At 37.8% G+C, this 72,089-nt stretch overlaps 6 protein-coding genes and 1 long non-coding RNA gene across 10 annotated transcripts; 3 read left to right on the forward strand and 4 right to left on the reverse strand.

Annotated features, from left to right (window-relative positions):
• The first annotated feature begins 24,087 nt into the window (after positions 1-24,087).
• Positions 24,088-49,533, forward strand: LOC138939287 (uncharacterized). Of its 4 annotated transcripts, none has more exons than XM_070306943.1 (5): positions 24,088-24,370; positions 24,475-24,570; positions 47,268-48,494; positions 48,581-48,637; positions 48,765-48,903. In XM_070306943.1, the coding sequence occupies exons 3-5, from the start codon at positions 47,268-47,270 to the stop codon at positions 48,816-48,818; spliced, it is 1,338 nt and encodes a 445-aa protein (XP_070163044.1). In that variant the 5' UTR covers positions 24,088-24,370; positions 24,475-24,570; the 3' UTR covers positions 48,819-48,903. The 4 variants fall into 4 exon arrangements, with proteins under 4 accessions (XP_070163044.1, XP_070163042.1, XP_070163040.1 ...); XM_070306941.1 differs by having other exon boundaries at positions 24,089-24,370; positions 48,581-48,641; positions 48,765-49,533; XM_070306939.1 differs by having other exon boundaries at positions 24,090-24,370; positions 48,581-48,641; positions 48,729-49,533.
• On the reverse strand, positions 26,815-27,940 carry LOC138939531 (uncharacterized). The gene has a single exon (XM_070307393.1). The coding sequence runs from the start codon at positions 27,817-27,819 to the stop codon at positions 26,815-26,817; it is 1,005 nt and encodes a 334-aa protein (XP_070163494.1). The 5' UTR covers positions 27,820-27,940.
• LOC138939532 (uncharacterized protein F54H12.2-like) lies at positions 28,046-29,386 on the reverse strand. Its single transcript, XM_070307394.1, has one exon. The coding sequence runs from the start codon at positions 29,384-29,386 to the stop codon at positions 28,046-28,048; it is 1,341 nt and encodes a 446-aa protein (XP_070163495.1).
• LOC138939533 (uncharacterized) lies at positions 30,123-31,106 on the reverse strand. Its single transcript, XM_070307395.1, has one exon. It carries the CDS (start codon positions 31,104-31,106, stop codon positions 30,123-30,125), a length of 984 nt encoding a protein of 327 aa, XP_070163496.1.
• LOC138939534 (uncharacterized) lies at positions 31,522-32,212 on the reverse strand. Its single transcript, XM_070307396.1, has 2 exons — positions 31,674-32,212; positions 31,522-31,621 (listed from the first exon to the last, which is right to left on the reverse strand). Exons 1-2 carry the CDS (start codon positions 32,210-32,212, stop codon positions 31,522-31,524), a joined length of 639 nt encoding a protein of 212 aa, XP_070163497.1.
• LOC138939360 (uncharacterized) lies at positions 37,015-37,564 on the forward strand. The gene is made up of 4 exons (XR_011447831.1): positions 37,015-37,087; positions 37,183-37,272; positions 37,358-37,411; positions 37,500-37,564. It is a non-coding gene; the product is annotated as an uncharacterized lncRNA (long non-coding RNA).
• Positions 38,897-41,755, forward strand: LOC138939535 (uncharacterized). Its single transcript, XM_070307397.1, has one exon. The coding sequence runs from the start codon at positions 38,897-38,899 to the stop codon at positions 41,753-41,755; it is 2,859 nt and encodes a 952-aa protein (XP_070163498.1).
• Positions 49,534-72,089: the final 22,556 nt, after the last annotated feature.

Raw genomic sequence — 72,089 nt, forward strand, 5'->3', positions numbered from 1 at the left:
ATAATCGCATTAAAAATAGTATATATTCTAAAGAAAGTTTAATTAATAAAAACTAAATGTAATAAATAAATCGTCAAATACGTATAAAAATTAACCATATTAATTGTTTCCAAACAGCTATAATAAAAAATAAAGTAAGATTTGTTAAAGAAAATAAAGTTTCAATAAATATTAAAATATTTTCTATGTTTATCCAACATATTTCGAGTAAAAATATTATAATTAAATCATTCTATAAAGAAAGAAATCTATATCCTATTAAAAAAAAACTATAAATTAACATGACCATAGTTCGTAATTGGAATCAATTTCATTAAGCCAATAATTTCATTAACTGCATTTTAAGTCAATTGATACTCATAAAATACTTTTGATTGTTAGCATATAATTTAACAATTAGAATTTGTTAAACAATTGAAAAATTATTTCTAAAAGCAGTTTTTAATACAATTAGATATAAAAATATATTAAATAGCTATAAAATATATTATTTTTTTTATATCAATCACTTGACTGCTTTAAAAACCGATCAGTGCATGGGCTGAAAAAGTATTGCAATATTCTTTATTAATATCTTCAAAACAGCGATTTTAATATTAATATAAAATAAAATATAAATTAAGATTATACGTACAGACTAACGATTGTTTAAAGCCAATAGCCGAGACAATAAATAAATACAAAAGAAAAAATTGTACATTAGAAGATATAACTTAATTTTCGCTTCAATCTATTTTAGCACACTTATTAATTAATAAGCAGAATTATTAATTAATAAGCTTTAGTGTTTAAATAATAAAAATATTAAATTTCAAACAAAACATTCTCTAAAAAATTTTACAAAAATTAATGTGAAACACGTTATTGCATATTAATTATAAAATGAATAATGTATTCCTTATTAATTCAGAAACATAATCAGAAAACCTACCAATGTTTGTAAGTATATTGTGTACGTACATTAAATATATTAAATTCTTGGAAGAAGTGAAAATATTGTTTTGTAGCCTAACGTTCGTTTCCAAGACACAAACATACTCTCATAAATAATGTAATATTAAATACTTAAATGAAGAATTCGCTTCGAAATACATTTATCCTAAGTCTCTTTCAAGTAACTTACAATTTTTTATTTAGATGTCCCGCCAAATTTTCCAGAAAGCAATCAAGGCGTTGGCATAAAGATTTGCACATTTGTTATATATGAGTAACGTCTTTTTACGTTATTGATAATATTGTTATAAATTACACTTTGTGGAATGATGTGTGCTGAATAAAGTACCAGAGGAGTCTATGGTTTCGGGGGGTGTCGGGAAGAACGCTTAGAGTCCACGCACACGTACGTTGGTCCGAGCCGCGCCTCGCGAATATTCGCACTTACACTCAATTCGATGATTGTCTGCCGGTTGATGATATCCTTTCGTTCACTGAGATTCTTGCGAACACCGTGAAATTGATTTCTAGATCCGATCCGAATAGCAACCAAATTCCGAGAGCTTTGTCGATTTTTCCAAAGACAGCGTGCGCTATGAAAGACCGTTACTCGAGGCATAAAGACTTGCACATTTGTTATATATGAGTTACGTCTTCTTACGTTGTTGTTAATATTGTTATGCATTACACACCTTTGTAGAATAATGTGAGTTGATATTACCTGACCGCGTTTTCAAATGCTTGTACGTACGTTAAATTTTTGAAAGAAATAAAAATATCATTTTGTGGCCTAACGTGCGTTTCCAGGATACAAGCATATTCTCGTAAAAAGTGTCATATTAAACACTTAAATGAAGAACTCGCTTCGAAATACATTTATCCCAAACGTCTTTTAAGTAACTTACGATTTTTTATTTAGATGCCCCGCCAAACTTTCCAGAAAGCAATCAAGGTGTTGGCATAAAGACTTGCACATTTGTTATGTATGAGTTACGTCTTTTTACGCTGTTGTTAATATTGTTATGCATTACACACCTTTGTAGAACGATGTGAGTTGACATTACCTGACAGCGTTTTCAAATGCTTGTACGTATGTTAAATTCTTGAAAGAAATAAAAATATCATTTTGTGGCCTAACGTTCGTTTCTAGGACACAAGCATATTATCGTAAAAAGTGTCATATTAAACACTTAAATGAGGAACTCGCTTCGAAATACATTTATCCCAAACGTCTTTCAAGTAACTTACGATTTTTTATTAATATGTCCTGCCAAATTTTCCAGAAAGCAATCAAGGCGTTGGCATAAAGACTTGCGCATTTGTTATATATGAGTTACATCTTTTTACGTTGTTTGTCATCAATATTGTTATGAATTACACACTTTTGCGGAAAGATGTGAGATTGCCTGACGCTGACGTTGTCTGACTGAATTTCTAAATGTTGGTATATACGTTAAATGTGTTAAATATTTTTAAAAAGTGGAAACATCATTTTGTAGCCTAACGTTTGATTCCAGTACATAAAATGTTTTTCGTGCATAATGAAAATCAAAGTGACTAATTTCACATTATACACAATAAATTTTTAATCATAGTTTTTCAAGATTATTTGTACTTCAAGTATTATTAAAAATCGTTGTGTTTTTTTCAATCTCATATCTTTTTATATATTTATATACTATTTTACGCGATTTTCATAATTATATAAATATATTGACGGTTTTTATGTTCGAAATTCAATAATACATTATATATACTTCAATTGGAACTTGTTGTGCCTCCGGAGAGGCACGGTAGTTGGGATCGTTTGCCGGAAGGAATTTAGGAATTCGGGCTCCGTCCGAGAACTTCACTGTCTTTATTTGCTTAGAAATGACACCTTTGCATTTAAATAAATATATTAATATCTATTTTATTCGTGACTTGGCTTGATTACAATGTTCCCGCACTTTCGCTCGCGTCGCGTATCGCGATAACGGATATCTTGAAGTGCGCGTCTAGAGTCGAGTTTCGGTCTCGAGACTCGCCTCTCGCTTCTTCGTGTATATTTCTGCCGACTGCGTGGCTATTCAATATTATAATAATTATTGATACTCGTTTTGACACTCGCGGTTGTTAGAGATATTGCTCGCGTAAAGGAATAAAGTTTGCCCGTTTGGTAGTTATTGTGACTATTATTAATTAATGATCAAGATTGTTCGCGTAATATTAATGGTAAAGACTGCCCGCGTAATATTGATGATAAAGACTGCCCGCCGTTCGTTAGCGGTGGGCCTTTTTATTAACTCCCTTTGGCTACCCGGGAGGGGGTCGTTTAGCGACAAGGCCGTGTGTCGTGTCGCTTGATTTTGGCAATATCCGGATGCAAGCTAAGAAGTTCTAAGTAGGACTTCTTTGCTTGCACTTTCGAAATTTCTTTATTCCTTTTTATTTCGCTTTTAAGTAGAACTTCTACGTTGCATTTTCGCAATGTCCTTCTTCCGCTTGCCCTGATTTCCGCGTTTTCGCAATGAAATGATTGCACGGTCGCTTGGGCTTAGCGTGTGGCTCGCGTTGTCAGCGCTTTGTTCGGTCAACGCTCGTAACGTGATCTGTATTTGCGTTACACAATCGCGTTGAGCAATCATATAAAATAATATGTATTTAGAATAATATATTTAATGATTCGTGTATAGCCTGTTCGGGCTATAACACATTGTTAGATAACATTTGTATACATGTCTTTTTTTTGTATATACATTTGGATGTACAATTATCATATCTACATACATTAGTTTTCCAGGACTGTCCTGGAAACTGCCATTTGACATAGAATTCTTCCAGGTCAGGCCTGGAACCATACAAATGTCTCGGAATATGCCAATAATTATCAAGAAGTGTCTCGGAACAGACCATTTGACATATATATATATATATATATATATGTATATATATACGTATTGGTATGTATGTATCATACATACATTTATATACATTCATATATACATTTATTGTATATACATGCATACATGAATATATGCATATATATATACATACATATATATAAAAAAATGTATATACAAACGTATATAGATGTATGTATGATACATATATATATATATACAATATATATATACAATATATATATATACAATATATATATACAATATATACATATATATATATATATACGTATTGGTATGTACCCAGATAGCCAAGTCTGTTCGAACAGATTTTGCCAAACGTCTGCTACAAATTTTTGTCAGCAGAAAGATTCCAGATTGTATACAAAGTCTGTTATATCAGATAATGATAGCATAATGTCAACAGAAATGTTACAAACCTGCTGACATAATTTGACAGTAGATCAGTAGCAGAAACCGAGCAGGATTTGCATAGAATTATTATAGCAGATAGCCAGCAGAAACCGAGCAGGATCTGCACAACGCAATTTGATGTCAAATTGATAGCAGAAATCGAGCAGGATCTGCTAACATGACTTGACATCAGGTTGTCGGCAAAAATCGAGCAAGATTTGCGCGCGCGCAATCTGATGGCAAATCGGCAGTAGAAGTCAAACAAAATCTGCAGCTTTTAGCATTCATATAATTTATTGAAATAGTATAGTTTATTCGCTTACAGCTATGCGGCGCACTATTCACTTTCTATATCCGTATTCAAGTTCTTGTTACGAGGCTATATATAATGCCTGCAAAATGCGGCTAATAATATTGTAATTATTTCTATCAATTTAATTTCTGGTACGATTCCCGTACCGGGAATTCAGATATTGAACTGATTTTTAGAAAATCAGACAGATAAATATCCGATATTTTCACTTATTTGAAAAGAAATTATCCAAATAAGTGAAAATCGTTCGTTATTATATCTATTTAAGATATAAAATAGAAATTAACTTCCATATAAATAAAATATTTTAATTTTGATTTAATTTCATAAATTAATTATTCAAATTTTCATATATATATTACATTAATACATATTATTAATATTATAAATTTATGTTATTAATACAAACGTCAGAAAATGACATCAACTATTGACGTCATTTTTGAATCTTATGAGACCTAACTTTAGGATTAACTCTAATTGGTTATTTTGTGACCAAAATTTACTGTCATTTTATTACTTGGACTCGAGACCCTTAAATGTACCATTTTATATAAATGTCTAGAAATTGCTCGATTTTTGCTGTCAATCTGCCGTCAGATTGCGCGCAGGCTCTGCGTGATTTCTGCTGCCAATCTGCTCACATTGCCTGTCAGCAGGCTCTGTCGACAAAACCTGAGCTTAATGTGGTCACAGATGGCTATGGTTTTAGCATGGAATTCTGATTAAATTTGCTGCCAATCTGCGCGCATGCTGCTAGCATTTTGCTATCTGGGTATGTATCATACATACATTTATATACATTCATATATACATTTATTGTATATACATGCATACATAAATATATACGTATATATATACATACATATATATAAAAAAATGTATATATAAACGTATATAGATGTATGCATGATACATATATATATTCTGGATATTATCATGTAACTTTCTATAAGTTACAATCTGTACAGCTCGTTTTTTTCCAATCAATATAATCGATGGTTATATAAGAACAATGTATTAGTTATATAAATATATTATATTATATATATATATTTTTTTTCTTTTGTTATTGTTTAGATAAATATTTATATATATGTAATAAAAATTTACAATTTACATGTATGTGTGTTTGTTTATGTGTGTGTATGTACACACACACACACACACACACACACACACACACACACACACCCACACACACACACCCACACACACACACACACAGAGAGAGAGAGAGAGAGAGAAGAGAGAGAGAGAGAGAGAGAGAGAGAGAGAGAGAGAGAGAGAGAGAGAGAGAGAGAGAGAGAGAGAGAGAGAGAGAGAGAGAGAGAGAGAGAGAGAGAGATTTTGTTTGATTGATCTTTATTAGCTTTCTCAGCTATTTGTAATACAAATCTAGTTTACATTAATTACAATATACTCCTTTAACGTTCGCTTAAACGGCACAATTCTTTCATTCCGCTTTATTTCAGCTGGCAAGGCGTTATACATTTTCACTTCTTCGTAAAACATACTCTTTTGCGCACTCCTTGTTCTGCAATATTTTATTGCAATATCCCCAGCTTGTCGTGTTTGCCTTTCACTCTCATTTCCCACAATTTCTAACCTATTTCTTAATTGCTCCGGTAACATGTTCCTTAAAACCTTAAAAATAAATATACACACATTATAATATAGCCTCTGTTTTATGGACATAAACTGCAGCGCTTGCAGCATACGCTCCACATTGCAATATGATCCTCATGGCCCGGTTTTGTGCTTTTTGCAATTTACTCAGCTGTGTTTCTCCCATATCAATTAACAGTGTCGCACAATACTCAAAGTGAGGTGCTATAATTGTCTTATATACAATACATCTAGTGTATGCCGATATATAATTACCTATTCTATTCAAAAAACTCGTTTTTTTCCCTATTTTCTTTAGCATATAATCACAGTGGTCCTTAAATCGTAGTCTATCGTCAATAATTATGCCTAGGTATTTCATTATTTCCACACGTTCAATCTCAGTTCCATCCAAAACATTTCAATGTTATATTACCTCGCAGTTCTTTTCTTATACTTCTAACAATCATATATTTCGTTTTTCCTGCATTTATTTTTAACTTATTTATATTCATCCACTCTTCTACTATAGTAAATGCCATATTCATTTTGCCCTCTAATTCCGCGCTGCTTTCTCCAGTTACATATATTAACGTATCATCTGCAAACATTTTTATACTACATCCTTCTGGACAGATTTTTATTATATCATTTATATATACTATAAATAATAAAGGTCCTAATACAGATCCTTGCGGTACTCCATATTCTGTGGTCATTAATTTAGACCATTTATTGTTAAATTGAACCTGCTGTGTTCTATTCTTTAAATATGATCTTAACCATTCTATAACCATTCCCCTAATTCCATATTGATATAATTTCTCTAATAATCTTTCTCTATCTATTGTTTCAAAGGCTCGCTTAAGATTCATGAAAATTACCCCTACCATTTTTGCCTCACTAACTATCAATTTCCACTCATCAATGACTGTTTGAATCGCTGTTTCACACGAATACTGTTTTCTAAAGCCCGGCTGATGTTCTGTTATAATACCGTTATCTTCCAAATATGTTTCAATTTGCTTTTTAACTACTAATTCTAACACTTTTTCAAATATTGGTAACATATTTATAGGCCTAAATTCACTTACTTTTCTAGCTTTCTCTATTTTTGGAATCGGTATTATTGTAGACGTTTTCCAACCTTTTGGACAGCAACCTTCCTTCAAAGAATTATTTATTATATCAACAAATTCCTCTTTTATTACGCAAAATGCTGCCTTTAATATATCGCTAGTTATTCCCTCCTCTGTACCTTTCTTTTTCGGTAGTCCCATAACAATTTCCTGTAAATGCTCTATACTAACCATTTCAAAATTTTCCATAATTCCCTCGTTTTCAATAACATAAATAATTCTTTTACATGCATTTCCAGTTTTACTCCCATTTATAGATTTTACTATACTATTAATACTTTGTATATAATATTAATTAAATTTATCTGCTATATTGCATCCTTCAGTGCTGTCTAATATTTCAAAATCTATATTCTCTGCTTCCCTCTTACCTCCTGGTTCGCCTCTAATTATTTCTTTTAGTGTTTTCCACATAGATGTCGGATTTTCTTTATTAAGATCTATCATATTTTCATAATATTCTTTCTTCTTTGTCTTAATTAATTTAACTACTGTATTTCTTTCAATTTTAAATTGCAACCAATTTTGTTCCGTGTCGTCATACAGTGCCTTTCTATATGCCTCATCCCTTTTGGCCGCTGCTTCTCTTATTTCATCCGAAAACCACTTTTTCCCTTCCCATATTCTCGGAATTCTAAAATTTTTTCTAGGTGCTGTAGCGTCCAACGCATTTACTATACTATCAACAAACTTCTTCGCTCTCACACTGATATTCATATCTTGGTTTTTCTCTAATTTATTTTCCACTAATTTAATAAATTCATCTATATTAAATTCTCTATAATTCCTAACACTAAGTTCTCTGTATTTATTATCAAATTTATTCGCATTCAGTTCAACTTTTAGCCACGCATGGTCCGTTATTTTAGGTTCATGCATTACCTGCACTTCTATTTTATTATTAGCAAAAATTAAATCTATAATTGTTTTACTATCTTTCGTAATTCTCGTCGGTTTATTTACATATTGTTTCATGCCTAAGCTCAACATTGTCGTTTGTAACTTCCTTGTATAAAACGAATCTAACATAATATCTATATTAAAGTCTCCTATTACCATACATTCTCCTCGTATTATTAACTCTTCTATTATATCCTCCAGAAATCTCACGAAATCACCATGCGATGCACTCGGTGAATGATATATTACCATTATTATTCCTCTATACAATTTGTCTTTCACCTCAATCGCAGCACACCAACAATTCGATTCTAATTTTTTTACTAATACTATTTCATATTTAACATCATTCCTTATATATAAAACAACCCCTCCTGTATTTCTATTTTCAGCATCGCATCTAATTATACTATAACCTGGCACGTTCACTTCACTGTCTTCAATTTCAGCGGTCAATCTTGTCTCTGATAACGCTATGAATGCCGGATTTACTTTCTTCATAATCTGATGTTGTATCTCATCTTTATGCGCCATCAAACTTTGCGCGTTTGTATACAATATTATTTCCGCTTCCTTCTGTAGTTGCTATTTCGCATCTTCCCAGCCGGCTCTCCTCTTCTCTTCCTGTATCGCCCTTTTAAATGTTGGACATTCTGGGTTAAGGTCGTCGTGTTCATCACTTATCTTCAGGTTGTATGTTCAAATTTTAAACATACAATTTACACATTTTTTCTGTGTTGCCGTACATTCAATCGCTTTATGATTTCCGGCACATTTGTGGCATGTTTCATCTCGCGTACAGTTTTTTGCAATATGATAGTATCCCCAGCATTTAAAGCATCTTTTAACATTAATGTGATTGAATATAGGACATTTTCTCCATCCTACATTTAGTTTCTCTTTTTTCAACATCAATTCATGCGTTTCTTTATCTACTTCAATTATTATCGAACCTTTTTCTTTTTCTTTTCTTCTAAGTTGATTATTATCATTTTTTTTTTCTTTAACTATTTTATTCACTATTCGCATTTGGAATCCATCATTTATTGCATCAATTCTATTCTGCTTCTTGATTGTAGTTATTAAGTGATCATCATCCAATCTCATTTCTTCTTCGCTGACATTGATAATTTTTATTTTGGGCTTCATCTGCGATGATTCCGTAACTTTGAAATTTTCTCCTAGTTTGTCCTGCACTGTGGCTTTCAACGTTTTCATTTCTTCTCCAGTTTCACAACCCATGATCACTGTCCCCTTGCTCCCTTTTTTTAGCTTCGTTATTCCCATCGCCATGTTTTTGATATCTACCTTTTCTTTTATCAATTTTTTTGTAACTTCACTCTCTTGTTGAATCTTAGGTTTGATAATTATAACATTCTCTTTCTTTTTCTCTTTAACCGCTTCACTATAGCTACTTTGTATTCCTCCAATTGATCCACTTACTTCTCCCTGTATCATTCTTTTCAGCTCTTCTAGCAGTTCCTGCTTAACATTTCCCAATTCTTCACGAACTATTTCCTTGACCATCATTTTAATTTCCTTCTTACATGCTGTTTCATCCTTTATTTCTTTTACAACTTTTACCAGCCAATCTATTTTTACGTCAATAGTCGATGATCCACTCGCTCCTGATATTCTATTTCCACTACTTGGCGTCGTAAACGAACCTGTAGATCCTGTAGATCCCAGCCTGTCCCTGCCGCCCCCGGCCACTGCCGATGCCTTCTTCATGTCTGTTTCACTTTCAATTGTAAATCTGTCAAATGGGCCAGAACACGGTACCAATTCTTGATTTTTATCGTAAATCCTATGCTTGCTTACACATCCTGGATGGTAAAACAGCTTAATACGATTTACCTGATAGCAAGACTTGCATGTCACCACCTGATTTTTTATTGTCTTTTTACATGCCGAGCATCGATATTCAGCATATTCATCGTCCATGCCGATAATTATTGGCCGAAACCGCTAATATCAGCGTACGCGATCAGTCACCTCTGTTCCACTGTCACACGTCAGCACTTTTGTGTCCACCTTTAATGTCTACCTTTCGTGTGAGACTTTGGTGTCCCAGACAGAAAATGCACTTCTCACGCCCACAAAACAGCATATCCCGGCTAGATAACACTCATGGCTAATGCCGGTCTATGCCGCTATGACTTGAATAACTTTCTATCACTCCCCGTAACTATTTAACCGTTTAAAAGTTATTACTTTTGCGGAGCGATGTTTGACACGTCTTCTCCTCCAGAGAGAGAGAGAGAGAGAGAGAGAGAGAGAGAGAGAGTCAAATGTTGTTCTTCTTGGAAGATATGTGCGAAGGCATATAACCCATATGAATAATATGAAATTGTATTCAAACATGTGAAGAAGGCAGATACGGCTATATTACTGTTATCTATACGCTTAGATACGCTTATTAGATATGCGTGCGAGGCGAAAGAGCAGTAGAAATACACGATGTCTAATTTTAACATATTGAACACAATGCGAAATTGCTCTTTATAATATGCATGAATCATGCATAAATATTAGTATTAGTAATGGCAGAAGTAAAATTGTAGATATTATCGATAATTTAGTCGATAATACCAACAATTTTAGTTATGTCTAGATGAGGGCGCTAACCCGTCGGAGTTCGCCCGTCGCTTTGGGATCCCCTTAAGCTTATTAAAAATCAGTTCAGCCGTTATTAAGGTCCAATAAATCTAAGATCTAATAATATCTCTATTAGCCGACTCACGTATAAATACCCGGGATGCCTCGCTGTTGCTGCGCGTGATTTAGCGCGAGACCGTGTCTCTTGATAGATTCTCGCGTCCTAGCAACCACGTATCAATGCCGCCCATATCAGGCCGTCCTTTTTCATTCCGCGGTAATACTCCCGCGAATTGTCCGATCATTTTTAATTAATTTCTCAACAATTATTACAAAAATTGCAAAATAGTACAGGAGTTTTCTTTTCAGTTTGTTATATGTATATACATTGCGACGACTTTTATCTCCGTCTCGCGGCCGAACGATAGACGCATGCGGCATATCAATCTTCCCGTCGCGCGAATGTAAGTTGCGCCGACGAAAAGGAGCTAATTCGCCGAACAGACGCCGGAGAGTCGTGGACAAAAACGAGAAGACGGGAAAAGAGATCCACGCGCCGAGTGGGAACGGGATGTTAGGAGTTCCGCGCGTACCGTGATGATATCCGAGAGATACTCTCGAAAATCAAACTTGAGCCACAGATACGGTCTTTCACGCATCAATTCGCAAAACATAAGAAATAAACGCGAAATAGACGCGAAAGAAATTGTCGGAATTCGCCACGGGCTGACTAGCTCGTCTAACGGTAGAGGGGCAGTGTTGATCTAACGCAATAATTTGTACAAGAGGCGACAGATACAACTAGGAGCGACAAACACAACTGAAAATAAACTCGATAATTAAACAAAGAAATATCAGATTTATTATAATAGCGGAAGCCGAAGCTCCTTGAGAATAGTAATGATAAACCGCGCGGATATTCGGCGGCGGTAAAAGAGAAAAACGCGAGCGGGGCTGGATGTGAGACGCGGGGCGCAAAACCCCGAAATGTACGCCGATGTCGGCCCGTTAAAGCGGCCAAAATTTGCTCTCGGCGTTAAATACGCCTCGCACCGCGGAGTTAACAAATAATTACTTCCTGAATATAATTCGGGAAAGAACCTATCCGATTCTCGATATCCAATCTCCAAAGGCGACTGTATCGCCCGCTATTGCGACTTAAAAACTAACACGCAACTTAGAACTAACAGGCGTTTAACGCAACGCGAACATGCTTAGATTACGGACGAACGTGATACGCAATATCGAATACTCAACATACACGCGCGCACTCCACGCAAGAATCACGAGGAAATTCGTACAAAATGCGCTCACAATTCCGAAACGCGATTCTGCACAACCGACATAACACATCAAATTTATGTGATTCACACTCTCGAGCAACCCGTACAATAATCGCAAAAGAAATTCGTACTAGAGGCGCACGCAAAGTTTAGACGCAAAGGTTCGTAAACGACATACAAAAGGACGTTCCTTACGCGATCGACACACACACTCGGACGACCGACATACAACACAAACGAGACTTAAACGCTAAACGTGCGAGAACCAACGCAAATACGATATACGGGATCCGAATCTCCAGAGAGACGACACACAGTTTATTAAAACGCGAGATAATGTCTCGATCCGCGGAAACCGATACTCTCGAGGCTCCGGGGCTCGAATCGCTTGATGATGTGGCAGTGACGCGAAAATCTACACTAAAGAATCGGGCTTAGCCCGTACACCAAAGTACGAATTCATGGCGACGATAACAGAACGAAATGATTTCCAGGCGCGAGCACGCGTGGCTAATTTGGTGGAGGATAACCTCACCGGTACTTTTCCCCTCGTCGGAACGGTTCGGGGCGACGATGTCCTTTCATTCACAGCTCGTTCATCCTCGGAGATCGCCGGGGTCCTCTCAGCTCGCTCATGCAGCAATGCTCTCGAGTTTATTTACGCGAAAAACGATCCTCTCGTTTACGCTTCTACTTCGCACGCAAGCTCACGCCAGTCTCATCCCGGATCGTCGCGATCCAGAATCGATATCTGTGGACCAGTCGGGCCTGCGCACACAGGGTGCGTATTATCGCGACCAATCGCGCGTTATCACGCACTGTGGCCGGCGAGCGGCGCGCTCACAATCGTATCAGGGTTACGCGTGCCTCTGGTATTTCAAACAATAATTCGCTGGGGCCCTTTCCGCGAGGCCATCGCGAGATCTAGAGCGAACGACTTGGCCGAAAGTATCGCTGCAATCTTCGTGATGATCTTTTTCTGGGGCCGTGCTAAGCCAGCGGGAGTGTTATTGCAGTCCCTCCACGGGGACCGGATCCGCATGGGCTTGGGTCCTTGTGCGAGGATCCTCTCGCTGTCCCGTGCGTTTCGCATCACGTGTGCGGATCCTGATCTTGTCGTGACGTAGCTAGTTTGGCCGTTAGATGTTTTGGATTTCCGAATTGCTGGCTCCTTGTCCCTTGACGATCGTCCTGGATCGACGATGGTATTTTCCGTGACGTTTTAACGACTTCCCGCTCTTTCTTCCGATGCGGCTCTTAATTCAAATAACCATACGACAAAAGAAATAACAAACGGGATTAATATAAAGCACGAAATCTCAATTAATAACTCTGAAGACAACAGTACGGTTTTCGCTATTTTTCGATTGGCGCAGCCTTTTAGTCCGCGCTTCGCGATCGAGGAGGGATCCGGCGGACGCGCGCGAGACGACAACGTCACAACATATACAGTGTCCCACTAAAAATGGTCATCCCCTTTTATCTTTTAAACTAACAGAGATAGACCACAACAAATATATATCAAATTAAATTATTCAAAATAAATTTCATGAGTAATTGCTTACAAAAGCTATCTATATTAACGAACGGGGAGATATGCATAATTTTTTATAACAATGTGGATATTTTGACACACCTCTGCATTATCCACACCTACACTCACACTCACACCTACACCCACATCCACACCCACATCTACACTCACACTCACATCCACTTCCACACTCACACTCACACCCATACCCACACCCACACCCACAGTTCACATATCTACACACGCACGCACGCATGCACGCGCACTCACAGACTCTCTCTCTTCCTTATTCTCTCCCTCTCGCTCTGCCTCTCCCTTTCCCTCTCACTCTTCCTTGCCCTCTCTCCCCGGCTCTTCCTCTCTCCCCCTTTCGCGCTCTCTCCCCCTTTCGCGCTCTCTCTCTCTCTCTCTCTCTCTCTCTCTCTCTCTCTCTCTCTCTCTCTCTCTCTCTCTCTCTCTCTCTCTCTCTCTCTCTCTCTCTCTCTCTCTCTCTCTCTCTCTCTCTCTCATTTCTTTCTTTTTATATTGGAAACTCTCCCAATATAAGAGAAAAAAACTCAAAGAAAATCTTATTATTTTATTGTCACAGACCTCGTATTTTGATATAATTTATAAAAAATATACCGTGGAAAAAGAAATTTATTATACTTATATCAATTTACAAATTTAAAACTTAAATATTTTAAATTATACACATTTGTATAATTTACAATATATAACTTTTAATCTTCAATCTAAAATTCAATCTAAAATTTTCAATCTCATAAAAAATCTTTAATTTTTTTGGACTGTTCTTGAAGCAAGTTTTCTTTCTTTTGTACAGTTATTTTATGTACATATTAATACATGTAAATATTTTCCTGTATACTATTTTTAATAACAAAACAATTCTACAGGTGCGATGACAAGATACCATTATTCGTACCCCATAAAATGTTATTAAAAAAGATCGAGTACAAACAGAAAAGAAAAGCGCCACTGGTAAGAACTTCTGCATATTGTATATACAGGAAGATTCGAAAGAAAGATCGAGTATAACTTGAAATATGTACAATTTTTCCAACAAAATATATTTGCAAAATATTCCTTTTTAAGTTTTCTAAAATTTGCAAAATTTGTAAAGCAGATAAAATAAAAAATATGATACTTTGTAATGATGCATCCCACCGTTACCCTCTACCATTACCCGGTCGCCGATCCGACGAACACTGGTCGGGCAAAATGCGAAGACGCTGAGGACCCATTTTTTAATTATAAACAAAACGCGTAAACATCTAACCGCCGTTAGGCGCGCGTAACCGTCGAGAGCCGGTAACACGCTCAAGTACCGATCGATCGATACCAAAAATACCCGAGTTACGCGCGCCGGTTCTATGACGAAAATACCGTTAGAACAATAGGCGAATTACGCAGACGCGCGCGCCGAAAACCAGTATAAATAAAGCGCGTTTTCGTTTATCCAGATCAGATCTTCCGATTCGCCAGAGTCAGTAAGATGCCTGAAAAATATCCAAGATTCTTAGAAAGCTCCTACGAGAGAGAAAAAAGGGGTTGGGAGTATCCAGCCTCTGCCGAGAATTTGCGGCATCTCAAAGGAGCAGTCTTTCCGAATCACAATTAGAAGTAAAACGGAATCAGGCATACTCGATCCCGCCGAGCGTTCTCGGCACCTCACAGATTTCCGACCACCTACATGTACCGGCAGTATTCACGTGGAGGGGAGTTCTTCCCCATGGACGGGTGTACTCGTCAGCCGCAACACTTCTGAGTCCGAATAAATAAACGTCGCGATCCCATTAACCGACACAATTAACATCCACTGTAATTAATATCCACTCGAATTAAGATACACACAGTCGACCGTCATCGTTAAATCGAACTCGCCATAGATACGGAGCAATAAGTCCCGCGCCGAGGGACGACCCGCATGCCTACCGTGACACCGATCGACGCGCGGAAATCGATATCATCGCATATACGCGTCAAAGGACCGCCCATCGAAGCTACCGAAATTACCGCCCGCATGGTCTAGGACCCGACAGCTATATATGCATATACGCTTACATTCGACGTGCACACGCGCACCTCCGTATATTCTACGTTTATGCGATCTCACATATATCTTATACATCCATAGACACTCACATACTCGTTGTACATCACACACACACATCTTAAAATACAATAAATCTTTTTCTTTACAAATACATAACTTCGTGTTCGTATCTTGATACCCCTTTCACGAGCCCAGGATCCCGACCGAGCTGCTCTAGTCCGCCTTGCGAAAGCGGAACGTTACAACTTTTATTAGTTAAAACGCGTTATGATGTGTGAGCATATACTTAAAAGATTTTCCATTATTATATTAACAAAATTTAACATAAATAAATAAATCTTTAAGCAATTAAGTGGAAATACTGGCAGATAAGAACTAAGGCGCGGGTATTGGTGCGCAAACTTATTATTGTGAAATTTTATTAACAATAATATTATTTATTAAATGTACATTAAAAATATATTGTAGTTTTGGACTGTGTTTTGGTCCATCTTTAGCATAAAAATAAATATATTGTTGTACCTCCGGAGAGGCATGGTAGTTGGGATCGTTTGCCGGAAGGAATTTAGGAATTCGGGCTCCGCCCGAGAATTTCACTGTCTTTATTTGATTAGAAATGACACCTTTGCATTTAAATAAATATATTAATATCTATTTTATTCGTGACTTGGCTTGATTACAATGTTCCCGCACTTTCGCTCGCGTCGCGTATCGCGATAACGGATATCTTAACGTGCGCGTGTTTAGAGTCGAGTTTCGGTCTCGAGACTCGCCTCTCGCTTCTTCGTGTATATTTCTGCCGACTGCGTGGCTATTCAATATTATAATAATTATTGATACTCGCGTTGACACTCGCGGCTGTTAGAGATATTGCTCGCGTAAAGGAATAAAGATTGCCCGTTTGGTAGTTATTGTGACTACCCGCGTAATATTAATTAATGATCAAGACTGTCCGCGTAATATTAATGGTAAAGACTGCCCGTTTGGTAGTTATTGTGACTACCCGCGTAATATTAATTAATGATCAAGACTGCCCGCCGTTCGTTAGCGGTGGGCCTTTTTATTAACTCTCCTTGGCTTCCCGGGAGGGGGTCGTTTAGCGACAAGGCTGTGTGTCGTGTCGCTTGATTTTGGCAATATCCGGATGCAAGCTAAGAAGTTCTAAGTAGGACTTCTTTGCTTGCACTTTCGAAATTTCTTTATTCCTTTTTATTTCGCTTTTAAGTAGGACTTCTACGTTGCATTTTTGCAATGTCCTTCTTCCGCTTGCCCTGATTTCCGCGTTTTCGCAATGAAATGATTGCACGGTCGGTCGGGCTTCGCGCGTGGCTCGCGTTGTCAGCGCTTTGTTCGGTCAACGCTCGTAACGTGATCTGTATTCGCGTTACACGTTGAGCAATCATATAAAATAATATGTATTTAGAATAATATATTTAATAATTCGTGTATAGCCTGTTCGGGCTATAATAATATAAAAGTTAAATTGTGTAATTTTAAAACTTGACATGCATAACGTTTGTTGTTGCAATCAAATTTCAGATGAAAATTAATAATCAGAAAGAAAGGTTGATTAAAACTCATGCAGAATTTATAAAAATCTGTACGAGTTTTAATGAGTCTCCCTTTTGATTACGCTAGTTTACAAGGTTTTGTACAAGATTATTTGAATACTATTTTTAGGGTAATTTTTTTGTTGAGTATGAATCTATTATAAAAAAATTTCTGTTTGGTCCGGTTTTCAAGATATAAGAAAAGTCATTTTTACGATATATAGCGATCTTGTTATTAAATTTAGAAAACACATTAGAAGTATTGAACGTTAAATTCATGTTACATATCTGTACGATATTTTCGTGAACAAATGGTGTGTTACGTCCAGACTCGAGGAAGAGTGAGTCAATGAAAGGACGCAACAACTATCTTTTATCATCCCGAAGTTAAACGCCTTATGGCGTTTGAAATCGGGTCGAACAAACTTGCAGGTCCGAAAAGCAGGTCAACGACTGGGTCGCTATTACGCTGATTATTTAGATGTTCGTTTGATGGTTCCTTTTCAGTAAAAGAACTTAATCTCTTTCACATGGGATAGGACCAAATGTGATCTTCGTACTGGGAATGAGGGGGAGTTAATAAAGGTTTGTAAAATTTAATTTTAATTAATTAAAAATATGATTTTGTTCATATTAAAATAAATTAATTTATAAATACATGAGAAAAACAAATAAAGTATGACATTGAAAGTTGCGATATCGGTACGTGTGAGTTGCGTGCGTGTTTGTGTATGTTTATTTCTTCGGATGTTACATTACGGAGGACATCAGTCAGAGTAATGAGGAAAAGATTCTATCGTTAACCTTAAATCTGAATGGTTAATATAATATAAAAATATATTTAATAGGATAAGAAAAATAAAATCAAAATCAATATGATTTAGTTAATAAGTTATATATTAAGAACGGTCAGAATATAAAATTGGTTGCTCGTATATGTGTTAGATTAAGATCAGGATTTAAAATTTTCTGAGATTTATTGTCAGAACGATATTTTTAAAAGATTTTTAATAATTCTAAAAGAATGAAACATTTTGCTTTGATTTAATTGTTTTAATTTAAATGAAAAACAAGATAAAAGAGAGGAAAGGAAAAATTATTTAATTAGACTTACTTTTTTAAATAGTAATTCGGAAATGAAATTTGTGCGGAATGTTGTTTCGCTCTATGTCTCATGTCGATAGCCCGATTTTTGACTCGTGATTGTAGATGGGTTGTTCTGGAGATAATGCCAAATTAGGACACTGGTTGCGCAATTAACTAATTCGCGAATCGCGGTGCAAAAGCACAGAATAAGACTGCGTAAAGCTGAAGACTGCAGAAATAGTATAAGTCATATTCGAATCTTACACGAGTTCTCTTTTTATAATACCCTTTTCAGGGATGTACTCTAATTCTAAGAGTAGATATCTTCCAAAATTTCAACGAATTGAAATTACGCAGAAGTAGGGACTCAACTTTAACAAATTAAAATTTGTACAGGTGTCCTCATTAGATGGGGTGTTTCTCCTACTTTTTACCCATGGTGATCATCTATTGGTGAGCGCGATATCCGTTCGAAAGAATCTTGCACGTGATCAGATCAAAAAAGATCCTATTTTCTTATGATTATTTTTATTGCTATTAATGCAACAGTGTTTATTGAACATTTCGTTAGGAAATTTTTATTATTATTGATGCAGCTGTGTTGTTAGGTATTTCGATAGGAAAATTATTATCATTATTGATGTAGCTATGTTTGTTGGGTATTTTGTTAGAATTTTATTATCTTATCGGTATCTCTTTATTCTTTCGTCGGAAAATTCTATTGTAAGGAATATCTACTGATTTTTTATTTATCTAATGGAGACCAGCGTGGTTTCATCACCGATTTTCTTGCGTCTTTCCCACAATTATTCATAATATAGTATAGTTATCAACAAGTGACTAAGTATTGGAACTGTGTGGTGCAAGATGCTCTGTTTACTAAACGATTCATTTTTATTACTAATCGACGATCATTGCCGCAATCTCGCGGAAGGAAGAAATCGTGGGATCGCCAGGACGTAATAGGTGATACAATACAATGGAATTATAAGGCAGAACGCTGATAACTTGCTATATCTAAAAAATTTGATATACCTGTGGAACTTTTTTGGCGATAAGTTTGAACTCAACGTCCCAAAATAGTTAAAGAAAGTTGATTCTATTTCTGGTATTAAAAAAAGTGTCAAATTTGTAACGTAATTAATTTTAATTTGAAATTTAATTACGAAAACAAATGTTGTGATGTCAAATTTTAAAATTACGCAATTTAATTTTATATTTATTTTTATGCTGAACATGAATAAAAAATCGGTCGGAAACTATATTTTTAATGCACATTTGTTAATAAAATTTAACAATAATAAATTTGCGCTCCGATAACCGCGCCTTGGCTTTTATTTAACAGTATTCCCATTTAATTGTTTATACTCTGAGCCTATTGCTGTTATTATTAAACAAATCTTTTTAAACAAATGTATAATTTTTACGTAAAGTATTACAAGCTTTTATATAAAGTATTTACATATTGATAAAATAAATCTCAGGAAAAAATGAAGACATTGTACGTATCGCTCTAACTTATTTTTTAAATTATCGAAATTGAGGTAAAACTAAAAAAAATAACTGTTTGTATATATATTCTAAATTTATTTATGGTATAATTGTGATTATTGTGATTATGCAAAGAAAGTGATATTTTCGCGCACGAAAAGATTACTAAATTTAAAAGTACTATTGAAATTAAAATTCACTATATGTTCAACTTAAATGTTAAAATAAAATATTTTATTAATTTTTGTTAAAATTTTATAATTAAAAAATATATACATATATTTATAACATACATATTAATTACACAATTAATTTTATAGGATGTAGTCATATATTGTATATATATATATATATATATATATATAATGATGTGATATTTTTCTTGTCCGTTACAAGGGCGGAACAAGCCCAGCCGCGCGGACCTCCATTCTCTCGATTTAGGGAGAGAGAGCAGTCCGAGCGAGAGTTCGGACGCGATCCCGCGATTTTTGCAATTTCTCTTTTTGGCGATGAAGTTAGTTTTAGTCTTAAGTAGTGGATAGTGGAGGAGCGCAACGAGATCTCATCCGACAACAAAGGACAAGGACTTGAAGCCAAGGACGAGTGAAGGCCCGATTCAGCATACGGAGCACACTAGGTAATGTCACATCTTGCCTTTCATACTAATTCAATTAATTACGACGGAAACTGTTCGCTGTCGCTCTCTGAAAAAATCACTGCTCACAGGATTAACGAGGAGTTCCAAGAGGAAGGCCATTCTACATTCAATAAAATAAGAGCCCCGACACGGAGATACAAAACTGCACCCGACACATGCGAGCCCGGAACTTCGATCCGGATACGATCCCAATCGATGAGAAATCTAAGAAGGAGGATATATGCTGCCGCAACATCCTCCAAGTCCGAAGAAACAAGCAAAAAAAGGAGCGATCGATGGTCGGAAAATCCATATCGCGGGGGCCACAAGAACCAACAAGGCCGCGGGACGGTCGTGAGGGTTCGGAAGCGCCACAGGTGTCCTAGTTACACATTAATGTGCCGGCATGTCTCCTGCGGGCCTTCCGCTTGTCACTATTCGGCGGACCAGCATACGAGATGGAGTCCTAGTATCGATAGAAATCTGAAAAGAGGACTTAGAGCTGGAAACCAATGAGACAGATGTCGTCCCTCTGAAGGCCACTAATTTCATACGGTTTAGGGTACAGTTCGGATGAATTGCGCCATGTCATGATCGCTGCCGTAAGTTAATTTTCTATTCCGAAATATTTGTCGCTATCGTATCTATTTTTGAGAATAAATGGCCGACGGCGAGACGACTCCTCTGCAACCGATCCTCTATATCTATATTGCGCTATTGCATTCTCTCCCGGGAATCTTGCCGCCGACAGTCATTGTTATATTGCACTAGTTTTTTTTCCTATTGCTGTGTATCGCTACCTTTTTGTATTTCTTCGTTGTCTTGCGGCGAGCTCATGTACGACGGATATTTTGCGTCTGGAAATTATTGCATGCATCATCTCGCGTGTCGCGTATGTGTTGTACTTTCGGTAAATTTTGTGTAACCGATATCTCGCGGACCGTTTGGAAAATTTGTCGATATTAAATGATTGTTGTATTGCGTGGAATTATATTGTAGCATTCTTTGATGATTACGTCATGTTAGTTACTGTACTCTCTCTTTTGCGCAGTGCCCGTCATAATTCGCTGCCACCATAATTATTTTAGAACCGAAAGTTAGAAATAGAAGTCGAATCCGAACAACGATATCGAGAACATATCTCGCAATCGTGAACTATTTATTTATCGCTATGGCTGCTATACAAGCGCCATATGTATTATATTTCTTATATGCAACATCTTTATAACTTTTCGTGGGCGAGCGCAGATCATCGATTTCAAGATCTAAGGGATTTTTCATCGCTACCGAGGCCCGAACACGCCACACGCGTCGGGAAATTCGCGTCCACCATATGATTGATTTTGGCTCGCGCGTGCCCGTGCGACACGAACTTTCGCGTTCAGCCACGCAAAACATTGAGGCCGATGAACAGGTCCTTATCTCCGAATATCAAAATATCTCTTGTCTTTTTTTATTATTCTTTTTGTTGATATATTATTATTCTATTATATTTTTGTGTTCAGAATTTCAGGTTGCCTCTTTTGATTTTCTCCCGTTCCGTTCGTATGAATCACCCCCTCTACCAATCCCGTTAACTAAGCGGTCGCGGATTCTGCCATCGCGATCTTTTCTTGATCTTGTATTTAATAGTTTTTCACGAGTTTTATGTGGCGCGAATTCTCGCGCCTGGCGCCCAACATTATTATTAAGATTTAGTTTTGTATAAGATCGACTTTTCGTATATCACGCCGAAGGTGTGCCGTCAACAAAATTTTTCGTTGTCTTCACTTTTATAATAAAAGTATATACAGCACATTTTCACCGCACCTAAACTGTTTATTTCAACTTGGTTTAAAGTACGTTGATTTATGTCCGTATAATCACTATTGCATTCACTATCGTAATCCGAATCCTCCGAAAGTCTTTATCTGATGAATCGAAATTCTCAATTATCATAAAGTTATCATCTTCGAGAATAACATCCTCGTCATCTTCAATAACAATAACTTCTTCATCAGCCATAGCACATATTGTCAAAGCGTAGATAGTTGCGTACTATAACGTTGCATGCTCCTCTTGATTATATATTTTAATTTGACATCTTTTGTCTCTTTCTAACTGGAGTAACACGTCTCATCTACCTCGTTATTTTTCTATATCTCTAGCAGAATGTGTTGAGAGAAAGATATAAGTTTTGCAGACTATGCATATACATTACACCGTGTTTTATTTATACGTGGGAGATTGGAGAAATAATCAAATTCACAGATAAATAGTAATATAACTTATTCGTTACAAGTATCATGAAGAATGTCACTTACAGCACATATTAATAATTCGCAATCTGAGAATGATTCACTGTCAAATATATCACTTTCACATATCGCTTTTGCAGCGTCGTATACATTAGCAATATTATTACGTTGTAAAACAGTTACAAATTGTTTAAATTTTTCATTTACAACGTGCGTATTTTCGCATAGCCAGTAATACATATGATCTATACATTTTTTAAATCAAATAAATATAATAGAGTTGGTGGTTTCATATACAGGGTGTCCGACATGTAAGTAGCCAAACAAAAAGTGGAGATAGATCGGGTCAACCTGAAGCGAAAAGTCTTATACTATTTTGCTAAATTCGCAATAATTATTATGTTATTAATTAAAATGTCTGAGCCAATGAGCGCGTTGGAAGCAGTAGGCCGGAATCGATAGAAATGTAAAATGGCTTACTTGTTTACACTGTAAAAAAAGTATGTAAACTTACATAAATAATAAGTGTAATGATTACACTATTAATAATGGATATGTATAAATTCTTATATTTTTACAAAAATTAGTTTTTTTACTCTTTGTTATGTAAATAATTCTTTATATTTGACGAAAAATTACAAGATTAAAAGTATAATTTATAGATTTTATGTAAATGTACAATTTCTTTGGTAACATTATGTAGCATACGATAATATTACACAGCATGTGATAATTTCACATATTATAGCTGCGTTTTTACGTAAGTATATATTATATAAATAAAAAAAATAATTATAAATTTACAATCATATGTAATACGTTTAGCTTATTTACGTTACAGCATAAATTCCAAATTAAGAACTCTTAATTAGACAATTCGATATTTGCGATAAAATATATTTTTATACATATATTTATGCACTATTATTTATGAAATAAAATTTATACATAATAATATGTATATGATTAAATGAACGTATTGTCACATTCAGCAGAACAACTGCTGAGCTGTTGTTTTGTCAACAATTGATATTAATTTACTGGATGTGAAGTAAGAGCCAATCACGTTCGATTGTCGCCAAGCGATTTGTCCTGCTATGTGCTTTGACAGTATGCGCGCTTTATGATAGTTGGTACCAACGTCGTAAAACTATGACGCCATGTTGTACTTTGTCGTTGGCTGCCATGCAAGTCACTCATCGACATACTACAGCGTTCTGCGCATATCGCGTATATAAGATATAAGTGCGTACGATAAGCCTGCACAGAAGTGATGCCGGTTTCGAGACGCTGCCATGTCCACAGCGTGTGGAGGGAATAGCGCACACAAGCGTGAGCCGTGTACATGTAATGCGTAGAATTCTCTGCGCATTACATGTACACGGCTCACGCTTGTGTGCGCTATCCCCTCCACACGCTGCGGACGTGGCAGCGTCTCGAAACTGGCATGGCACAGACAGGTTCATGCAAGAGTAACGTGCTGTCTCTTTCACTTAGTGTGTGAATATAGAATTGTGTTAATAGTTAACGTTTTTCACAAGTAGACTTACAATTAGAGCTAATCAATATAAAAAGACATTTGTGCATAAGAAACATGTGAAAAAAATCAAGAGATTTGGAAGAAAAAGATCATATGCAATTATAAGACAAGTTCGCGATACTGGTGTTAGTCGAAATTTAAGAAGTCCATACAAGCTTCTCGAAAGAAAGTAAGTATTTATATAAGAACAATTTACAATATCATGCACCAATACAAACACGCATGTAATGAAAAAAATCACATAAACTTTATTATCTTGAAAAATATCAACAGATTTGGAAGAAAAAGATTCTACGCAGTTATAAAGCAAATTCTCTATATCGGCGCTAGCCGAAATTCAAGAAGTTCAGAGAAGCTTCTCAAAAAAAAGTAAGTTTTTATTTATAAAGGAACATTTTTTTTATATACTGGATTATGGTCACACATTATACATCACACATAACGCAGATCATAAATAACATATACACCATACTGCTCATACACAGACACACATATACAAACACATACGTCACATCATATACAAACGTACAATATCACGCATAAACACAAATACACATGTAATTAAATCACGCTGTTAAATTTTGCCAACATTTACATCAACACTAATTCGTACATACATATTCACTGAAATGACTGTATGAAAAATGCATATTGTTTTTTATTATATTTTATATAATTTTATATGTATATATAATTCTTTTATTATTATATTATATATTTATTTATTCACACTGTTAAATTTATATTATCACAAATAGAAAAAAATTAATATATACATATGAGTAGTTAGTGGGCACTATGGGGCGTCAAAACAAACCCCCACTCCTCGGCCACTGGCGCCGATCCCTGCTGTGCCTGTCTGGGGCCCTCCCCCCTAAGGGTGTCTGTGGGAAAAAAGTGGAGGGGCCTCGTGGACGTCTACGAGTCAAATTTCCATTTAAATTTTTTATTTTTTTATTTTTTTTATTTTTTTATTTTTTTTATTTTTTTTTTTATTTTTTTTTCGGTCGCGTGAACATGCTCGGGTTCGAACCTGGGTCCTCCACCTCTCGAAACAGGGTCCTAGTATGCTGAGCTATCCGAAAACTTATTAGAATAGAAGTTAAATGTAGTATTTATGGAGAGTAGTTCTTTATTTTTTTTATTTTTTATTTTTTTATTTTTTTTTATTTTTTATTTTTTCGGTCGCGTGAACATGCTCGGGTTCGAACCTGGGTCCTCCACCTCTCCAAACAGGGTCCTAGTATGCTGAGCTATCCGAAAACTTATTAGAATAGAAGTTAAACGTAGTATTTATGGAGAGTAGTTCTTTATTTTTTTATTTTTTATTTTTTTTATTTTTTTTTTTTTCGGTCGCGCGAACATGCTCGGGCTCGAACCTGGGTCCTCCGCCTCTCCAAACAGGGTCCTAGTATGCTAAGCTAGCTGAAAACTTATTAGAATAGAAGTTAAACGTAGTATTTATGGAGAGTAGTCCAGCGCTAAGATAGGGGTCCTGGCGGTCCGATTGGTTCTCCCCATAGTGCCCAGTTCTCCGATAGGTTCCGGCGGTTCCGTCGATTTAAAAAAAAAAAGTGGGTTGGAAAAACGAGCCAAAAAATAGTGCGAGGGAGAAAGCGGGCAAGATGTCTGCCGGAAAGCAGACGTGACAACAACCGACAAAATGGCGACTGTCGAGACTGGAGATGCGTCTAGACATAAGGCATCCAGCCTCCCCTCCCCTTACGGAAAACCGAAAGATATCGTGCGGTATACAACATCGTCCTATCGCCCCCCTTAGAGGAAAACCAGGGGAGATGTACGCTATATGTCGCCCACCCACTTCCACCCTTCCTGTTGAAAAGAGAAAGTTGGATAAGGTACCGCTAGAATAAACTAGATGCTATGACGTGGTAACGAACACGTGCGTGCATGTACGGGTACGATTGTCCGAGGGGGGTGCGCCCCGCTGCGCAGATAGACATACGGTAACAACATCGCTGGAGACGTTAGAAAGGGTCTTGGAATATATACGGGTACCTGAGGCTGATTGACGCTGAGACTTAGGGCAGAGTCTATGACGTCACAACAATGAGATGAGGAAAGAGTGTATGAAAAAAATTAAACAATTTAAGTAAAAAAAAAAAAAACCTACATTTATTGTTATTAATTTTACATAAATCAATATTCTTAATGTATATAATTAAGATATTACATAGGAGTACAACGTCTATATCGTATTACAGTTCGAATTACATGATTAAACAAGGCAGCGCATAGCGTACAATGTTTCACTTGTTACTTTTTTCGCGAAGAAAAATTTTACGAAATAAGTGTACGATTAAGCGATCGTTATGTTCACAATCTTCGGTAAAAAGACTAAGAAACCGATTAAGATCATAACCGTTGCACATATAATATAAAAATACGCAACTATATTGTCCACATGTTTGAGAAAAAATTCCTTGTAATTGTTGAATATTCCAACGATGAATGACGGAGTTTCGACGAAGTCGGAGGAGAAATCCGGGGTGCAAGGGTGGTATTCCGTAGCTGTCAAAGTATGTGCCAGTACCATGCTCGTCGAGGAAGAAGGCGACCCAATGTTCTCCAGGTCGATTGTGGTCATCCGTATTAGCGACGATGGCTGTCGACCTCGTCCACACCCTCGGGACTCTGTCGGCTGGATAAACTCCCGCATGCCTGGCATTGATGTGACGTAATGCTTGTAGAATTTCGCGAGAGTTCATTATTTTGACAAGGAGGCGAACGAACGAGCGGTATTATATATTCAATAACTTCGGTATTTACCTCCTTCGGTAGTGCGTCTTTGATCGTGCCGACTTGTAACGCTGAGTTTTCAATGTCGGCTTGTGTGGAGTTAGTAGTTGCTTCGAGCTTGTCACTATCCAACGTCGACGATAATTCAGATTTTTCAAATTTCTCTTCTTCTTTTTCTATTGATCGCTCGGATTTTTGCAGATTTTTTTTCTCTATTTCATTTCTATCGCGCGAAATCTCATACGCGCTACTGATTTCCTCGTCGTCGTCGTCGTCGTCGTCGTCGTCGTCGTCGTCGCAGACGTTTAAACTCCAATTATCCGGAGAACCACAAGTAGCTTGAGTACTAACTTCCGTATTGCCGTAGACGATATTATTTCGCTCGATCAGCCAATATTTTAATTTATATGCGTTGCGTAATGCGCAATGAAATATACCGAATTTTCGAAATCCGTGATAACCACAATATCGTCCACGCACTTCCCCCTCTGACAGATTTTTGAATGCGGGAGAAATATCTTCCAAATTATATATATTTCTGGAGAGTAGATTCCGCAAGTAGGTTTCTTTTTCGGCACCTCTGACGTAAATGTGTCGTGCCTGTCTTGTTATTTCACGTAGTTGCGATGTAAAATATTTCAGATTAGCTTCACCGTCGAACCATTCAATACCGTGATAATTTCGTGTAAGCCAGTTATTTTCATGTCTTACATTTCTTGGTAAATCGCCAAATGAATGCGGGGGCATCATAATCCAATGTCCGACGAATGGAGCATCAAGCGCGATAATAGCAACTTCCTTGGGGATAAACTTCGCATTGGCATCGCGGAAACCTTGTATGTCGATGACTATATCCATTTTGCGAAGACTGGAGCGCACTCGACAGCGCGGTTATAATAGTTTAAACTGCTCGCGAAGCGTCGACGTTCGTGTCTCGAATGAAACTGAATTCTTTTCTGTTATATTGTATATTTTTTGATATTTTATGCTCCTGGCATTTTGATCGAATGTGGAGGGGAGAAAAAGGAGGGAAATTTTCCGAGTATTACGTTGTAGCAGTCAAATACTTGAGCGTGATAAATATCTATCCGGCAAAATCGACGATGACTTGACGAGACGAGTCGATTTCTATTACATTATCGAATTCGGCGTAAATAATACAATTAACGGTCTCAGTGAGAGCTTTCTCGAATCGCACTTCTAATCGCAAATTACCATGTCTTACGAGATTCCAATGCCCTGCGTAATTAGCAGACAGATCGGGCGTGAGATCAAAAGCGAATAACGTGTATCCCTTGGAATAATCATCTCTACTTATAGAATTTCCTTCGTTCAAAAAATGGATGCCCGTTCCCGTGAAGAGAGTTTGATAAGCTTCGACGTAAAGCGGTTCCTCCGATGAGAAAACCGGTTGTAACGGTCTACTAGGAATTTGCATACCGTCGACGTATAGCGAGAAGAAATTTATTCCGTAATTTTTGAAATTAAACGGATTTAATTTTCTATCGCCATTAAACGCTTTATTATTAACAAAGCCGACTATTATCCTTTTCGGAAGTTGACCCAGTATTACATTATCTAAAGATTCACCCACAACACCACTGTGAATCGTAAATGTTTTAACTTCGACTCTCGTGAGCGGATATTTAGCCGTAACTTTACTCAACATTCTAGCATGCGCGAGTAATAATCCTGCGCTTATTTTCGCCCTTCTCACGAGTAAGCTCGCATCCAGTATATGAACTTTCGCCGATGAACCGTTACTGTCCATAAGACAGAACGAATCTTTCGAACGAACGAGCCTCAAGCGTACTTCTACACCGTTAATTAAAAATTTGTCTTGATTGAAAACGTCGCAATGGAGATGTCCTACGAGATCTAGCGCGCGCCCGCCGTGAATGTAACGCGCGCGTCTCACGAGAGCGGAATTTGGCGATTTTGATTCCATCGGTTCGTCCATTTGACCGGGTGTATCCGCGTCCCATAGACAGGAGGTTAGATGGGAGGTTTTTGCGGGTGAAGAATAATTTAATAACGCCTCGATGTACGCGCGGTACGCGTAAGCGTTGTTTGGAGGCGACACGAGCTTTTGGTTGAAATACACGTCGATCTGATTGAACATGGAATGAAGTAAATGATTTACGGGGCCTATAGTGGCCGTGGCGGATGTGCCCGCAGTATGTCCCGTGGAATTGCCCGGTGTTTCTACGCGTACGCGGAGACTTAACATGGTGTGCGTGAGATCTAAATATTCTTCTCCGTGACCCGGAATGACGAATTCTATCGGAGAATCGTCCGAGAGCGAAGTCACGGGTTTGTAATGAATCCATTGCGAACTCTCGATACTTGTTTGCGTGGGAGGTAAAGAAAAGAGATCGAGTTCACTCTTTAAACACTCGCTCGAATGCGTGTGAAGAAAGGACATGCTTATTTACCGCAAATTTTTTGTCGTCGTTGTAATTCTCACTGTTAGATGCGTTTAGAATATACGCCGTTTAAGAAAATATGTCGGATACGGTGCGCTTTCTAGCAGTTTTACGTCGTTTCGTGGATGTTTTAAGTCTTTTCACTGTTGGGCGCTTTTTTCTTCTCTTATTTTTCGATGTTTTTGTATTTGCTCTTTTTTTCCCTCGCGTCTGGCGCTTTGACGAACTTTTCTTACGTGCCTGGCGTCGTCTACGTAATGTCGCGGATTTAGCGATGCGCGTGTTGAGCCCGCCGAAAGGAAACTGAGCTACATGCATTTTTGCATCCGACTTATAACCTGAGCCCTTCATCAGACTACTTATTTTTTCTTTAGCTTTTCTCTTAAGATTGTCGCGCGATTCTTCAAATCGGTGCTTAGCCGCTACTTTAAACGGCATATTGTTTTCAACATCTTCGATTATATTAACACCGGCCCGTAAAGCTTCTTTCCCCACAGCCCGTACCCCTCTGGTTAAATAAGGCAATACACGTCTGAACAGTCCTCCGAGAAAACTGCCAATACCGTGCCCTCGTTGATAGGGCGATCCGACGAAAACTCGCGGAATTCCACCGCCACGACTGCCGCCGTTTTGTAACTCGTCGTAATACGTCGAATAATAATCCATTAACGTTTAATTTTTTATCGCGCTCTCTAATTATTATTATTATTATTATTATTATTATTATTATGTTATCTACTCGATACGTCTAAAGTGCAATGTCACTGTCAGCGTTCCAAATTCGAATGGTATACTCTGTCCTAGTTGATCTCTTATATCTATCTCGATTGTGCGAAAAGACGTTTGACGCAGAGCAATGTATTGAGTGTGTGAGAAATGATTTATTTGAGTAGACGCGAACGCGTAATCATTTCCAACATCAAGTGCGACTATTCGCAAAAGAGGAGATTGCACATCGCCGGTAATATAGGGCTCGCAAATATCGCAATAGACAAAGAGCTTGTCGGGAATACCGCGCAACAAACTAGCTGGTTCGGCGGCTATTATTACTCGTTCACGCGGAAATACGTAAAATGGTGATGTATAAATTTCAACATCGTCATAAATCCAGGCAGGTAAAACGCCCGATGTACCGGCATTATTTTCAATTTTATCATTTTTCTCATCGCCATTCTGTATATCGAAGGCGGTTTCGCTAAAAAGCCATAACGGTAAACGCTCCACAACACTAGCATTGAGCTTATTGTGCGTATCGAAGCCTAGTATTCGGCAAAGTTTTTCGGAAAAATTTACATAATGAATCATATCACATTTCATAATGTCGCAGGAAAGTTTCATAATAATTTTGCGCCCGATAATAGCTCCAAATTGCCAAAGGATATGCGAACCCACGGATTTTGCAGAGTAATTCACAGCTTCTATAATATCGTGCAAACTTGAGTAAATACCCGAAGGTATTTCAGATTTCTTAGCGATGATTTTCTTTTTTTCGGGGCCTATCGTGAATTCTTGAATATTTATAAATCTTATGAATCCTTCTCCAGGGCGTATATGAAGAAAGCTAGTCGGAAATTGAATCTCCGTGAGCGCTACTTCCCAACGTCCTTGCAAGTCTATACGTTGAGGCAATTCAGTAGTGAAACATGTGGTTTTATTCTCCGGAAAAAAACGCATACTGCTATTACTAGGGAGAATCATATAAAATCCTTCCTCCCTCATTTTCGATTCAAAGATTTTAAACTCGAAGCGGGTATCCAAGAATCGAATTTTGAAGGATATCCTTGCCAACTAACTAATAATTGTTTATTGTTACCACGCCCCCTACTTTTTATCACACGTTCGACGATAAATTCTTCTTCTCGCAAGTTTTTAACAACAGATGCTAATTCTTGTTCGTAAAAAATTCCGTCTATAACTTCGCCCGCTAAATCGCTTAATTCGTATACGTGCGGTTTTCTCCATTCGAGAACACGGTGAATTCGAAATATTTCTTCGCTCCACTTTGCCTCGTATCCTTTCTCAAAGGCTACTTTTGCTCTACTGACACGCACGAAATCGCCCGCGTTATATTTAGCCTTTTGTCCGCGATTCTTTTTCTTCGCCCCATCGCCGTTGTCGTGGTTCCAGCAACGATTCATATTTTCACGCGCGCTTCGAGCATTTTCTCTCGTAACGACTGCAGGTTGCATTTTGATGGTGGAATGCCGGGTATGATTGTAAGCGCGAACGATATCCTGCAAAACATCGATGTAGCGTCGCGTATTTTTGTGCGTAAAATATCGCCACATCCGTTCCTTGAGCGTTCTATTAAAGCGTTCCACTATAGCTGCTTTAATATCAGGATTACGCGCTACACGAAATCGAATACCTTTTTCTTTTAAGAAATTTTGTACTTGCTGAGCAATAAATTCTTTACCTTTGTCGGTCTGCAGGTATACGGGTAGGCGCTCTTTGTTTCTCGAGAATATGCGTTTAAAGGCTTTTACCACGCAGGCAGCTGTTTTGTCGCGTAAAGGCTCTACCCAAACGAATTTACTAAGCACATCGATAACCGTTAATAGATATGAATAACCGTCATTATAACTCTTGAGATTACGAATATCGATCAAATCGGCCTCCCATAAGTCATCGATATTTGTCACGTTATAATGTAAGCGTGGAAATTTTCGACGTACCGGACGATGTAACGTGTATGCGTCTTGCGATTTAAGCCAATCGATGACCTCGTTACGTGTGAAATTCGGTTTAGCGGCTCGCGATAAATTGGTCGTCGCCGAATAGCCGGCATAGTGCGAGGGATTGTAATACAATTTTTCGAGCTCCATCATTCGAGTTTGCTCCAGTCGAGCAATCCTTTTCTTTTCTTTGTCGGAGAATCTGCGTAGCTCGTTAATGTTTTGTCGTCTTCGTCCTCGTCGGCGGATACAAATAGCGTATCTCCTTCGCTCGTTTCGTCTACCTTACGGCTGTACGACTTTGAACGCTCGGTCGAAGTTTTCGGAGTGGAACTTCCGCGCGGAACCACGTTTTTAATACGATGAGATCGGGCGAACGTATATAATAAATCATTATTTCCTATGAGATTGGAAGGAGTGCCTATGTCATGCAGTAATCGAGCAAATTGAATTCTTCCGGTTGCTTTAAATGTTTTTCTCTCGCGTATCGCGTCGTTTATAAGTTCCGCGATATTCGAACCCGTTACGACGGCGCCGTCTATAGTTACGAGTCCTCGTCTATCCCAGCTAATCTTAGATGTCGGAATATCGATCAAGTATTTTAATATCGCACGCGCTTTGTCACGATAAGATTTCGGTACACTACCGAGTATTTTTTTGATCATTTCAGCCGATTGCGCGCGTTTTTTCCCGAAACTATTGCTACTACTACTAGCGCTCCCGTCACCGCGGTCGCTGCTAATTAAAGCTGACGTTTCCATAAATTCGTTATCGTCGACATCCAAATTCGTGTCTTCGTTCTGCTCGTCATTAATGTCCTCGTCGTTATCCTGCTCATCCTCGCGTAAGCGTTTTTTAGCTTCCCGAGCAAAGTGAAGATAGCGTTGGAGTACTTCCTTATACAATTTCCATCTTTTGTCATCGTCGACAGGAGTCGTGAGGTTGAGAATACGCCACATCTCCGCATCGAGTCGCGATAAAGCTGTTCCCGGTGTTCGTACTGAATTATTATTATTATTTACATTTTCCGCATTTGATATTCCAGTATTTTTCTTCGACGAGTTATCAGTCATCGCAATAGATGTCATTTCCGGTTGCTGTTGCATTCGCTGCATTCTCTCAAGATTTTCGGTAGATATCAAAACCATTTTCTTAGCTCTCTCCATTGTTCAAAATACAGCTGATAACACTTTCCTTTTTTTATTATCTTTCCTAGAATGTACGGGCTGTATAGGATTGTATTTTTCTTTTTCATTCGCTGATAATCCGAGATAATATAGCCCCTAGTATAGGTCCGATAAGATAGGGTAAAAATCCACCTCGTTGTACTAACAATTTTCTTTTAGTCTTCCAATTACCTTGTTTTGCCGCAACACGCCGTAGGGCCGTTTTATGTTTGGCTAATCGCTTTTTATCGCTACAACGAAGCGGTACGTTACCTTTTAACGTATTGAAAATGCACTCTTGAATGCACTTTATGAGTTTATTGTCAGCGGCACGTAAGAATGCTGTTCTTTGATTTTTTTTCAAATGACACAAAGTTTTTAAAAGACATATGTTTCTCTCTCCGATAGACCGTCTAGCATACTTTATTGCACTATTCGATGACGTCAGCTTTTTATCGGGATCTTCTTTTTTCACCATTACGCTGTAATTACACGACTGACAAGTTGCGAACAGGAATTTTATCCTTTATACGCCCCCGCTTCTATTGCTCGATCTGCGCGGAATGTAAGCGTAATGCAGCGTATCGTCGGGAAAGATACACGTACGAAAGCGATATTCGTCTGGAGTCGATTGTTTCAAATCGAGCAATAAATACCCGTGAGGTCTCGATGTAGCGTCATAGTAGGCTTCTTCCATAAATTTTGGATCATCGGGATATACCTGGCGCGCTAGATGACGTATTTGAGCGCGATCGCGTGGATTTTTGAAAACTACTATGTAATTCGCGTTGAGAGATATGTCACGCTGTCCGCGACCTTGATGAAAGAGATTTTGCGAGATGAGTATAACACTGAGATTTTTATGATGACTTCCTTTGGTAAACAGATCTACGATAGCGTCGCACGACGAAGATTCCCTCATAAGATCGTCGATTATTATTAATTTTGGCGAAAGCGCATCGTTGGAATAATCTTCCGGACGCGGTAACCCCTCGCGAAATTCGATGATATTTTTCTTCGATTTTACCATAGCATTATTATCGTAACCGGTTTTTTGTGTTCTTTTCTCTTCTTCTTCTTCTTCTTTTTCACTCGCGTCGCATTGTAAACGTTGATACGCATCTTGCCACTCGGCGTAATAAAATAAAATTCTCTCGAATCGAACATCCGACATGACGGATAAATGACGAAGAAACGTTTTCACGAAAATTGTTTTTCCACATCCCGTAGGCCCGCAGACGATCGACGTCCAAGGATGTTTCCACCGTACATCCATTTTGCGAAATGAACGATTTGGCGTTTACGCGCGCTCTCATAAATAAAAAAGTAATCAGGAATATTTAATAACAATAACAAAAATACGTGCATCGAATATGTTTAATATGTAGATATATGTTGAGAGTAATAAGCTTATCCGCGCTCCGGAAGGCCCACCGCGGCGGCCGCATGCTCGCGCTAGCGTTTCCCGGTACGTGAACGAGCGGAAAGCACCGCGGCCGATTAGCTGATAAGTAGCCGCGGGAACGATGCTAATAAGCGTATTCACGGGGACGCGCTCGCTTCAGCGTTTTTTGAGCACCGCTGCTTACGAGCTTATAAGCGGTGCTCTGTGGACGCTTAAGTTAGAAATAAGTTGCTCGTTTAGCGTTCGACTAACATTTGATATTATTTTTGATAGAATGTTCTATGCGCAAAGTAAAGAAGTAAAGGAAATATTAGAGAGGGGTAAAGGAAAAATATAGTCTGTGATTTTTAAGGTGGGAAAAATTTCATATTTATTGATAATAATTTTTTATTTTTTATTTTTTATTTTTTATTTTTATAAAATTAACAATTACGATTTAAAATTATACGTACAATTTCATTAAAGCCGAGCGAAAGTAATTCTTCAAATACAATATTGAAATATACATCTAAAAAGGTTAAATCTCTTATTTGCGTTTGTACATTGCGTTCAATTTCTTGAAAATTATCGCTAACTATGAGTTTTATAATTTCACGATTTATGTAAGCCGTTGGGAGTTTTAATTCTATCTCGTTCATTAAGTAATTGGCGCAGGTGTTGACGGCGTCGGTGATGGAAACTAGCTGTGACAATCGAGCATCCACACATCTTGTAATATTTTCCATGCCGAGAAAAGTTGCTTTCTGCATCACAATAGCGACGTTGTGCGTTTTTCGTTTCTTCAAGGGTGGCTGCGCTTGCTCCTCCGTCTCTCCATTACTCGCGGATTGTTCCACATTTTCCTTGTAAGTCACTATCACAGCCCGCGTCCCGTAAGCGGTGGTGAAGCCGATGGAAATATTGTTGATGATAATCGGACTTGGTTTGGTTTTTTGATTCTCACTCAAGTACAGTCCTATCTGCTCCATGTTGAGTTGAAATTGTTGCCAGGTGCCGGCATCGAGACAAATTCCGTCTGCATAATTACCCGATAATTTAACAATTGGCGCGAAATAACCTTCATTTGTTGCTTGCAAGCCCACATGTAGCTTCTTAGTACACGATGAATTAAGGGCATACGTTGTCGATAGTAATAAGTATCGCTGTTCGTTTCTTCTAACGTTGTCGAACTTGTTGTCCGATTTGCTAATATCACAAACGTGCGTAGATTTAACAAAATCGGTTAGATTTTTTTGATCACTGGAAACTTCTTTCGCGGCAGCCATTGTTATTACTTTTTGAATAAAACTGAGAGAACACCAGGCAGACACAACAATGCCGAATTCTTGTAACGCAGCCGAAATGAAGACTTCATACGGGGAAACTCTCGGAAGGATTTACATCTTCTCGCGCTACTTATATATCGAAATATAAAGAAAAGTGGGGGGAAAAGTTTGTATAGACAATTAAATAACAGGAAAAATCGTGATTTTTCATGTTCAATCTTGTTCAGTTGGCTAAAAATTACGCGGAAAAACATCTAGAATCATCTAGAAATTAGATTCGTTACAAGAGAAAAATTTTTCTCTAAACTTTTTTTCTCTAAATACATTTACAATATATTATAAAGCGTAAATAAATGTTTATCACCTGTGTAATAAATTTTTATAGATTGTATTGTAAGAGATTATATTGTAAAAAATTTTATAAAGGAGTAATTTTCTAATCGACATAACCCCGTCTTTTCTACGAAAATTTTTAAAAACGTTTATCGCTACAAAGCTTTTACTTTAGGATCGTTATAACAAAAGTAATAAAAGTAAGTAAATAAGATAGTAACGTGATAAAAAATAAAATATTTTTTTTGTCTACTTTATCGCCTTTTTGGAAAACAGGGATTCTTTTTGTCGACGTTCTTTTGCCGACGTTCTTTTGTTTTCTTCGAACTAATCTAATCTAACTACCTAGAAAGGAAAAATTTTAAATCTTTCAAAGACTTTTCCTTTTTGGAAAAAAGTGGGGATATGCGTTTAAATAAATTCTCCGTGCCGAAGTAAAAAAGCTAATTTCGAGTTCGACATCAACCGAAGTAACGCGAGTCGTACCGTGGAAAATAGAGATATCGGGTATTTCGCGAGCAAGTGGCAAAAATGGCTGGACTTAAAGAGCTATTAGGTAAATGCATAATTATAGGCTCGAATTTGTCGTCTACGTTAAATAGTGAACGCTATTTATCAGCGTTATCGGACGAATCGGCGGAAATAAATTATTCAGTTTTTCGGGCATTTGCGTGTGCTAGTTCGAATACTATACTCGCTGTGCTATATAGACTAGGCTATTTTGGCAATTATGCCGAGTTGTTGCATATCGCGGGTGAGATAGTAGAAATGCGCGAGGCATTTGACCACGAGGAGGAGGATGCAGACGGCCTTATAGCCTTCCTGCTATCAAACCATCGTGGAAACCGCTTAAACGGTAAGCAAAATGATTTTATTTATATTGCACAATTGTATTGTAATCGAATACGTTAGACAGTGATTAATCAAAATTTTCAAAATCATAATTTGTAGATCGAAACACATCTGCGACTGATGGGCGAGAGACTCCCTCTCAGCTTCGAAAGCGTCCGGCTGAAGAAGAGCTCGAAACAGGAACTTCGAGTAAGTTTCGCATAAAAATAAAATAAAAATATTAATCTTTATATACTGATTCTATATTCAATATTGATAAAATATTAAATTTTAGGAAGAGCACGCTCTGCCGAAAACGACAGCGAAGCTGATATCACGACATCACCAGGTGAGATACAAAATTTTGAAAAGAATAAAAATAACGTAGATGTAATTTTTATTTTATTTATAATTAAATTTTTCTTTTGTTTCGACAGTGCAGAGAGGTGGCGGTGGTGGTGGCCAAAATGAAGAAGAGACTCCTGAAGAACGAACAGCGCTGTTCTGCAATAACGAGGAAGTAACCGACGTGGATGAGAATGAAGAGGAAGTCGTCGGTGAAGAACGCTGTAATCCCTCGTCGGAGACAGAAGATGGTGAAGAGGAGCCGGAGGTGGAAGAGGAGCAACAACGTCATGAGGTCGGCGATATTAATTTTAATTACGTTGATTTATTGGCGGAAAATAGGCGACAATTTAGGAGGTTCGGCATAATCGGAAGAGAAGCGAGTTTCGCGATTCGACCGTTGCTTGAAGGCGGAGATATTTATCATTTACTAGAAAACGCGTTCCGTGAAATTCACGCATATGCGATAAATTCATGCGAATCTGGCGATTATGTGGGGTTATCTTTTCATTCTGCGGATTTATCTCATGGTCCTGCCGGATTATCTTTTCGTCCTGCGCGTGACTTGACGCATGAAGATATTTGGGGAATTGTGAGTTCGGTAGCACAGAGCGCGGGTGGTCTCGATATTGCGGAACGCTTCGATATTCGAGTTTTTAACGTTACGGTTCCTTCAGGCCGGGGACGTGTGAAATTAACACGCGAAGATATTGCGAAGCGTTCGATACTAACAATAAAAAATTCCGATAATTTATGTTTTCCCCGGGCTCTTGTTGTAGCGAAAATTTATTGCGAACGCGGTAATTTACGTACGGGAGAATTACATGAAAAATGGAATGCTGTAAGATGCACGCGATCCCCTCTTCAACGGGAACTCGCGTTACAATTAGCACAGGATGTCGGTGTTACGATACCTGAAGAGGGCTGCGGAATTCGGGAAATCGAACGCTTCCAACGTTATTTCGCCGCTGACAATATCGCGATAGTTGTATATAATTTTAGTACTTTCGGTCTCGGAGAAAAACCTATGTACGACGGAACCGCAATACTCGCTTCTCTCGGACGGGAATCGTCGCACCGATTAAATATAATGTATTACGAGAGCTCGCGACATTACAATCCTATTTTAAATTTAAAAGCAGCCGCTGGTTCTCGTAATTATTGTACGACGTGTAATGTAAGTTTTCGGGACGAGATAGGTCATCGGTGCTTGAATAAATGTCCGCGCTGTGTCGCAGAGTCGGCATGCGTCGATTCCGTTGCGCCTGTGAAATGCGATTCATGTAATCGAACATTTTACGGTGCAAAATGTTTCGATCGTCATCGTAGTAAAAAATCGTATAACGGTAGAACGCTCGCGAGTGTTTGTAATGTCGTGAGATTTTGCAATGAATGCGGATGCGCGGTTAAATCGAATGCGAAACACGAATGCGGCATTTCTTACTGCAGGCTATGTCGGTCGCCGCAATCTCGAAATCATTTATGTCATATGCAACCTCTTCGCAAAGCAGTTAGTTCCTCTACCGAACCGTCCTCGTCAACGGCGATGACTACGTTGATATCGGATACGCGAGGAACAACAAAGAGTAAAGAAGCTGCTGGCGAAGAGGTAAACGAGAGCAAAAAGAACCTCGTGGCATTTATATTTTATGATTTCGAAACACGGCAAGACGAGACGCTCGAAGGTACGATGAACGTGAAAAAACATGTACCTACCCTCTGCGTAGCGCAACAGATTTGCGAAGCATGTGCGCAAGAAAACGACATGTCCGTGCGATGCCGATGGTGCGGGATACGCGAATTCATATTCAGACATGATCCAGTGAAACAATTTGTCGAATTCGCAACGCGAAGGACGAAACGTTTTAACCAGATCATATGCATAGCACATAATGCGAAAGCGTTCGACGCGCAGTTTATTCTTCAATACATCGTAGAAAATCGGAATTATTTAGAGCCGAAAATAATTTTGAGCGGTACAAAAATTGTAATGTTATCAGCAGGAAATACAAAATTCATCGACAGTGCTAATTATATGCCAATGCGATTATCTGAATTACCGAAAGCTTTTGGCCTAGGGGACTCTATGGATAAAGGCACTTTTCCGCATTTATTTAACACTGTCGAAAATCAAACGTATGTCGGACCGTTACCAGACGCGAAATATTATTCTCCTGAAAACATGAAGACTTCGGAACGCGAACGCTTTCTCGCATGGCATACGGACATGACGCGAAAAAACACCGTATTCGACTTTCAACAAGAAATTGTTCGCTATTGTCGTACCGATGTAGACATTCTTCGACGCGCGTGTATAGCATTCAGAAAAATTTTTATAAACCGCGGCAACGTATGTCCGTTCGAGGAATGCACCACTATCGCCTCGACGTGTATGACCGTTTTCCGTAAAAACTTTTTGCGCGAAAAGGAAATAGGCATTATTCCTTCCGGTGGTTATAGAAAAGCGAGCAATTATTCGCGTAAAGCTCTACAATGGCTGGTATGGTTGGAACGCGAAATTGGTCATCCTATAAAACATGCGGGGCGTGCGCGTGAATATCGTACGGCTGATGGTACGCTCGTCGACGGATATTATGAAACGACCGCTGTTGAGACGACACAGCGTCATATTTTACAATTTCACGGATGCTTTTGGCACGGGTGTCCGACTTGCTTTCCTTCGAATCGCGATAGAGCGATTTCTTCGTCTTCGGATCATGGTGATACGATTGCTTCGCGATACGAGCAAACTCTCGCGATCTCGTGGCGCCTTCGACAACGGGGATATATAGTGACGGAAAAATGGGAGTGCGTTTTTGATCGGGATATGCTCGAGAATCGCGAAATGCGAGAATATCTCGAAAACCATCCGTTGGTGGAAACATCACCGCTCGACCCTCGCGATGCGTTTTTCGGCGGCCGTACGGGAAATATCGTGACTCGATACGAAGTTACGGGTGCAGAGAAAATACATTACGTAGACGTATGCTCTTTATACCCGTATGTATTGAAGACAGGCGCTTTCCCGATCGGACATCCAGATATTTATGTTGGCAAAGAATGCGCCTCTTTAATCGGAATAGCTCCAAATTATAATTTTGATTCGCTCGAAGGTCTTATACGCTGTACTGTGCTTCCACCACGCAACCTCTTTCACCCTGTACTCCCGTATCGCGTACGCGGAAAATTACTTTTCGCCTTATGTCGTAGTTGTTGCGAAACATTTGCGCAGACATCTTGCACGCACGACAGCATTAATGAGCGGGAATTCGAGGGTACGTGGGTGTCGTGCGAATTACGAAAGGCAGTCGAAAAGGGTTATCTCGTGACGGCAGTAAGCGAGATTTGGCAATATAAAGTTAGTCAATTCGATCGCGCATCTCGTCAAGGCGGTTTGTTCGCCGAATATATAAACTCATTCTTACAATTAAAACAAGAAGCAAGCGGATGGCCGGGGGAATGCGGAGACGACGATGACGCTAAAGAACGGTATCTACGGGAGTACGAAAAAACCGAAGGTATTGTTCTCGATAAGTGTAACGTCGCGCTGAACCCTGGTTTACGTTCAGTTGCAAAACTCTGTTTAAATTCATTTTGGGGAAAATTCGGCCAGCGGGCCAATTTGCCGAATACTGAGGTTGTGAGAACACTGCATCGTTTTCTGACGTTACTGACGAGTAGCGAGCATGAGATAACCGATATATTACCCGTGAACGACGATGTAATATATGTTTCGTGGCGATTGCGACAAGAGGCCGTCACGCCCTCACCTATAACTAATGTTGCGATAGCGGCATATACGACGGCTCAAGCGCGCTTAAAATTATATGAATATTTAGAACGTTTAGATCGACGTGTGTTATATTATGATACTGATTCGTGTATATACGTAAGCACAGGTAAACCGAATGAGTATGAACCGCATACGGGGAATTTTCTAGGTGACATGACGGACGAGCTCGAAAGCTACGGTCGTGGTAGTTATATCGAGGCGTTCGTGTCCGGTGGCCTAAAATTTTATGCCTATGTTGTTCGTATGCCGGAAGGGCGTACGCGTGAATGCTGTAAAGTAAAGGGCATAACTCTAAACTATGAAAACTCTCGGTTGGTTAATTTTAACAGCATTAAGAATTTATTGTTAAATAAAGAGAGAGCACAGGAAAATGAAAAGAACGGAGAAGAATTGCCGAAAACTTCGATAAATCTATGCTTTAGAGCAATTCGTCGTACCGCGTTTCACGAGATCGTAACACGGGACGAAACTAAAGTATGCGAGCCCGTATTACTAAAACGTAGATTTATCGATAGTCGAAATTCGCTACCGTATGGTTATGTATCCGATCAATGATTTTTCTATTTTTTCTCGACACTCTCTCTTTTATTGCTATATTGCGTAATATACTTTTGTGTACTTTCCGCAGCGGTGAAAATAATCTTTTTGTAAATAAATATTAAATTATATGTAAATTTTTCAATGTACAATGTTTCCGCATAATATAAATATAATGATGTTTTTTATTTTAAAGCAACCAGGTGAAAAATATTTTTCTTCCCTTCCTTTCTTCCCGACGGCTCAGTGACGTCATAGACTCTGCCCTAAGTCTCAGCGTCAATCAGCCTCAGGTACCCGTATATATTCCAAGACCCTTTCTAACGTCTCCAGCGATGTTGTTACCGTATGTCTATCTGCGCAGCGGGGCGCACCCCCCTCGGACAAACGTACCCGTACATGCACGCACGTGTTCGTTACCACGTCATAGCATCTAGTTTATTCTAGCGGTACCTTAACCAACTTTCTCTTTTCAACAGGAAGGGTGGAAGTGGGTGGGCGACATATAGCGTACATCTCCCCTGGTTTTCCTCTAAGGGGGGCGATAGGACGATGTTGTATACCGCACGATATCTTTCGGTTTTCCGTAAGGGGAGGGGAGGTTGGATGCCTTATGTCTAGACGCATCTCCAGTCTCGACAATCGCCATTTTGTCGGTTGTTGTCACGTCTGCTTTCCGGCAGACATCTTGCCCGCTTTCTCTCTCGCACTATTTTTTGGCTCGTTTTTCCAACCCACTTTTTTTTTTTTTAAATCGACGGAACCGCCGGAACCTATCGGAGAACTGGGCACTATGGGGAGAACCAATCGGACCGCCAGGACCCCTATCTTAGCGATGGACTACTCTCCATAAATACTACGTTTAACTTCTATTCTAATAAGTTTTCAGCTAGCTTAGCATACTAGGACCCTGTTTGGAGAGGCGGAGGACCCAGGTTCGAGCCCGAGCATGTTCGCGCGACCGAAAAAAAAAAAATAAAAAAAATAAAAAATAAAAAAATAAAGAACTACTCTCCATAAATACTACGTTTAACTTCTATTCTAATAAGTTTTCGGATAGCTCAGCATACTAGGACCCTGTTTGGAGAGGTGGAGGACCCAGGTTCGAACCCGAGCATGTTCACGCGACCGAAAAAATAAAAAATAAAAAATAAAAAAAAATAAAAAAATAAAAAATAAAAAAAATAAAGAACTACTCTCCATAAATACTACATTTAACTTCTATTCTAATAAGTTTTCGGATAGCTCAGCATACTAGGACCCTGTTTCGAGAGGTGGAGGACCCAGGTTCGAACCCGAGCATGTTCACGCGACCGAAAAAAAATAAAAAAAATAAAAATAAAAAAAAATAAAAAAATAAAAAAAATAAAAAAATAAAAAATTTAAATGGAAATTTGACTCGTAGACGTCCACGAGGCCCCTCCACTTTTTTCCCACAGACACCCTTAGGGGGGAGGGCCCCAGACAGGCACAGCAGGGGTCGGCGCCAGTGGCCGAGGAGTGGGGGTTTGTTTTGACGCCCCATAGTGCCCACTAACTACTCATATGATATTAAAACAATCAATATAAATCAATGAATGCTTATATGGATGTGTGAAACTGACATTCACAAAATTTTATTATTTTTTTGTAATTCTATATAATAATTTTGTTACAGTTATTCTTTGGATTAAATACGGCAATTTCTTTTTCCCTTTTTACTTTTATACAATTTTACCGTTTCTTTCGTTCTGGTTTAAGAATTAATTTTTCAATCAAAGATGCTAAAATGTCAAATGTGTAATTTCATGTTTCTTTCTATTCTTTTGTACAACAAGCATCAGACTTTTCATAAAAATATGCCTCATTTACAAATAATCTGTTTTTTTAAAGGTTGCGGAAAACAGTTTAATAGATATTTTAACTTTAAAAAACATGTTCTTAGATGGCATACTACAGATTGCGATAAACAAATAGGTATAATTTACCTTTGTAAAGAAAAGGATTGTAATGTCTGTTTCACAAATAGAAAAGATTTTAATAGACACTTATATCGTCATATAAGGCAAAGTAAAATTGGGATATATTGTGGGTACCCAGCTTGTTTTGATAAAACACTTTTCAAAACAGTCAGTAATTATGCAGTACACATATGTAGACATCACTCAAATATGAATTTGTGTAAGCAATACATTGCTGATGATGCTCATAAAGAATTAGATTATGATACTAGTGATAATTGTATTGATACTAGTGATAATTGTGTTGCTTTTTTAGAAGAAGAGATGTTGAATCAATTTTCCAATGATGCAGATTATGTAAGAGCTATTTCACAATTGTATTTAAATTTAATTACAAAATATTTTTTGACAGAACGTACTTTGCAAGCTATAATAGATGGTATATCATCCATAATGGAATTTCCTCAGCAGCACTTTATCACTGCTTTAATTGATAGTGATTTGCAAAATGATGTTAAAAAAAGAATCAGAGATATGTTTCAAAGTAACCATAATTTTTTTTCGAACATTTATAGTTCTGTAAATGGTTGTCTTAGAAGTACTTATTCGAGAAATGTATATTTTAAAAAACATTTTCAGGTTGTAATGCCCGTGCAAATAAATTTAGGATTTGATAACAATCACAAACAATGCTATTACCATTACGTTCCAATTTTGAAAACTTTAGAAGTTTTATTAACTAATCCCAATATCCGACAGTTCTGCTTAAATTCTTATAATAATTCCTGTAATAATCCCAGTAAGCAATTTGATAACAAATTGTTGCCAAATTGGCATCAAATTCGCTCAAAACTTGGTAACAAATCCAGTGCCATCTGTGTCCGCATTAAGCTTGTGTTTTGGTGACAAAGCTTGTTGACATAACCTGACAGCAAATTGACGGCAAAAACCGAGCAAAGCTTGACATGATTTGACGTCAAATTGATGGCAAAAATCGACCAAGATCTGCGCAAGACAATCTGATAGCAGATTGTCAGCAAAAACCGAACAAATTCTGCAGCTTTTGGCCATTCATGTAAAAGTATATATTTAAATAGATTTAAAGCCTTAATCCTAAGTAACAAAATGATGATAAGTTTTGGTCATAAAATGACCATTAGATAATTAGACATTATATAAAATCATATATTAATATGTTAAAACATATAAGTAAATTCAAATAACTTAATTTATAAAATTAAAGATCTTTTTGGACAGAAATTGTTTGAATAAGTGAAAATCGAACAATTATCTGTCTGATTTGCCAAAAATCAATTCAATATCTGAATTTCCTGTATAAGAATTATGTCAAAAATTGAACTGATAGAAATATATATATTATAATATTATTAGAATTTTGTAGACTTTATATACACTCATGACAAGAATTTGAATACGGGTATAGATAATGAATAACGCGCCGCATAGCGATAAGCGACTGAACTATTTTATAATACTTTGTAATAAGCTGCAGATTTTGTTCGGTTTTTGCTGCCAATTTGCCATCAAATTGCGCACTCTAGATCCTGCTCAGTTTTTGCCGACAATCTGATGTCAGTCATGTCAGCAAGCTTTGCTCGGTTTCTGTCGCCAATTTGCTGTGTAGTTATGTTAGCAAGCTTTGCTTGATTCTTGGCGGCAATCTGCCAGCTTAATCGGTAATAACAACTCTTGTACCAAATTTGTAGCCTTTTTGCTGACAATAATTTGTAGCAAGCACTTGGCAATATCTGTTAGAACAGACCTGGCTGACTGGGATAATGTGTTATCTGATATACAAAGTGGTAATGTAATAAAAAATAATAATTTTCTTCATGGAAATAAAAATACATTACAAATTATATTATATCAAGATGCATTTGAAGTATGTAATCCGCTAGGTGCCTCAAAAAAAAAGTTTAAACTTGTCGGTCTATATATGGTCCTTGGAAATTTACCTGCTTATCTAAGGTCAAAAGTTGAACATATACAGCTTGTTTTTCTATGTTATGAAAAACATATCACGTTTTTTCGTTGGGAAAAGGTAATGGAACCCTTAATAAATGATTTAAAAAATTTAGAGAAAAATGGAGTAGTTATTTCTGTTGCAAATAAATCAATTAATTTCATTGGTACTGTAATAGCTATGTTAGGCGACAATTTAGGTAGTCATCAAATAGGTGGTTTTACAGAAAATTTTAATTCCTCAGAATATTTTTGCCGTTTTTGTGACACAACTCAAAGTCAATTACAATTAACATATGTATGTAAAAATATAAATAGAAATCCAGACAATTACAATTTATATGTAAAACAAGCGGAACAAACTATGAAAATCATAAAAGGCATAAAGCAAGATTCACCTTTGAATAAACTTAGTCATTTTCATGTGTGCAATCCAGGATTGCCGCCTTGTATAGCTCATGATCTTTTAGAAGGTATTATTCCTTATGATCTTATGTATTGTATTAAATATTTTGTTAAAGAGGGATGGTTTAATTATAACTTTTTAAATTCTCGATTGCAAAAAATTAAATTCATAAATGAAAATGAATACAACAGCATTCCATTTATAAAAGATTCATGTAAAATTGCAGGTACTGCAAGTCAAATTAAAAGATTATTACTGATACTTCCTTTAGCTATCTTTGACTCAATTAAGAATATTGAAAATGATGTTTGGTTATTAATACTGCATCTTCGAGAAATCTGTTCTTTGATTTTCGCTTGTGCATTATCCTTTGGTCAGGTTGCGCTATTGCAAGAAAAAATCAATGAATATTTATTGTTAAGATTAAAATGTTTTCCAAACATAAAATTAAGACCAAAGCATCATTATATTTCTCATTATCCTTCTTTAATTGTATCTTTTGGCCCGCTTAAACATTTATGGACTTTACGATTTGAAAGCAAACATAGATATTTTAAAAACATTATTAGGCACTCGCAAAATTATAAGAACATAACAAAATTGTTATCATATAAACATCAATTTTTACAAAGTCAACTTCCAAAAAATATATACTGTTCTTTGGTAATAGCGGATAATGCAGAAGAATATATTCCGGAAAATTTTAGTAACAATATTTCCTCCGTTATAACAAATTATTTTTATGATAAAAAAAGAAACGAAAATTTTAAATATATAGCTTCACAAATTACTTTCAAAGGCATTACATACAAAGCAAATATGTGTATCTGCGTAGGAAAAGACTGTTATGATTACTTTATTATATGCAAAATCAAATATTTTTTAATAAATAATTCTTATACAAATGTATATTTTCTGGGTACCACAATAAAAGTTGTATATAATTCTGATTTTGGAATATATGAACAGTTTGAAGTTAAAGATCAAGAACATAAAATCGACAAAATCTCTTTGTTTTCATACTCTGCTTTACTCGCTCCACATCCTATCCTCGAAACTCACTTAAATTCCATTGCCATTTATATCTTCAAATACTCACCTCTTGATCTATGAGATTATGTAAGTAATATTTTAGTGATACTTATCGTTTAGTATTATTTTTAATATTATATATAAAATATGTATGTTTTCTGTTTTACAGATGTCTTATTTGTTTAAAGTCTGGTCGGCCAATAGAAAACAAAAAATCTCATTAGTGATCAATCAATCTGATAATATGTTATCTGAACTTATTACAAAAAGTAACAACAAGCTTGGCATTAATGGTTCCACTCTTGTTATGGAGAAGGATGGTACAAATGTTGATGGTATAAATGATGTTTTAAAGTTTTGTTCTGGCGAAATTTTTATGTTATTGCAATCAGAAGAATTTTGGTCACCTCAAAATGAGACAGAATTACACAGTACGGCATCCTGCGATACCCTAAGTATACATAGTGATTCCATGTCTATCTTCTCATCTTCATCAAGTACACGACATGTTTCATCGCCAACAACTGTATCGCATATTAAAATACAATCAGATAATAATGAAATTTGGACAAGATTTCGTATACCTTGGGACAATTTGGAATCTACAGTGCTTAAAGAATTAGAAGTAGGAAATCGCAGCAAATATGTAATACATACTGTTGTAAATCGTATAGTTTCCGAGATGAGGAATCTGCAAGAATTTATTCCATCTAAAGCATTCAAAATAATAGCTAAAAAGGTAATCGAAAAATATCCTCAAACATTCAAGGATATGGATGAAGATGGTAAATGTTTCGGAGATGGAGGTCACACATTATATTTAAAACTTCGTGATAGAAATTGCTATCTTAATAGACCACACATGAAAAGATCTTTAAGCCGAAGTTTAAATATACCGTTGAAAAAACAACGAAAAGTTTTATCTGCCAAAGTTGGATGCAGCAATTGGCAGCCTGACAATTATGTTGAATCAGAAACAGAAGATATAATAGAAGATAAAACTGAATTTCTACGGCAAGTAATCCTTCAAGATGATCTAAAAAGCGATCCTGACATTCAAAAGAAAATTTATTTATATCTTGAAGTAACATATCCTGCACAACGTTTATTTCTCAATAATGTCCATAAACCACCTACGATTCAAAATATTAAGACTTCATGGCCAATACTTCTACAAAAAAAATATTTATTCTGGCATTACCACAAATTAATGGGACACTCTATATGTATACTAAAAGAACAAATGTTAAAGAAACAGAAAAAAATATTTACCTATGGACATCTTAAAAATTATAAAGAAATTATTAATTCAACTGAGCTAATAGAGCTTAAATTAATCAAGATCATAATGAAACATTTTAAAGAAGACTTCTATTTATTATTTAAAACATATCCTGTAAGTCTCATTTGAATATATATCATTATGTTTGTTAATTATATTATACGATATTATACGATTTTTGTAACTAATTTATTGTATAGGAGGGGACAGCATTGAAAGAAATTGAAGCATCTATTGCTGCACCATGCATTGTAATCGTAGGTAATATATTATTTTAGAATTATCTTAGATTTAAAATTATTGTAATTATCATATTTTTATGTGTATGTGCTTGGTTGTGAGTTATAGATGATATGGAACACCGGATGTTTTATTTATTTATAGAAGCAATACAGATTGAGAGAACATATTGTTTTTATGAAGCTCTGGAAATGTTGATGTCTGCGTACTATGTTTTTAACATGGAATATCCTACACATTGTGCATGCACTTTGGAATTTATACAGAAGTATTTTTTGAATATTCATCCAATCTCTGGTACAAAATCACGTAAGGTCGCAACCAAATATAAAGTACTTTCTTTTTTTAACAAACTAAGAGACATCGAAGAGAGAGATGTAGACAAGGAAAATATTTTATCAAATTCATAATTGTGTCAATTAATATTGTTTGGTATATATAATGAAATACATAATTATATATATTATATTCAGAAACATGAAACATAGATATATATTTATATGATAGATTGTCTCCCTCTCTCTTTCTTTACCTCCTCTTTTTATACATATGTAATACATAATATGCTTGACTACTATATCATACTTAAACATATCATACTTAAACGTAACATACTTGTGTATGTGTTTCATGTTTCTGAATGTAATATATATAATTATATATTTCATTATTTAAGTTTAATGATTTATTAAGACAGATATAAAAAAAATCATATAAAACATAAATGTAATGCAAAAAGTTTCAAAAATGTAATTTATGAACTCTAACGTTAATAGTAGTTAAAACATACATAGTATTATTTTAAAAACACAAAGTATACAGTATACTATACATTAAGTTTCTAAAAATATTTCTTTTCTGATTTTCTTACGATTAAGAATGATATAAGTTTTATAAATGTATACATACAGAGATATCTAAATTTGCGTTAAATTAATGAAATACTGAGTTCGCGAAATTATATAGTTTATAAGTTTTATTTTTATTTTATTCTAAACAGATTTTATACGTGATATTACCATTATTTTGCTCGCACGAAAAAATAAATAATTTTTTTTCTGTTTGTAATATATGTGATTGCATACTTCAGTAGCATTATTTTAGTTTAACAATTTAAAATAACATATATGCCAATTATAACAATAATTATGTAACAATATTATTAAAATTGTAGAAATTATTAATATGTTTGTAATTATTAAAAATAAATAAATAATTATTCAAAAAAATAAATTAACTATTTATTATTTACTCATCTTTATTTATATGCATAATTTTATATCAATAACTTATAATTAGAACATAAAAAAACAAGATATTATTATTTATTATTAATATTATTTTAAAAATATATTTTATATATTTCAAGGTTTAGCATATTGCAATATAATGTTATTAAAATTTTTAATCTTACAAATATTAAAAAGATTTTATTTTTACAGAATATATATATATATATATATATATATATATATATATATATATATATATATATCTTCTAACAATTGCAGTATAGCACTATTACTTCTGCAAACTTAAACAATAAAATCAAATTATAAAATGCAAAACTTTCTTTTGGAATGAAATAAGTATCTATATTTTTTATTCAATTTTATGGTTCAAGTTTGCAGAAACATTAGTGCTAAGCTACGACAATGCAATTGTTAACAGATATATAATATATATATGTTTTGTAAATATAAAATATTTTTAATATCTGTACAATAAAAAATTTTTATAACATTGCGTTGCAATATGCTACGATAATATTATTATAATACAATCTATATAAATTTAAATAAAGTGTATTTTTAAGAGTGTAAAAAGTAATTTTAAAAATATATATAATACTATTATCAAATCATTTTGTAGATTTGCGTTATGATTGTAAATTTCATATTTTGCTTTGTATCGATACAAATATGAAAATTATTATTACACAAGAGTTTCTATGCATTTACACATCATTGTAAATTTAATATGTGAAATTGTACAAATACATATACAAAATGTATTATTACAAAAACATTTCTAGAAATCTACTTTTAATATGTAAATTTACTTGTACAAGTTGCTTACTTACCATATAAGATAATAATTTTACCTACGAGATATAAATTTACTGATGTATGCAAATATACACCTTTAATAGTTGGTCTCAATATTACCCACTATAATAGTTGTAATATTACATGAAAATTTTTTACAGTGTATGTCTTTTAGCATCAGAAGTATCAGCTGAGCGAGAGAAACGGAGTCATGCAGCGAGCGGCAAGCGACACCGCGCCGAAAAATAATTATCACGCATCGAGTGACGAGCGATGTCACCGCGTCGGAAAATAATTATTTTCTCGAATTGTTTTTTCGATGGCAAGACAATGATGCGCTATCATTTCCACATCACCTTGCGGTAGATAGCTTGGTGCGCTTTTTTATAGTAGTTTCCTCTGTAGGCCCAATCCACTCTCAATATTTAATGTAAAAATTCGAAATGTCGTCCTCCTTCTCGTATGCAAAGTTCGGCCCTTGGAATAATGTTGCGCGTAGCACGGTGCTCCATATCCGGCATAATGGTATTAAAGGCCGCAACAATCGCTTCACGTACCTCGATTTCTCTATCATTACGCCGGTGCTCGATTAGACTTTTTATGTATCCCCATACAAAAAAGTATAATACATTCATGTCTGGCGACCGTGCCGGCCAGGTAATTGGACCACCACGACCTATCCACCTATCTGGATAACGGGCGTTTAATAAATCGCCTACTTCTCTCCGAAAATAAGCCGGAACTCCGTCGTGCTGAAAAATCAGCTGCGCCCGCACGCGAAGCGGTACATTCGCGAGAAGGCCTGGCAACTCGTTCTCGAGAAAATTTTGATATATTGCGCCAGTTAAACGATATGGTAAAAAATACGGACCAATCTGGAAATTACGAAAAATGTTTCACTTTGACAGAAAAAAATTTTTTCCCTTTATTTATACTTACCACTTGATTCCCGATTATTCCCGCCCATACGTTTATCGACCAACGATATTGGAACGTGCCTTCACGGACGACATGCGAATTTTCTTGTGCCCAATTTAAAAAATTTCGGGAATTGAACACGCCATTCGGTGTAAATGTCGCTTCGTCGGTCCATAAAATATTGTCCGGGAAAAACAAATTCCGGCGACATTGCGCGAGCAACCCTGCACATTTTTTCCCGACGGTTATTATATGTTCTTAAATTATCGCAAATATAAAAAATCAATGACGACAATACCTTCGCAAAAGTATATCCGTGGTTGTAGGTCCCTCGGTAAAAGCTGTTGCACACGTTGAAAATGATACGGATGCAGTAAATTCATACGTAAAATCCGATGCACCTCGTACCGCGACAAACCGAATTTGTGTGCCGCACGACGCACGCTAATCCCTGGATTTTCGTAAAATTCATAAAGTATTCTTTCTTCGTCTCGTACACGACGACGCACTGGTGCACCAGCATTTCTATTGTGCACGAGACACCCTCTTTTACGCATTTTTTGCACAATACGTAAAATTGTCCGTTTTGTCGGATAATGTGCACGCTCGGGAAATCGTTCCGCATATATCCGAGCTGCGAGACGCGTATTTTCACCTGCTAACCCGTAGGCTATCACCATATCAGTATATTCTTCCGGAGTAAATCGCATTGTTGCTGTCGAGAACACGAGACTTGTACGCGACTGCACAAGAGGACGTATGCAGAAACAATTAATTATCGGCGATTGTTAACATAAGACGAACGTAGTCTCAGCTGGCTGAGCTCTCGGGAGCATTGACCAGTGCAGTCGCGCAAAACTCTTGTGTTCGCGTGGTGCGATTGACAATAAAATTTATTCTGCAAGATTATACAAATGTGATATTTGCTTACCGGCTAGCGGAGAAAAATATGTTTATCGCGGATTTATGCATAACGATTTCGCGGGTGTGCACATTATCCGACAAAACGGATAATTTAAAGTGTTATGCAAGAAATACGTGAAACAGGGTGTCTCGTGCACAAATAAAATGCTAGTGCATCAGTGCGTCGTCGTGTACAAGACGAAGAGAGAGTACTGGATGCATTTTATAAAAATCCCGGGACTAGCATACGTCGTACGGCATACGAATTTGGTTTCTCGCGGTACGAGGTGCATCGCATTTTACGTGTAAACGACCTGTATCCTTATCATTATCAATGTGTGCAACAGCTTTTACCGAAGGACTTACAACCACGGATATACTTTTGCGAAGATATTGTTTACGATTTTTTATATTCGCGATAATTTGAGAGTATAATAACCGTCGGGAAAACATGTGCAGAGTTCCTCGCATATTGTCGGCGGAATTTGTCTTTTCCGGACAATAGTTTATGGACCGACGAAGCGACATTCGTACCGAACGGTGTTCAATTCTCGATATTTTTTACATTGGGCAGAGGAAAACCTGTCGTCCGTGAAGGCGCGTTCCAATATCGTTGGTCCATAAACGTATGGGCGGGGAATAATCGGGAATTAAGTGATAAGTGTAAATAAAAAGAGAGATCTTCTTAAAGTAAAATATTTTTGTTCGGAATGTCCAGATCGGTCCGTATTTTTTACCATATCGTTTAACTGACGCAATATATCAAAATTTTCTCGAGAACGAGTTGCCAGGCCTTCTCGCGAATGTACCGGTTCGCGTGCGGGGGCAGCTGATTTTGCAGCACGACGGAGTTCCGGCTTATTTTCGGAGAGAAGTACGCGATTTATTAAACGCCCGTTATCCAGATAGATGGATAGGTCGTGGTGGTCCGATCACCTGGCCGGCACGGTCGCCAGACATGAATGTATTAGACTTCTTTGTATGGGGATACATAAAAAGTCTAATCGAGCACCGGCGTAATGATAGAGAAATCGAGGTACGTGGAGCTATTGTTGCGGCCTTTAATACCATTTCGCTGGATATGGAGCACCGTGCTACGCGCAATATTATTCCAAGGGTCGAACTTTGCATACGAGAAGGAGGACGACATTTTGAATTTTTACATTAAATATTGAGAGTGGATTGGGCCTACAGAGGAAACTATTATAAAGTGCACCAAGCTATCTATCGCAAGGTGATGTGGAAATGATAGCGCATCATTGTCTTGCCATCGAAAAAACAATTCGAGAAAATAATTATTTTCTGGCGCGGTGACATCGCTCGTCACTCGATGCGTGATAATTATTTTTCGGCGCGGTGTCGCTCGCCGCTCGCTGCGTGACTCCGCCTGTCTCGCTCAGCTGATACTTCCGATGCTAAGAGGCATAAATAAGTAAGCCATTTTACATTTCTATCGATTCCGGCCTACCGCTTCCCACGCGCTCATTGGCTCAGACATTTTAATTAATAACAATAATTATTGCGAATTTAGCAGAATGGTATAGGACTTTTCGCTTCAGGTTGACCCGATCTATCCACACTTTTCGTTTGGCTACTTACATGTCGGACACCCTGTATAAAAAATTATTGAATAATGCCAATTTTATAATATTCGAATCAGATATGTTAACCATTTCGAATTGTTGTGCTCCTCGGTGGAGGCACAGGGTTTTTTCTGGAATCGTTGGCCACTAGAAGCTAAGGAACTCAGGATCGAGCAGGATTGCCTCGCCGTCTTAATAATTATGTAGTTTTAGTAGAAATAAAGTCATTTATTCAGATACATCAGCTTTAAATCTTCTTTCCTTTCTCGCTCTTCAACTCGGCTTATCGCGGTATACAGGGTGATTCAAAACAACCTTCTGTCCTTACAATGTCATATACTTGACAATATTCTAAGAAGATTTTTCCTTTGCCAAAATTTTTTCCGAGGCTTAGTTTTTGAATTATAAGACAAAATACAATAGTTAACGAATTACAGGCCGCGTACGCGAGGCAGGCAAGGGCGGCACAACTCACCGTCCGATGCTGGTGATTACGTGAGGCGCTCGCTGAGATCAACTGTTTGCTACATGCGATGGGGTGTATGTGTGAGAGAGAACGTATACGCGTATACACACATACACATTATCTCTCTCTTTCTCTTTTACACCCATCGCATGTAGCAAACAGCTGATCGCACACACGCACTCTTTCTCTCTGTCTCTGTCTTTCTCTTTTACACCCATCGCGTGTAGCAAACAGCTGATCACACAGGGAGTGGTGCACTTGGACACAGTATAATTGGACACGGTGCAAATGGACACGTTACAAATAGACACGAGATTTTGCACACGGTTCAATTGGACACAGTGCATTTGGACACAGTAATTTTGGATACAGTAGCTTTTGGACACATAAGAAAATACGCATCGTTTACTTGGACACCGCTCAATTGGACACTGTTCATTTGGACACCGTTCGTTTGGACACAGAAAGATGCGCACCGTTCATTTGGACACCGTTCGTTTGGACACCGTTCATTTGCCCACCGTTCGTTTGGATACCGTTCATTTGCCCACTGTTCGTTTGGACACCGTTCATTTGCCCACCGTTCGTTTGGACACCGTTCATTTGCCCACCGTTTGTTTGGATACCGTTCGTTTGGACACCAAAATTTGATTTAAGTTATACGACGTAATCCACACCAAATTTTTGTTTTAAATAAGAAATAGGTTTGGGTTAGGTTATATCTTCCGGAAGTGAAGCCCCCCGCAGGGAGGGCGGAACCCACTGTATCCATGCATGACATCCAAATATGCGAAAGGTTAAACAAAGTGCTAAAAGCAATGTAAAATTAATGACATCAGTATCAGAGATATATAAGTATGAATATATTTTATTTTGACAGATATTATAACCTTCAAATGTATCTCCTTTTCACGATTTCATATTTTACATAGATTTACCAGTATAAAGTGTTATAAGAATACTGATTATATTTTCCCAAAATGATTTTTATTTCTCTCCATCTGTTACATATTCAAACAAACAGTGCGCATGTTTCTGTGTACAAATGAACGGTGGGCAAATGAACGGTGTCCAAACGAACGGTGGGCAAATGAACGGTGTCCAAACGAACAGTGGGCAAATGAACGGTGTCCAAACGAACGGTGGGCAAATGAACGACGTCCAAACGAACGGTGGGCAAATAACGGTGTCCAAACGAACGGTGTCCAAATGAACAGTGTCCAATTGAGCGGTGTCCAAGTAAACGATGCGTATTTTCTTATGTGTCCAAAAGCTACTGTATCCAAAATTACTGTGTCCAAATGCACTGTGTCCAATTGAACCGTGTGCACAATCTCGTGTCCATTTGCACCGTGTCCAATTGTACTGTGTCCAAGTGAAGGCCACTCGATCACACACACGCACTCTCTCTCTCTCTCTCTCTCTCTCTCTCTCTCTCTCTCTCTCTCTCTCTTCTCTCTCTCTCTCTCTCTCTCTCACTTACTGACTCTTACCTTGTATGTAGAGATTCGTTGCCCTCATGCGACTCAAGAAGTAATATTTTTGTATGATACAACGAATAACTAACAAACTTTTTTCACTCACGAATTGTACCACTTATCGAACTTTTACGAATTAATCCACGCACTTTATCGATAAACTGAATTTATTAATGATTATAACGGTTAATCACAACTACCGATTACTACCGATTAATTATTAAAATAACTCGAAGAAAGAAACGCATTATTCGATGCGGAGACTGCGCGACTACAACAAGCAGGTTATGTTAGTACTTGCGTTGTCAGCTGCCGACTGCCGAACGACTGAATGTATCACATTACGCGTGATCGACGCGGACGCTATCATGTGTCCTGTGATCGGCTAAAGCCTCCGACATTGTAAATTCGATAGTTTCGAAAATATGAAACAATAAAATATGAAAATATAATGACGTATAATAACATCATTTTTTTTTAATAATTTAATTTATTACTCGTTTTGCCTTTTTGCGCAAGCGAGACATGAGAAAAATTATTTTTATGTCTCTGCGAATACAAGGTGTTCCACGTAGAAATGTGTTGGTCGCTCTGAAAAGAGCGGATTGAAGCAGTGGTATCAACGCAGAGTACTCGGATTGGTTTAAAGTCGAAAACATTTTATAAAAGGTGCTCAAAATGACCGTCATCCATCCAACGTAAGCTCTCAGCGTTTAATAAATTTTTCTGACGTTTTCCATTATTTCTTCGTCGATATTCCAAATTGCATGTCGCAATCTTGTATGTAGATCATCGATATCCTCGGGAAGCGTTTTGTAAATGACTTCCTTGCAATATCCCCATAAAAAAAAATCTAATGGTTTGAGATCCGGTGATCTTGCAGGCCAACGTATTGTGCCATACCGACCCATCCAACGTCCAGGAAACTGCTCGTTTAAATAATTTGTAAGGATCCTGGCGTTGTGTGGCCCAGCACCATCTTGTTGAAACACGATCTTGTTCCTCTCTAATAATGATACTTCTTCTAAAAAATCTGGCAAATTTTCTTCCAAAAATTCCAGATATGTTTGGCCAGTTAAAATATCTGGAAGAATAACTGGACCAAGTATTTCGGTTCCCATTATCCCAGCCCACACATTTATCTTCCAGCGAGTTTGGAAGTTTCTTAATCGCGTGACTCTGGGATTTTCTTCGCTCCAAAAATGCATGTTATGCGAATTGAAAATTCCCTCTCGTGTGAATAACGATTCATCGCTGAATATCACACGAGAAGAGTATCTTGGATTTCGATTTACTTTCCTCAGAAAATTTTCGCAAAATGTACGTCTCGCTTGAAAATCTTCTGGTCGCAAATCTTGCACGCGTGTGTAGTGATATGCGTGCAAATTTTCTTCTTTCAATATTCTTTGCACAGTTGCATAAGGTAAATCGTGTTCTGGAGCAACCACCCGAATACTCGTTTCGGGTTTATGCTCGAAAGCACGTATAATTTGCTCCGCGTTCTGCAAATTTCTTGCATCGCGATTTCTCCCAGTGTCGTGTTTATTTGCAAGGACACTGCCAGTCTCGTATAGCCTCTAAGCTGCTGCAAGTATGACATGAGCCGATGGATGTCTTTCTCGATTTGGATATAATTCGGCATATCGTCTTGCAGCTAGATAATGCTGTCCTTGACATTCGCCAAGTGCCATCAGCATATCGTAATATTCTTCGTTTGTGTATGCTGCCATTTCGTCCTCTCAACGTTTCTAATAATCGAAGGATTATTGATTCTATTTTATCTTATTTATACGATCCTCGCGGGGGGTCGATACCCCCTCCGCGCCTCCCGCAACGAATAGCGCAATTCGGGTAATGACACGCGACACACGACACGCGACATGCAATTTGGAATATCGACGAAGAAATAATGGAAAACGTCGAAAAAAATTTATTAAAACGCATGAGAGCTTACGTTGGGATGGATGACGGTCATTTTGAGCACCTTTTATAAAATGTTTTCGACTTTAAACCAATCCGCCCTTTTCAGAGCGACCAAAGACAATCCGCTCTTTTCAGAGCGACCAACACATTTCTACGTGGAACACCTTGTATTCGCAGAGACATAAAAATAATTTTTCTCATGTCTCGCTTGCGCAAAAAGGCAAAACGAGTAATAAATTAAATTATTAAAAAAAAATGATGTTATTATACGTCATTATATTTTCATATTTTATTGTTTCATATTTTCGAAACTATCGAATTTACAATGTCGGAGGCTTTAGCCGATCACAGGACACATGATAGCGTCCGCGTCGATCACGCGTAATGTGATACATTCAGTCGTTCGGCAGCCGGCAGCTGACAACGCTAGTACTAACATAACCTGCTTGTTGTAGTCGCGCAGTCTCCGCATCGAATAACGCGTTTCTTTCTTCGAGTTATTTTAATAATTAATCAGTAGTAATCGGTAGTTGTGATTAACCGTTATAATCATTAATAAATTCAGTTTATCGATAAAGTGCGTGGATTAATTTGTAAAAGTTCGATAAGTGGTACAATTCGTGAGTGAAAAAAGTTTGTTAGTTATTTGTTATATCATACAAAAATATTACTTCTTGAGTCGTGTGAGGGCAACGAATCTCTACATACAAGGTAAGAGTCAGTGAGTGAGAGAGAGAGAGAGAGAGAGAGAGAGAGAGAGAGAGAGAGAGTGCGTGTGTGCGATCAGCTGTTTGCTACACGCGATGGGTGTAAAAGAGAAAGACAGAGAGAATGTGTATGTGTGTATACGCGTATACGTTCTCTCTCACACATACACCCCATCGCATGTAGCAAACAGTTGATCTCAGCGAGCGCCTCACGTAATCACCAGCATCGGACGGTAAATTGCGCCGCCCCTGCCTGCCTCGCGTACGCGGCCTGTAATTCGTTAACTATTGTATTTTGTCTTATAATTTAAAAACTAAGCCTCGGAAAAAATTTTGGCAAAGGAAAAATCTTCTTAGAATAGTGTCAAGTATATGACATTGTAAGGACAGAAGGTTATTTTGAATCACCCTGTAGAGTTGCTTCGCATGCCTGATATCGCGACTGCCATTGCGAGATCAGTTGGAACGTTCTTTATTATTAAACCGTTTACATTTGTCTGTTTCGTGGTTGCTATTGTTAATCTATTCGCACTATATAATTGTATGATTATAACTGCTTCGTGTGATTTTACGATTAAGACTGCCTGCCGTTCGTTCGAAGCGAGTAGTTTTATCACCTTCTGTTTGATTAGTTTTCGGAGGGAATAGCTTGGCGACAGAACCATAAGTGGACGTGTCGCTCGTCTTCGGATGGAAAAACCCAGATGCAAGCTACGTAAATTCTTTGCTTGCATTTCCGGTGCGTCGTTCTTAAAGTCTCGCGCGTGGCCTCCGCGCGTGGCTCGCTTCGTCAGCGATTGCGCTCGTAACTTTATACGTCTTCTTCGGCTTCGAGTTATAATCGGAAGACGTTCATAAATGTTTAATGATTAATAATTATATTAATTTGGTTATAGCCGTTTTGGGCTATAACATAATGTTAAATCCCGAATGCGTAATGGGGTTTCAATCGATTGTAGAAGTCTCGTTCAATGTCCGCACATTTCTGTATTAATGATTTCCAGATTTCAAAAGGAAATATTTGATTGTCTCGATTGTTGCCGAGAATCAATTCCAAGATACAGCTCCAATGTACAAATATTTATATATTCCAATGTACAAATATTTGTATGATGTCGGGGTTAAGACGTATCGTTTTCCAAGTATATGAACCGCACGGCGAAGTTCGGATGAGATGTTAGGGAGTAAATATTATTTAGAAAATATTTAAAAAGGAAAAAATTATTTAAGTTAATTAAAACTTGCTTATTACATTTCTTCTAATTATACGAGGAAGTTTCATCGTCGTGAATCGGAACGTAATAATTCATGCGGCTTCCTTCAGTGGGATACATTTTGATATGAATCTTTCACACTGGTAGTCGTTGCAGTATTGAACGTATTAAACAAATTTAAAATATGTATTAGTGTTGCAAAATTGTAATGTTGTTGGAGATTACTGTTGACACAATATTTTTTTCAATTTTTCTATTCAAGCGCCGATGTACGACTGCTTCGCGATGACATTACCCCCAGGTGGAGATTTAGCTGAATGCATAAAAAATTATAAATTTTTAAAGCAACGACGTGCAGTTGCTTCGCGACGATATCTAAAACGCGTGTGTCAAAATTGCGAAATATAAGAATAATTACTAAGGTTAAATTGTGTTAATATGCAAGTAATTTAAAACTTTTGTGATGTCCCAGGGTTGAGATGATATCACCTCCAGATGTAAGATGTAGTCGAATATGCGTAATATAATTTTTCGAAGCGCCGATGTGTAGCTGCTTCGCGACGACATCACACCTTCTAAGTGTCAAAATATGCGAGATCGTGAAATATAAGGATAATCCTCAAGATTAAATTGCACTAATATACTCGGACAACTGCATGTAATTAAAAACTTTTGCGACCTACCCGAGATTTGACATCCTGTCTAGACGACAAAAAATGAAACAATCGACATTAGTCAAAATGTACGTGACAAACCGCGAAATAGAGATTTAGTGGAAATATGATACACATGATATAAAGAAACATCAAGATAGAATATAAAATTATGGTAAAGAGGCATACCCGTCAGTATTTTCGTCAGAGATTCTGAGACAACAACCATTTTTAATAATTTCAATATAAGTTTGGAAATATAGCGGAAAGCAGTGCAGAACGAAATCTGGGTGAGCAATCTGAAAGGGTGAATTCGATAGAGCAGTACGTTGCGTGGGAGCAACGATGCGATGAATATATCGAATCATTGGAAAAACAAAGTCGATTCAAACGTCCACGATTATCAATCGGGATTCGACAATCGCTTATTGCAGGAATCGCACGACTTGAGGGATTGAAGAACTCGTTACGCAAGCGTTTTGCATATGCGGGTGTAGGATGCAGCACGCGGTAATATGGATTGATATGGTGGGAGGTCGATACAGCGTTTGAGAGTTGCATATTGACTGGTGCGGTTATAAATCATAATCACATCGAGCCTCGTCAATTTTTCGAGGATGCCAAAGACATTGTGCTCGAACACGTGCAAAACGTGTTGAAAAAACACTTTAATGTGAAAATTAATACAATGTTTAATGGTGAATTTGTGACGGATGATAAACGCGTAAATAAAAGTATCAATACGAGAAACTATAAACTCTTTCGCACATCCGATTTACGCGAATGGTACGAGCGGCGCATTGTCGAGCTCACTTTAGCATCGCTTGAAGAATTTCAGGAACGCGACGTGCAGGTGGGCATTGTCGCGAATACTCGATTTAATTATAAATATAAATAAATATAATCTTTTGCGCGCGGGATGTCACATAAAATTACCGCGGGCGATAATAATGAAAAGAGCGGTAATCAACGTGCAATCTAAAGACAATGCGTGTTTCGCGTGGTCTGCGGTCGCCGCTTTACATCTAGTTGAAAAAAATACGGAACGGGAATCTTTGTGTCTACATTATACAGCTGTATTGAATCTCCAAAACATTGAGTTTCTAGTTAATGTGAATCAAATACAAAAATTCAAACTTGCCAACGATATCTCTATAAATATATATGCAATATTATCAAGAAAGAAAATATTGTCCCGATACGCCTGAGCGAGCTAAAGAAAAATAAACACGTCAATTTGCTGTACGTGGAAGACAACGTTGGACATTTCGCGTGGATCAAGAATCTATCCAGGCTTGTGAGCTCGCAATTAAGCAAAAAAGATCACAAGAAATATATCTGCGATTGGTATGTATATTTTTAATAAAATACGTTGTAAAAATAATTGAACAAAAATTAAAAAATTATTTTTTTTGTAGATGTTTGCACTACTTTGGATCAGACGACAAGTTGCAATCACATACGGTGGACTGTCGAAAAATGAACGAGTGCGCTATTCGATTACCGAGCGATAAGGACAAGTGGCTCACGTTCAACAACTATAATCGGAAGGAGCGGCTTCCTTTCATTGTATACGTCGACTTGGAGTGCGTTTTGGAGAAAACGGAGGAAGAAAGAAATTCACGACGTCATAAAGTATTTAGTATTGCTATTATATACACTGCTCGTACGATGATTCATAATCCGCGTATTATTCTCGTTGCAGTACCGATTGCAAGTCATGGTTCGTCGAAAAACTAAAAAATTTTACGCAACATGTAAAAACAATTTTATCCACTAATATCCCCATGGTAAATTTAACATACAATGAATGAAAAAAGTTTCATAGCGCGACGTATTGCCACATAAGCGAAAAACCAATCGTCCAAGATGATACATGCGTAAGCGATCATTGCCATGTAATAGGGCGATACAGAGATCTCGCGCATTCAAATTGCAATTTAAATTATAAAGATTCTTTTCGCGTTCCAATAGTTTTTCATAATTTATTCGGTTAAAACGCGCATTTCATTATCAAGGAAACAGCTACAGCGTTCGAAGGAGAAATCGAGTTATTTCCAATAACAAAGGAATAATATACATCATTTATGAAAAATGTTAAACTTGCCAAAGAGAAATCGAAAAATCATATTAAATTGCGTTTTATTGATTCGTATAAGTTTCTTACAGCCAGTCTCGGTAAATTGGCATTATTCTTGAATAAAGACAAATTCAAAATTTTACAATCTGAATTTCAAAACATATCAAATAATAATTTTAATTTATTAACACGGAAGGGCGTCTTTCCGTACGAATATATAGACTGTGTCGACAGGTTGCAAGATACACGTTCACCACCGCGCGAATCATTTTAGAGTTCCTTAACAGCTGACACGAGATCCGAAAGCGATTACGCGCACGCCGAGAACGTCTAGAAGCAGTTCTCTCTTTGAACATTAGGCCAATATAGCGACTTGTATCTCAAAATTAATGTCTTGTTATTAGCAGATAATTTTGAAAATTTCCGCGGAAGTTGTATCGAAAGTCATAGGCTCAACCCCGCGTATTACTACACTTTTCCAGAATACACGTGAGATGCTATGTAGAAGCATATGAATATTACATTCAAATTGCTTACAGATATCGACATGGTTATGTTTATCAAACGTGGAATACGCGGTGGTCTCAGTCAATGTTCCAACAGGTACATACATGTTAATAACAAATACATACAGTCGTACGATCCATCGAAACCTTCATCGTATCTCATGTACATTGTGAATAATTTGTATAGATGGGCAATATGTCAACCTTTGTCCTATGCAGATTTTCGATAAGTCGACGACGTATTCAATTTTGAAACATCATTGCTCAATTCGCCTTTATTTATTCGTACTTTATCGTAGCATTCCCTCTGTTCTCGCTGTTGCTGACTAATATGTGCTTTAATGTCGGAACGCAATTTGTCTAAGTCTAACCGGTGCACCACATCTTGAATTTGAAACAGGAGTGAGGCCTCGACTGCACTCCTTGTTTCGCAACCAATAAGGGCCTTCATTGGTGTCGTGTTAATCCCCTTATTGTGAGTGATATTTAGTGCACCTTGCACCTGCTTTATCACCGTGTCTCAATGACAGGGATTTCGTCCGATCATCGTAGTAGTTAGAGCCTGCACGATAGTTTTATTATATCTTTCGCACTGGCCATTTGCTTGGGGGGTGGCCACCACGTTCAACACATGTTTAATCCCATAGTTATCACATAACATGCGGAACGTCTGGGATGTGTAAGCTGTGCCCCTGTCGCTTATAATCCTGTGGGGCACTCCAAACAAGTGGATTAGGTTAGTTAGGATCTTTACAATGTACCACGTTTTCTGGCTTTTTAGCGGTTCAATGATTATAAATTTAGTGAACGACGCGTTCACTAAATTTATGGTAGACGCTACCAATACAAAAAGGAATTTATTCTTCTTACTACTGGTTTCAAAGGGGCCAATGTGATCGACGTATACCGTGTGAAATGGTATCGGTACTTTCTCGATTGTTTAGTTTGCACTGCCGCTTACCAATCGTACGCTTGTAATACGCGCAATTTAAGCATGCCGCTATATATTTTGTTATAAACCGTCTCATGTTGGCAAACCAATAGTTCTGCTTAATGCGTTCCAACATCTTTTCGGTACCAAGATGTCCTGCGTCGTCATGGCATAGTCTGCAGATTTGCATCCGTATATCTCGTGGTACCACCCATGCCGTTGTTCCGTTCTCTAATCGTCGATGTACTTTATTATCCTTGATTATGTACTCATCGAAATAATACTTCGTCTCGTGTGTCGACTTTCCTTCCAGCAGGATCGTTCGAATTCGCACCAGCTGTTCATCTTGTAGCTGAGCCGTCAATGACTAGTCGCCTTCGGTTACATCTACCTGTGCTACCTCCAACGGGAATTGTATGGGATTGTAGCTGAGCACGTCTGCGTGCGCCATTTTGGACTTTGCGCGATATTCAATATCGAAAGTGAACTCTTGCACTTTGAGCTACCACCGTCCAACCTGAGGTAATAAGTCTCGTTTCACGAAAGTCGGTCGTACGCATTGCAGTCCGTCACAATTTTAAATTTCATACCTAAGAAGTACACCCTGAAATATCTTAAAGCCTCGGAAAAAATTTTGGCAAAGGAAAAATCGTCTTAGAATTGAGTCAAGTATATGACATTGTAAGGACAAAAGGTTGTTTTGAATCACCCTGTATATATGTATATATTGTAATATATCTTTAATATTGTTGCATCCGCGGATCGAAATCGATATTATTCGAATACGCGCGACACAACCGGCACTCGCGTCGTAAATAAAGGACACGTATTAAAAAGAACAAGAGGAACTTTGCATAGAATACAGAACAGAAAGCACAGAACAGATAATCTCGTAATCCGTCAATCCGTCCGCTCGGAATCACTACAGACTGATTGCGCACATTACCGATCGGACACGACACTATTTCCCGATCGGACACAGACCCGATCGGACACGGATCCAATCGGACACAATTCCGATCGGACACATATGGTTGCAATCGGACACAGGCTCGATCGGACACAGACCCAATCGGACACAGCCTAACCTAACCTGTTTAATAGGATTGGAATCCTTTATGTTGATGACATGCCTTAAAACTTCACAGTTTCCTGCAATTAAATCTCCCAAAAACACATCCTGAAATTCGTTTAAGAATTTAGCAAAAACATCCCTTTGAGAAATATTTAGATTTTTAGAGTTTTCTTCAAAAAAAGACTCCAAGAAGCAAGGAACTTTCTTTTCAAAAATCACTTGCGAACATGAAAACTCAATATCTTTATGATACTCAAAATTCCCGAATTCTGACTCAAAAGCTTTGCCCAAACCAACCATTTCAAGAAAATCAATTCCTAATATGCAATCATCCGAAATATTAGCAACTAGCATCGGAACATCCAAAGAATATTTTCCTAATTCTATTCCAACAATAACTTTATAATTCACTGAAACAGTTTCTCCCGTTGGATATTTTAAACTACATCCATCTATTTCATATTGTTGCTTTGGCCCCCTGACCAAGCTTTCATTTAAAATTGAAACATCGGAGCCCGTATCTATTTTAAATATACAATTTCTACCATCTAACATTCCCTTGTAACAAAAAGAATTTTTCTTAATTCTATTTTATTTGTGAAAACGATTATACAGTCTTTCCGGGGCATTTATTTTATCAGCCGAACTTGCCCCGCAGAGTTCGGGAGTGGTGCACTTGGACACAGTATAATTGGACACGGTGCAAATGGACACGTTACAAATGGACACGAGATTTTGCACACGGTTCAATTGGACACAGTGCATTTGGACACAGTAATTTTGGATACAGTAGCTTTTGGACACATAAGAAAATACGCATCGTTTACTTGGACACCGCTCAATTGGACACTGTTCATTTGGACACCGTTCGTTTGGACACAGAAAGATGCGCACCGTTCATTTGGACACCGTTCGTTTGGACACCGTTATTTGCCCACCGTTCGTTTGACACCGTTCATTTGCCCACCGTTCGTTTGGACACCGTTCATTTGCCTACTGTTCGTTTGGACACCGTTCATTTGCCTACTGTTCGTTTGGACACCGTTCATTTGCCCACCGTTCGTTTGGACACCGTTCATTTGCCCACCGTTCGTTTGGACACCGTTCGTTTGGACACCAAAATTTGATTTAAGTTATACGACGTAATCCACATCAAATTTTTGTTTTAAATAAGAAATAGGTTTGGGTTAGGTTATATCTTCCGGAAGTGGAGCCCCCCGCAGGGGGGGGCGGAACCCACTGTATCCATGCATGACATCCAAATATGCGAAAGGCTAAACAAAGTGCTAAAAGCAATGTAAAATTAATGACATCAGTATCAGAGATATATAAGTATGAATATATTTTATTTTGACAGATATTATAACTTTCAAATGTATCTCCTTTTCACGATTTCATATTTTACATAGATTTACCAGTATAAAGTGTTATAAGAATACTGATTATATTTTCCCAAAATGATTTTTATTTCTCTCCATCTGTTACATATTCAAACAAACAGTGCGCATGTTTCTGTGTACAAATGAACGGTGTCCAAACGAACGGTGGGCAAATGAACGGTGTCCAAACGAACGGTGGGCAAATGAACGGTGTCCAAACGAACAGTGGGCAAATGAACGGTGTCCAAACGAACGGTGGGCAAATGAACGGTGTCCACACGAACGGTGGGCAAATAACGGTGTCCAAACGAACGGTGTCCAAATGAACGGTGCGCATCTTTCTGTGTCCAAACGAAAGGTGTCCAAATGAACAGTGTCCAACTGAGCGGTGTCCAAGTAAACGATGCGTATTTTCTTATGTGTCCAAAAGCTACTGTATCCAAAATTACTGTGTCTAAATGCACTGTGTCCAATTGAACCGTGTGCACAATCTCGTGTCCATTTGTAACGTGTCCATTTGCACCGTGTCCAATTGTACTGTGTCCAAGTGAAGGCCACTCGCAGAGTTCGACTAATGCTTGTTTTCCGTTAAAGACGGGTATTCTGAGCGGAAGTGCCCCTGAACACCACATTGCCAACATTTTTTCTTCATCTGGAAGAATTTATTTTTTTGATCCTTATAATTGAATTTACTTTGTTTTACGGAGTTTCCCTTCTCAAAATCTTTTTCCCGTTTCCCATTTTCTTGCTTGAAATTAAATTTATAAAATTTATTATTTCCCTGTTGACTAAATTTATTTTTAACAAAACTATTTTCTTGTATGACTTTAACAGCCATTCCTCTCTCTACAGATGATTTTAAAGAAGAAACACTCTTCAGCTATAAAGTCCGTTTCACAAATCCGTCCGATAGCGCGGCGATAAACTGCGTGCAAAGCAATTTTATCTCTCATGTGAGCATTCAGGATAAGCCAAACGAGACAATCTCTCTAAATCCGCGCCTAAGGTTGCTAAATCTTCCGAATATTTCTGTTTCCTATTTGTAAATTGGGTGTAATATGTCTGAGCTAAATGCCCTTCCCCAAAACGAAATTCTAATTTCGATTTCAACTCCTCGAATCGTAAATTTCCAATTTCAAAAATTCCATCTAAAACCGAACGTGCTTTTCCCATCAAACATGATACTAATGCTACTATTTTAAAAGAATCATTCCACGAATTGGCCCGCGCTATCAAATCAAACTGTGTCATAAATTCGCGTAAAGGGACACTTCCATCATAATTATCGGGTTTCAATTTATATCCAAGCTCATTTTCTCTAAAAGAATTTTGGCTTCGAGCTACCGAATCTCTATTATTAGATGGACTTAGCTGTGTTTGCCGTTGTCGGAAAATCTCTCCTATACGACGAAGCTCACTGTCCAACTCACGTAGTTGCGATTCAAATTCAGCTCGCATCCGCAATCGGTCTTCGCGAAGCTCCCGAATTTCCCGCATTGCAGATTGCAGAGTAATTGCCTCCAACGTCGGCCCCGATGTCGCATCCTTAAGCGTCGTCGAAGTATGAACCCTTTTTTCGTGTGGAAACTCCTGTTATTGAATCATGTTGCTCCATTGTCATAGCTCACGCTCGCCTTTCTTTTAAAATACACAAAACGGTCCGCCGTATTCCGGACGAGCCCCCAAAATGTTGCATCCGCGGATCGAAATCGATATTACTCGAATACGCGCGACACAACCGGCACTCGCGTACCGCGACGTAAATAATGGACACGTATTAAAAAGAACAAGAGAAACTTTAACAGCTTAGAATACATAACAGAAAGCACAGAACAGATAATCTTGTAATCCGTCAATCCGTCCGCTCGGAATCACTACCGACACGAGACTCAAGATGGCCGATCTCTCCAGATGTCCGCCGTTGTTTAACAACAACCCTTAGCAACGTGTTTGGGAATGTTCAGTCGGAGACGGGTACAGCAGATTCAGGAATAACCGCCACAGACGATTCGCAGGGACGCAACAATATTATGTATTATTGCTAACATTTATAATATATTATTTTTATGTATCCAAGAGTTGTATGTTGTATCAAATCCCAGCCACTTCACATAAACCTCGTCATCTTTTTTGCGTATCACTTTTCCTATAAAATATACGTTGGGATTAGATATGCAATGTAACTTGTATTTGTAAATTCCGCCGGCGACGGGATTTCTACGCGAATCTTCGAGCACATAGGTCACGGGACTAGTTTTCTGCACTTCAACAATTTTAAACACTTTGGTCGTCCAATTTGGCGTGAAACCTTTGTCAAAGATGGTCTTGAATTTACTCACACGTACCGGATCGCCTACTTTGAATCTTGCTTGTGCCGCAATCTTTACGTTGCTGTAAGTAGTGATACTATGCGGGTTCTAAGCCATGGTCCTCTGAGGGGGGAGGGGGTACCGGCGCGGGGGTATGACGTCACGGAGTGGGGTATGATGTCACGGGGGGTATAACGTCACGGGGGGGGTATGACGTCACGGGGGGTATGGCGTCACGGGGGGGGAATGACGTCACGCGGGGTGCCGCGGAGAGGGGGAGGGGGATCGCGGCAAAAACGGTTAGCGCGGGGTCTGCGGTGAGGGGGAGGAAGACCGCGGCGGAACGGTAGGCGCGGGGGCCGCAGAGAGGGGGAGGGGGATCGCGGCGAAAACGGTTAACGCGGGGTCCGCGGAGAGGGAGAGGGGGACCGCGGCGGAACGGTAGGCGCGGGGGCTGCGGGGAAGAGGAAACGCGAAGGTACGATGCCGCGAGTAGGTGTGACAGAGATAGCGCGAGGCGTCCGCAATGTGTAAGAGAGGGATAGCGCGAGGCGGTGCGAGAGAGAGAGCATACGGGAGGCGTTGCGAGAAGGATAGCGCGAGGCGATCACAGGCACGAGGGAGAAGGATAGCGTCCGCATTGGTGTTGGAAAAGGATGACGTTTGCGGGAGAAAGAGATAAAGAGAGAGATAGCGCGAGGCATGCATGTACCGATGAGATAGCGCGAGACATGCATGTAGGAAAAGGAAAGAAGAAGGTGCAGAAATAATCGATACTTTAATTATAATAATAATAATAATACGTTTATTTAATAATTGTGTATATTACAATGTGTGTGTCTGTGTGTGTGTGTGTGTATGTGTTAAAATAATAATAAAAATAAAAATAATAATAATAATAAAAATATATATATATTGAGGGCGCTCCTTCTGAAACAGAAAAACATTATATTAATATAAATTTAATTTTTAATATTTAATATTTTTTAAAATAGATACTTACATTATCCTCCTGGAGCCGCAAGCTCTTCCTCCCAATCCTCCTCCCATTCTTCCTCCTCCTCCTCCTCCTCCTCCCAATTTTCATTTACCTCCTCCAACATTTCTTCTTCCGGCTCCCAATTCTCCTCTTCTTCAAACGGTTCGAGGCCGAAAAGAGGTCGCAAAAAAATGTCTTCGTATTGCGTTGAGTGCACACATGCACACTCGCGGGCTTCGCGAGTATCACCCCACAAGCTTGCGTGCGCCCAACGCAAATTTCCTCTCATCCACCGCATGTATCGGCGGTGGATGACATCAATTTGCACGAACTAAAATATATTATTGATTAATAAATATCACACATAATGTCGCACACACATGTCAAAACACTGAACATTACTTACCAGATTAAGACGAAACATTTTTATTCACCGTTCTTTACCACAAACTTTTCGTCACTTACTTCCAACTGACTGTCAAACACTGTGACGAACATAACGGGATAGACATTGTCTCAAACATTTTAGAGTAGGAGATATATCACTTACGAAGAACGCTTATTCTCAGCTCTTGATAAGGAAACAAAAGTTAGCATGTTTCCACGAGCAAATATCTAAAGTCTTTTAAATATGAATAATATATTATTATAATATGTAAACCACTATCGAACGGCAATCGAACGGCTATTGAACAGCTTTGAACGATTATCGAACGGCTATTGAACGGCTTTGAACGATTATCGAACAGATATTGAACGGCTTTGAACGACTATCGAACGGCTTTGAACGACTATTGAACGGCTTTGAACGGTTATCGAACGGCTTTGAACGGTTATCGAACGGCAATCGAATGGTTATAAACAACTATTGAACGACTATTGAACGGCTAACGAACGACAATTAAACGACAAAACAATTATTTATACACCATTCAAATATTTAAAGTCTATGTGCATGTACTGAAATGTAACATCTGTAGCCTGATAAGGTGGCTGACGCCGCTATCTATCGTCACGTACTGAAATTTAATACTCGCATACTGGGATAAGAAAGAGGAAAAGGGAAGAATAAAAGAGAATAAAATATATTTTAACAATAGTTTATTCTAAATAATGTTTGGGTGAATCTTTATGATGATTCGTCCACCAATTGAATATTTTAAATACATTTTGTAAAGCGCAATTTTTCAAATGTTTTTCACAGCGCATAGTATTAGTAACATCTAGCTTATTTAACGAAATGATATCTTCATAGTCCGCATCCAAGGTCTCAATAATAACGTCGTTTTCGCATCATCGTCAAGTATATCGACCAGCCATTCTCGTTTTTCGCATCCTTTAACGTACACGATAGGAGATGCTCCATCTTTTTCTTCCGTCACACCCATCACAGCTCTCGTAATCAAACGCCTAGCGAAGCTGTATGGAACGTTTCCATCCTCCCATTGATGTCCATGGTGATGTCCGATTAGCCATGAAGCTTGGCATCTCTCAGATTTTGTAAGCGCACGCCATGGTACGGGACTTGCAAAAAAGTAATGAGAGAGAACAGATCCATTTCTCAATATCGCTACTTCCTTCACGACAAAGTTTCTCCCGATAATGAATCCCTGCAGATCTACAAACGTTGGCACAATCATGCTGATAATATTACCGTACAATTGCAAGAACGATGTACGACTGTTGCCGATTGTCAAAATCTCAATCTTTATATATTTTGACATTGGAGGGGATATTTGCTGATTTAGGTAATTTTACGAACTACGTTGGTCAATGCGCAATATTCGACAACGCGATCGTGTAAGATGAGACAATAGGCGGTAGTATTTGTCGATATATCCTCCTTGCACTCAAACTCTACTCACGTCCACGGTGGAATTTTTGACAGACTCGTTTTGTCGCGAGCAATCGATAACCGCGAGAGGACCGCAATGTAGAAATTTTGAAATGTTTAACAGCACATCATCATTATCACATCCGTAATAAGATTTGCGAAAACGGGAGTACATATCGAACAAGAGGGCGAATCTATTTTTATCGAAATCTAAATTCAAATCATCGTAGGGATAAAATTCCGAGTTTAGATAGAGTTTAACGTTGGTCAATTTGCAGTCGTCGAATGTAGTAATATCTTTTGACACAGCATTTTTTCTGCCAGTCTGCAGCACAAAGATCGCGTATTGCGGCTTCTCCAGCTAAGAGGCGGCTTTCACGGTCCACGAATGCTTGGTCGTATTATGCAATAGAGGAAATTCGTATAGATCCCAAGAGCGAAAATTGATATTCAAGTATCGCCCGCTTTCCAACGCGCGCAGCA

Source organism: Polyergus mexicanus, unplaced genomic scaffold (genome assembly GCF_030449975.1).
Source record: "Polyergus mexicanus isolate NDT 795.1 unplaced genomic scaffold, iyPolMexi1.0 SCAF_14, whole genome shotgun sequence".
NCBI classification, from domain to species: Eukaryota; Metazoa; Arthropoda; class Insecta; order Hymenoptera; family Formicidae; genus Polyergus; species Polyergus mexicanus.

Excerpts from the sequence above, each read along its gene's own strand:
- LOC138939534 (XM_070307396.1), bottom strand. The coding sequence starts at position 32,212 with ATGGAGCTCGAAAAATTGTATTACAATCCCTCGCACTATGCCGGCTAT. Across the intron at positions 31,622-31,673 it reads AGAACGCTCAAGGAACGGAT|GATATCGTTCGCGCTTACAA; the intron begins GTGGCGATATTT and ends GATGTTTTGCAG.
- LOC138939535 (XM_070307397.1), top strand. The coding sequence starts at position 38,897 with ATGCAACCTCTTCGCAAAGCAGTTAGTTCCTCTACCGAACCGTCCTCG.
- LOC138939287 (XM_070306939.1), top strand. The coding sequence starts at position 47,268 with ATGTCTTATTTGTTTAAAGTCTGGTCGGCCAATAGAAAACAAAAAATC. Across the intron at positions 48,495-48,580 it reads TATTATTTAAAACATATCCT|GAGGGGACAGCATTGAAAGA; the intron begins GTAAGTCTCATT and ends TTTATTGTATAG. Across the intron at positions 48,642-48,728 it reads ACCATGCATTGTAATCGTAG|ATGATATGGAACACCGGATG; the intron begins GTAATATATTAT and ends TGTGAGTTATAG.
- LOC138939532 (XM_070307394.1), bottom strand. The coding sequence starts at position 29,386 with ATGTCCTTTCTTCACACGCATTCGAGCGAGTGTTTAAAGAGTGAACTC.
- LOC138939533 (XM_070307395.1), bottom strand. The coding sequence starts at position 31,106 with ATGAGGGAGGAAGGATTTTATATGATTCTCCCTAGTAATAGCAGTATG.
- LOC138939531 (XM_070307393.1), bottom strand. The coding sequence starts at position 27,819 with ATGGATATAGTCATCGACATACAAGGTTTCCGCGATGCCAATGCGAAG.